Raw genomic sequence first — 65,753 nt, forward strand, 5'->3', positions numbered from 1 at the left:
TTTGAAAAAGCGAAAAAAATTGACCAGTTCCGAAAGTACCGAAAATCCCGGGAAATCCCGGTTCCGTATTGCTTCGGTACCGAAAATCCCGGTTCTTTGAAACAGTACCGGTACTGCAATCCCTACTAATAGGCCATGAATATTTAATAATACATTTATAAATATGTAAATTATACTTTGCAAGAGTTCTCGATTTTCTGTTGGTAAAACTTTTAATTATACTCCTAAGATATACTTATTTTGTTTCTTTTTCTGTCATGTAAACGTCATTATAGTTATTTGTTATACAAGGGGGCAAAGTTGTATTTTAACGCCGAGTGTGGAATTGAAAAACGAGCAAGTGAAAGGATTCTACAGTTGAACCACGAGCGAAGCGAGTGGTTCGAGAATAGAATCCTGAACTTAGCGAGTTTTTCAATGTACACGAGAAGTAAAATACATTTGCACCCGTGTGTAACACAAAACTTTTCCCCTCACTATAGCGAGGAAACTACAACGCAAAAAATGCGTTTACCACTGCTTCCAGTAGTTCCACAGGTGGTAAATCATCTTCATTGCTAGATTCATCTACTTTTATCAATTTTAAAGCAGTTAATTTGACAATATTCAAGGTCAAATTACTTTACCCACTAGTGGATAAAATGCGATTTTACCCGCTGGTATTAAAGGATAAAACACGTGTTTCCGAGCTAGTGAGGGGAAAAAATATTTAAAATATATAAGTATTATATAAATAAATAAATACATACATTGAAATCGTCATATTTTTGTCACAAGTTAATTACTTTAAGGAAAAAAACTAATATTAATTCTTTCCCCTGAATTGTTAATATTAATGTTAACCGCTGACTTTTTTAACCGCCGCACCTAAATCTCAAGGAAGGTGATTCTCAATTCGTGTGTATTTTTATTTTTTTATGTTTGTTCCACGATATTTCCGTTGTTACTGGACCGATTTTGAATTTTTTTTTGATCGAATGTATATGCATACAGATTGGTCCCACTTTTATCAAAACCCAATTCTGATGATGGGATCCTGGAGAAATTGAGGGAACTCCTCAAGTCAGAAATATGGTGATTTTTGTGTTTTTGTAAGAACAGCATGCATTTACGTACGGAACAGTGATATTTGGTGCAGTGGAACTGCTGATGATGGTCAGAACGGAACTCCTCAAATCTGAACGGCACACTTATAGTGACTTTGGTATTTTTTCTCTTTCTCTTTGTTATCTTTGTTATGCTTACATATTGAGTTTTCAAGTCAAATTCTGTCAAGCTCGATTTCTTATATGTAATCGGATATTGGATTCATGAGGAATTGAGGAAACTCCTCAAACCTTAACGGTATACGTATATTCATTAAATTTGTGTTTCCATCAAATAATCAAAGATTTATATTAAAAGCAGTTTTAAAAATTACCTACACATTTCTACATAAACCAACAACGCAAGTACCTTTCATTAAAACCCCAAAAGCGGTGGTTTTTTTCTTAAAAAATATCCTTAAAAACGTTTATACTGGAGAAACCAAGCAATCCAAGTAAAATTTTGTATTTAAATATGAAAGATGAATAAATTCTCTTCATGTAGACGTAAAAATAATAAGGATAACTTTATAATTTTATGAACAGAAGTTTGAATTTTGCTAATACTGGCCCCCCTCTACCCTACGAGTTATAGTTAGAAAACTGAAAACTACCTATTTCCATTGCGTTATTTTTTTTCCCCGAGGCCCCGACGCAAAAACGACGGGGTGTTATAAGTTTGACGTGTCTGTCTGTGGCGTCGTAGCTCCCGAACGGATGAACCGATTTACATTTAGTTTTTTTTTGTTTGAAAGCTGAGTTAGTTGGCAGTGTTCTTAGCCATGTTTCTGGAACATCGGTCCACTATGTCGGAGGTTTTTTCAAAATTTTAATTTTGTGGTATTTAATTATTTGATTTTCTGAAAATATACTAATTATTTTGTCAAAACTCTCACGGATTACTAAAAATTTGGCAGGACAGGAATGCAAAATTACTTATTTTGTTCCCACTGATGTGTATTTATGACATTTAGTTACTGAGCACGTTTCTCTGATTGCATCATAGTTCGGTGAGGTAAGGTATGCAATGCACTGGAAGGTCCTAATTAATTGTTGAAAAAATCCAGATTTAATTATTGATCTGTTATTAACTTATTATTTAATCAATCAGAAGTGTATCCAGATCAAGTACCTTCTTACTTGTTGAGAATATTTAATACATGATTAGTAGTACCTACTACAGTTGTATTAGGTAGCTGTCGTTGATACCACAGAAGTTTCATTATACTACATTAAAGTAAGAACTAAGTGATAATTAAGGAGTCTTTTCAAAAGGACTTATTTCTATAAGTGAACAGAGGTTATTTTTATCTACGTCTTCCTAGAGAAATAAACCTTGTTGACTTATAGAAATAAGTCCTTTTGAAAAGACACTCAATTGTAGTAAGTAGGTATAGTATATTAGTCCTAGCTGGTTTCTTAGATTAAATTATTAGGTACAGATGTTAAATAAGATTGTAATATTCACAGTGTTTTAACGCTTAAAGTATGATGGAATTATTATTGCTTATATGACATATTGGCGATTTCTTAATGTACCCATAACTAGGTTAAATTATAGGTGTGGTTGAGCTGCCACCGCGGGGCGTGATACCTCCGCCTAGTTCCGCCGAACGGAAGTGTGTTATCTAGTTTCTTAGCTTCATTACAATTCAATATGTAATTAATGAATTTTCATTTTGTTTCGTCGCAGCCTCAAAGTCTGTATATAGTACGTATAACCTTTATCATGACATACCTACCTCTATGAAGATACTCGTACAGTATCTTGTTTGTCATTTTTATCAGGTAGGTCGATACTTCGTGATTCATAGGGATGAAGTTGTAACTATAGACAGGTAAAAATTATAGTTGAGAAGTAAAAAATATGTTCATATTATAACAAAGTTAGACTATGTAAGCATCTTTGAAGACGTCTTCGGTTAATACGAGTATACATTAAATGTGAATGAAGAATTTCATTTGCATGTCAGTATCACCATAGAAGAAGGCTTTTACCTAGCTATATGTAAAGGCAAGAAGCAAGGACGGGTAGAAAGCGTTTATAGTTCCTCGCTTCCGGAAAAGTTCACGGTAGTTACGTAGTCTCTCAGTCTTATTAGCCTCATTCTGATCAGCTGAGATCTAAAATTATTACATGTATTTATCTAACCTTAAATTATTTGAAACTTTTAAATTTTTGCTGGTAGTAAGCCTCATAAAATGGTCACCATGTCGACGGATAATACTGTCCAATAAGTGCTATTGTATAAGTAATTTCATTTTATTTAAGTATGCATACTTAATTTTATTGTGTAAAGAGCTTTCTTATAAGCCATTTAAAAACCAACGGAACATAAAGCACTCAGTTTTAGGTACTATAATACCTATTCACCACTAATCGTAACACTTTGCTACATCACATAATAATGATGCTTCCTCATTAAGCTCCAGCTCTTGATATTTTAGGTGCCTACCATCAACTCAGCATTGTCACTGCATGTATTTTTTTTTATTTAGGTACTAATCGGTTTTGAGATATATTAGTACTATACTTTATTACAAATGGACTTGGTACGAGTGTATCCACCCGCTCGCATAGTGCGAGGACGTGTTTATTTAGTTGTAATGGAAGTACAAAATTGGTCCATGGTGGGAGCCGGATCGGCTTCAGAGGAAGCCGCGAGCGTCATCATGGCGCGCGCGCATGATGCGCCTGCAGAAGTGGAAGCGGGCGCGCGGCGCGCGGGCGCGGGCGCGCCGGGCGGGCCGGCCAGCGAGCCGCACGACGCGGACTCGGCGAGCGAGCGCGTCGAGCGCCGGCAGCGGGAAGCGCTCGTCTCGCCTGCCTCCCACTACCTATAGAAGGAGTGCGAGTGCGGGGGTGGCGGCAGCACCGGCGGCACGGGCGCGTGCGGCTCGGACGCCGACCGCTGCACCACCGGCGTCCGCTCGCGCTCGCCACGCCCGCTGCGCTCACCACGCCCGCACCGTAAGCTACCTTTCTCGCGGTCACCGTTCCAATTCCAATCCCACTGATTCTGTACACAATTTAACGCAATTTATGTAACGATCAATTTGTTGATGATGACTGGATTCAGATGCATCCCACGATTTTAATTTATTAGTGTATCACTCGCATTGCACATATACTATATATACCTATTTTAGATACTTACATCATGTGGCACGGACAATGAGGTCTTTTGAATCGGTTGCGATGGAGTGTGCACCGAGTTCTGATGTGGCGGTTGGTCGCGTGTCTGCAGCAAGTGCAAAATCCGTCGCACGTCAGCGGTGAGCCCGCTTTCTAGTGTTGCCACTCGGCGACTCAGTTCTTCCAGTCTTGTTAGAACCGTCGCCACCGACGCGGCCGAGGCCGCCGTCCCCACGTTTTGATATTGAGGGGAAATACTATCCTGTAAATTAAAAATAAAAACATTTTACATGAGCAGTAAAAAGGCAATAATATATAGCTCTCTTGAAGTACGTCACTAATCAACGAGCATAAATGGCATGTAAATTTAATGCTGACCTGTAAAGAGGCGTTTTGGCGTTCGGCTGTGAAGATGAGCGCTGTAGGGCGTCCGGCTTGATGCAAGTTAAGGGCGGAATGAGGCGCAGATCTAGACGAGGGCGTGGGCGCAGTGGGCGGTGGCGCCGCCGGCGTGAGGATGTCGTCGCAGGAGATGTGGACGGGCGCCGGCGGCGCGGGCACGGCAGGCGGGCTGGGCGACGCGTTCGTGTAGTACGAGCTCGGGTTCGTACTGAGACTGGAGACGGGCAGCGTGGCGCTGTGCGCGGGCGTGCTCACCGCCGCCTCGCCCGCGCCCGCGCCCGCTCCTGCCCCCGCCCCACCAGTCAGCGGCGAGGTATCGTTCAGTGGCCCCACTGACGACTGCCGCCTGACACCGGCTCTACTTCTATAAGTTTGAGGCGTAGATTGGGCTGAAATTGTGAACACAGTTGGTAATTGGTCAAAATGTCGAACAAGTCACACGGCAACAAGTTTCAATATAGAACAAGTGAATCTGAGTTAAAAAAATTACATTACTTATATAACTTTATGTAAGTAGGTACTTGACGTAACGCTTTGTAAAAAACATCGTTTTCAAAAGGACGTTTTGGTTGCAATCAACATAAGGCATAGATTTAAAGGTGAATTGGAACTGAAACATGCACTAACAGGTTATGCATACTTACAGTACTTGTTGTGCAGCGGCTGATGTGTTTTATGGTGGTACAGGTCTGGGAAGCTCCGTTTAAGTTGCGCTAGCATGCCTGCACACAAGGGCCGCGCTCAGAGCGGGCACGGGGCAGGGCGCGCAGCAGAGGGGGCGGGAGCGCAAACCCTTTACTTTTTTTATCGATACTTGGCCACATATATTATTAATAAGGGTTGTATTTAAATAGTGCTCATAGTCCTCTCCGCTTACCCTTTGCCCACGTTACCCATAATCAGGAGTAAACAAATAATAAGTAGTAAGAAATAAGCTTCAAACATGCTGCAGTTAAGTCATTATAACAATAAAATTAGTACTCTTTTGATCACTTGCAAAATACTACAGGGATTCAAGTTTTAGTAGGTTCCCCATAAAAGTTACGTTCTGGCGATTACAACCGTGTTTGATATGAGTACTACTACGAGCAACAGAATGAATGTATGTAGAATTGAAGACTGTACTGAAAGAAGGAGGTTATCAATCGTCGTTGTTTTTGATATACACATAATATAAGTATATAAGTATATTATGTACATCAGTGGCGGCGCGTGAATATATTTGGAAGGCAACACAGAGCAAAAAATAAAAACCGGCCAAGAGCGTGTCGGGCCACGCTCAGTGTAGGGTTCCGTAGTTTTCCGTATTTTTCTCAGAAACTACTGAACCTATCAAGTTCAAAACAATTTTCCTAGAAAGTCTTTATAAAGTTCTACTTTTGTGATGTTTTTCATATTTTTTAAACTTATGGTTCAAAAGTTAGAGGCCCCCCCCCCCCTCACTGTTTTTCCTTTAGGAGCGATTATTTCCGAAAATATTAATATTATCAAAAAACGATCTTAGTAAACCCTTATTCATTTTTAAATACCTATCCAACAATATATCACACGTTGGGGTTGGAATGAAAAAAAAAATCAGCCCCCACTTTACATGTAGGGGGGGTACCCTAATAAAGCATTTTTTTCCATTTTTTATTTTTGCACTTTGTTGGCGTGATTGATATACATATTGGTATCAAATTTCAGTTTTCTAGTGCCTACGGTTACTGAGATTATCCGCGGACGGACAGACAGACAGACATGGCGAAACTATAAGGGTTCCTAGTTGACTACGGAACCCTAAACAACGCAACCTACCTTAATATTAGGTAGTATCTAACCTTGAAACTCTGGCTTGCACTGTCACTAAAACACGACACCGAAACACTCCAAATCATTTAAATTTCACTGATATATTGCACGTAACGAGCAAGTTAATAAAAGAACTGAGAGAAAGAGAATAACACAAAACATTTGAAAGCACGCGGAGCCTCAGTAAGGCCGGCAACAGACTAGTCTTAATTTTCATAATCTTAAAAAAAAATTGTATGCAAACTGACACTGACAGATCTGTCAGTGTCAGTTTGAACTGTCAATTTGCATACAATTTTTTTTAAGATTATGAATTTTTAAGACTGTCTGTTGCCGGCCTAGCGGGACCCAAGTGTTGCAGTGATATTATTCCATTTTCACCCACGAATTTAAAAACCTTTTCATACAAACAAAGTATATCTGAAGAAACGTTTATTATCACATTACTAAACTTAAATTAAATAAGATTCTCGGTTTTTTAATAGAAACTATCAATATTTAAAGGCTTTTATTTAAAATAAACAACAAAACACAATAAAATTTACCCATTAATACATTTATAATTTTAGTATGGCAATATTTAGCATGCAATTATTACACTGTAATATCAATCTTATTTGTTTCATTCGAAGCTTTAAATTCAAATGAACAAGTGCGAGCAATCGAATGTTGTGCGCTTGGCTGTCTATGTGTTCGCAAATGGCGGTCACCCTTCTCTGTCATCTCAATCCTGCTATCAGTAGAGTAAAAGAGATAGTTGCGCCCAAATTACGTACATAGGAGTTCGCGATAGGCAAACACTCACACGCGCGGACTTTGTGAATGTGTATGTGCGTGTTTTCAAATATAAACCTTATAGCGCATTGTTTACGGTTTTTATTCAAATGAATAACTCGATAAGAAGCCGAGTTGCTTTGAAGTTTAGTTGAGCGTGCTGTCTTTATCAGCGTGTGCGTGATTTTTGTATCTGTGTGGAGTGACCATGAATGAATATGAAAGCTTAGGCATAAGTAGCTTCACTTCGCGTTCGCGCGCCCGATAATTTTAGGTACATATTTGAATTTAAGCAAATGGTGTTATTATTTGTGAGGCAATACGTAATGTTTTAATTATAACTATTATAAGTATATTTTTTTATTTCAATGGTGGTTTGTAACTTTGGTATTTGTTGCGGAACATCTAGGGCAACTCGGTGGGAATTGGATTGTATGAGCGCGCCGCCACTGATGTACATTGATTACTATTAGACACCGGTGTGGAAAATATGTATGGTCAATATTTTTTTCAAATTCTGATCTCGTACTAAGAAGATATTTCTATTGTTTACATGGGCATATTTTGCTATCGTGCGATGTACTTAAATGAATTGAAGTCCATAAGTAATTAAATTTTTATTTTTCAGTAAAGACCTTTTTTTTTATTAATGGTTATGTTATGACCATAGTCTTTCTGAGTCTGTGATGTATGTATATTGAAGTATACCACCCGGTATGTATATAAATAAACAATTATGAATCAATAGCACTGCAAGAAACAAATACTAAAATAAATAAATACATAGTGGGTAATGTTGTAATGTTAGTAAAATTTTATAAATTTACACATTTCTATTATAAGATTATGTTTGTTTACTCTATTCTATTTTATAATTCAGTATTGCCTGTTATGTACATTTTAGAAATTTGATATATAGGTAGGTAAATTAATTCGTTTTCAAATGCGAAAACAAGAAGCTCGAACTATTAACAAACGCAAATCCTTTATAAATGTCGGTAATATTCATTTGAAGCAGTGAACGAGTAAACACATTTGAATAGATCGAACTTTTTGATGAATACTTTTATGGTAACATAGTTCAAGGAAATGAAAAAGTATCAAATCTGAAAAAAAATATAAACAAAGGAGCCATAGAGGGATTTCTTTCAAAAGGGTTTGCCATCTTATATTTCAGACTATGTGTATAACTACTCTATGAGAAGGGTCGCATTATATTGAATAACACCATACATTCCTGGCGTTCGATAATATTTAAATTAAAAATATTTTAAAGGGGCTACTCAAGTTAAATTAAGTCGAAATAATGTTCGACAAGTTTCGATCCATTTTCGACGATGCTTTACAAGTTACTCTTTCCCCTGACCCCGAATTCAATCGTCCAGTGCGCGCCCACTTAAAATATAGTTAATTTATTTTCGAGTGCCACGGGAGTTTAATAGTACAAAAATATTAAAATCGATTGAAAGGAATGTTAGTGGTGTCATTTCCATATTGAAGTATTGTTTGGAAAGTAAAATTCATTCCGTGAGTGTGGGCGGGAGGTCTCACCCGTGATGGAGTTGAGCGTGGTGGAGCGCTGCTTGGAGAAGTTGAAGTTGAGCGGCGTGACGTCCTGGCCCGCCTTCTCCGCCGAGAACTCCAGGATGCCGCGGCTGGGTGGCGACTCCGTGTCGTCGTCGCTGCATTGCGAGTCCTGTCCACCACAGTACAGTATACTATACATATGTATCCAACTCTATGGATCTCGTTTTCTTTCAACCCCTTAGTTGCCAAGAGTGGCACTGAAACTTGAGCAGTATCAATTGCAGAAAGGCACCTCTTTTAGGAATACGGATGTTTTATTGCACATTTAGTGGCTGGTTTAAGCTAGATACTTGGCTGCTTCAGTATCTAGAAGTATCTTCTTAATACTGAACATTCTTATTTTTGTAAATTTTCATTTTGCCACATTTTTTCAGTGGTCTGTTTTAGGGGAGGACGTTAGCCGAGAATACATATAAGCTTGAGTTTTATTTCTAGCTCAACCGCCATTAGGTAGTTTTTTTATTATATCAAGATATTGATTAAGTTTTATAAGTTTTATAATATGATGGTGAGAGAGAACGCACCACCTTTTCGGCGAAGGTCTCGGTGTGCGGGCGGCGCGTGGTGCGCGCGTACGCCTCGCGCAGCAGCCGCGCGTCGCACGGGTTCTCGTAGCGCATGCGCCGCCGCGGCTCGATGCCGCCCAGCTCTTCCTGCGTTACCAAACGTTCCAACCATTTTATTTATTGGAAATTTCTGAGGTAACTTCTTGAGAAAGTATTTGTTTAGTTTATGCAAGCGGCATATTAGCATTAGCAAGCAAATTTTTGTGCTAAATCTAACAATATTTTACCATCCGGCCGCCCCATTAAGTGGCGTAGCTCTATTGCTTCCCATAAAGTTAAATCATAATGTATCTTTTTATTTTGGTATTTCTCAGAAACACGTACCTTTTCAGGATTGCCATAAAACAAACCTCACCTAACTTAGACTGAAAAGTTAACGATTTCAGATTTATGAATAATCTGACAATCATAACATTATGACATTTATGACTATCCATAATTGGTCAGATTTTTATTTGGTTGTCTGTTTTACCGTAGCTCAAGGGAAAGTGAAAAATTGTATGAAAATTTCGAGACATTTTTTGTCTCCAATCAGGATCGAACGATCCCATGATTATGAGTAAAAAAAAGTACAAAAATAAAAATATTGGGTCATCGACAACAATAAAAACTGTCCCAATTATGTGGAATCAAACAAAGGGTGAGTAGCATACTTTTGAAGTTTGAATGGTATAATACAAGTATAAAGGACTAACGTCACGCATGATGTAGGATATGTCGAGGTTGGTGACGAAGGAGGCGCGGAACTCGGGGTAAAAGTCGAGCACGTCGAGCAGGTCGTCGCGGTGCACGCGGTGCAGGTCGCAGTAGGTGAGCGCGCGCACGCGGCAGTTGCTGCGCCCCACGGTCGGGTACACGCACGGGTTCTCGCCGAAAATGTCGTCCTTGCCTGCGGCCGAGTAGGGCATGAGTTGCTGTTTGTTACTCCATACCAAAGACATACACAACTCCGTATATACCGATAAAGTCTAAGAAAAAAACGTACTTCAGTACCATACAGAAAAAGGTACGGTGGCCTAGATGGCATTACACCTTTGGGGTACACTCAGCTAGATGGCGCTAATATTAATATTTGACATTTTAACACATCAAGCTAAGAATATGAGCCAAATTGTCAAAACTGAGGTTCAAAAGTTGTGTTAAGAGATGGCAGTCTAGGCACTGTGATAACACATTTTACTTTGACAGTAACTCTCTATAATACTCGATCCTCTTTGCTCTATACCGACGCACTCATTTTAAAGGCTGGCATCAAGGCCTGTTAACTCTCCTATAACTCCGTACATGACCCCCCCCCCTGGATGAAGTTGGCGTTCTTCTCCTAGTGAGTATTATATTCTTTGGCTGGCATCCACTAAGGTGCTCGCCGTGTGGAATCTCTATAATTCGCTTTTACTATGAAACTGCTTTCATTGGCGACTTATGGAAGTATGGAAGGCTTGATTCGACGTAAGTGGACGCCAGGACCAACCTCTACTTAAACGGCTAGGTACTTAGATTGCTTTGAAACTTTGTAGAGTCTGTTCTGAAAGTGAAGAGTCGTGGAATGTATTGGACCCCATACATTTCACGACTCTTCACTTTCCGAACCGACTATACAGAAACAGATAAGGTAAAAATACCAATTATGGAAAGTATACTTCTAATCTCCATTAATACCAATGCTCGACAGTAACCCGGCAGATGCCACTTTCAAAATGACAATGTTAATAAATGTGACAAAAGGGTCATTATTGGGCACAAATTGGGCATATTAGTATCTTTACCTCATCATTGTTAAAAAAATCATTACGATTCTCGTGAACTCTCTGCAACCTAAAAGGCAACACTTATAAATTGAAACCGTTGAAATATTTAGTAATCGTCGAAATTATAAATGTCCAACAAATACAGATTTATTTTAGTTAGAAGTAGCTATCAACTATTTCTTACCTAAAATAGCCATAACGATGTCATCTTTTAAAATTTCTATAGATCCTCTTGAAATGAAATAGAGAGAGGTGAGGACATCACCCCGGTGAACTAATGTTTCGCCTGGAGGGGCGTGCGTAGTTTTAAACCTCAGGGACAGTGCTCTGAAAGAAAAATAATATTTCTTTAAGTGCGTTGTCACATTATCCGATCTGATATCGGATGTCGAAAGGATTTCAAAGGCAAAAATCAAAGATGGCGGCTTAAATGTATGGGATAGTAGTAGTAGTAGTAATCACTTTATTGTGTACAACAGTTTATATACAATTTGTAGGAATAGAGATACAAAGGCGAGCTTATCCCTATAAGGGATCTCTTCCAGCTAACCTTGGAGAAGATGAGAGGATCGTTCCAGTACGTAAGATAGACAAACTTACAGGAGTACAATAAAGGTCAAAAGTAATCCAAAATATTGCTAACAATTATATAAACTACATAAATACAAAAGTACACTATTAAATAAATTACATACTAGAGTACATAAATAAAATACAAAATAAGTACCTAACCAATATATAAATACATACATAATATGTACATAAAATTCCCAACCATTATCATACTTGTTCAGAAAGCCAAAGTTTCTTCAGATTCACCTTGAGTGATGTCACAGACTGAGACCGTTTGAGCGACAGAGGCACCTCATTCCACAATTTCACAGCGCGCACCGTGAATGATTTTGCGTACGTACGTGTATTATTCATAGGAATAGCAAGCGTGAGATTCGCACTTGAACGTAAACGGTGTTCACTGCCCTCAGCCAGATAAAATCTCTCGGTAAGGTAAGAGAAGAACAGGGGTTATAAAGTAAGTTGTAAAGTAAGGACAGAACACGCACATCTCTACGTCGGCGGATCGGCAACCACCCGAGCTGGGAGCGAAAATCAGAAATGTGGTCATATTTGCGGAGGCCAAATATGTACCGGATGCAAACATTCTGTAATCGCTCGAGCTTGTCCAGCAATTCCTCGTTGAGATCAACTAATGCAACGCAACGTCACCGTAGTCAAGAAGGGGTAGCAAGAGAGATCGTGCAAGAGTCAACTTGGTATGGAAAGGGAGGAAATTCTGCAATCGACGAAGAGAATGAAGGGACCCAAAAATACCTTTACTCACTTCAGCAATATGAGGAGCCCAAGACAGCGTCTGATCCATGGTGATACCTAAATTTCGAACAGTAGAGGAGAGAGGGATAGTGCACCCATCAAACAAAATTTCAGGTATCACCATGTCTGAGAGCTTGCTTACGAAGTAAGGGCTGCCAATGACTATCGCCTGTGACTTAAGAACATTAATTTTGAGCCCAAATCTGCTCGCCCAATCCCGTATGGACTCTAAGTCACAATTCACATGATGAATCAGCGAGGGAAGAACGTCTAAGCCAGCCGCTGCATAAATCTGTAGGTCGTCTGCGTAAAGATGGTATGATGACTTAAGTGCACTAGTGATACCGTTGATAAAAATAAATGGGATATTGGTCCGACATCCGATATCGGATCGGATAATGTGAAAACGTACTAAGGTAAAAAAAAAGTCTTTATCGTATGGAATTTTGTAGTTAGCTTTTTGGATCATAATACGATTGCCAAAAAATATGGAAAGCAATAACAGACGCTCTATTAAAAAAATATCAATTTGATTGAAACAAAACAACCGCTGTGTTATTAAATTAACTACAGAAGAATAAATAGCTAATTAAAGGGTTACCATTTGTGTACACTTTCTTTTTGCCATTTTTCGATCTGATATTATTCTGTTCGACAATCGAAGAACAAACAAATCCAACAGACATTGTCACAATGACATTGGCTTATATCTAATAGTTTGCATAGAAACCTTTTTAAAGACGATTACAATGACATTACACTTATTATCTTATCAAGTAATTAGTACAGTCGACGCCAAAAATATGTTTACACCTTTGAACCTTATTACCTTATTTTTTTATTTGCTTGTTTGATTGGAATATGCTCCGAACCTAATAGACCGATTTAAAAAAAACATCAGCCTGCTGTAATCAGACTGTAATAAACGTCTTAAATATAAAAAGTGTAAATATACAGCATAATCCAAAATAATCACCTGGGTGATCTTGCAGGATAAGTTTGTCCACTAGGATCACTCGTGGAATAATATTATTTCATGGGGTATCCTAATGGACATCATTTTGTCCAGTAAAATCACCCGGGGGAGCATGACAGAGTACAGACACGTGGTCCAATAGGATCACCTGGGGGATCTCAGAATACATAATCGGCCCATACAATCACCTGGGTGATCGAGCTCAGGTGATTAACGTGGATATTATTATATTATTTGACTCTATTCGTTCCCACATGTATAATTCAATAAATAAATAATAATAATAATGTTGCTGATTTTCTGTTGGACTAATTTCTTTGACGGCCAAGCATGAAGAATGGAGGTATTTACCTCTAGGAATAGAGGTATGTACCATGTATGTAGCTCTATTCTTCATGCTCGCAAGTATCTCGCATGGAGTACCTAGTTGACAACAATATACGTCGAAAGCAAATCGAAAGTCATCGAATGTCAGTGATGTAAACAAGAAGTAAATATTTTATGCCCAAAACACTGCAAAAACAAAGTAGATCGACAATAGAGCATTTGAAACAATAAAATAAATATACCTTAGGCAACCGGGACTAGCACCGTCGAAGGCGGAACAATTGGCGAGTAGGTTGCGGTTAAGGTGCAAGCAAATGTCTGCTTGAAGGCACTCCGGGAATCCTTTCAATAGGCTCGACGTGTCGATGCCGTTCGTGTAGCTCCACGCGTGTTGAAAGTACTCTTCTAACCTCTGCCGGAGTGGATTCGCGATCTTTTCGCAAAGTGAAAGAAAATATTAATGTCAACAGATTTTACAAGTTATTATTCATTAAAATATTTAAAAAATAGGCATTACCTGATGGAATCGAATGAATTCTCTCACTCTTAATATCTGTGTATGATATCTAGCAGTCCCTGAGTACAATCTCTGTATAATCGCTGATACGTTTCCAAATATGCTAGCGTACATGAGAGCTGGAATACATATCAATAATATACAGTTAAGATACGGATTTATATAAATAAAACATCAGTAAAAATACAGTGCAATCAATTCGCTTTGCAATGAGTAATTAAGAACTACCAACAATTAATATTTCACGTATACCAGAAGCAGCACGCTATAGAGTAATTACTAACATCCAACCAGCATCACGAATATTGTGAAGCCCTTTTCCATGTCAGTGTTTGGAGCGACGTTCCCAAACCCGACACTCGTCAGAGATGTACAAGTGAAGTACAGAGCGGTGATGTACCGAGATCTGAAAACAGAGACCCTCAATGTATAAACTGATCTACAAGTAAAATATATGACACCTCGAATGAATTACCTCATAGACGGTCCAGTAGAATTGTCGTATGTAGCTTGAACATCGTTAGCGAGAGCATCCAGCCAGCCAATAGGAGCGTGAAGCTGAGGACGCTCCCAGCTGCCTATAGCGTACCTGTTACGAAATATATAATTACACAATGAACGTGATATACTGAAAACAGTGTACACGATATTATCTAGATAAATGATCTCACCACAAACAGGCTAGCCAGTGCGCAATGAGCACAAAAGTGGCCATAAGCAGGAGAAGGACGGCAGTGCCATATTCGGAGTACCGGTCAATTTTGCGAGCCACCCGCACTAGCCGCAGCAGGCGCGCTGTCTTCAGCAGACCGATGAGCGTCGTCGTCTGCAACCACCACACACAGCTGAGAACCTGCGCTAGCGCCCCAGCAACGTAACTTAGCCGCAAACCGAACTCAAGCATTGTATGAATCGTTTGCGTATATTACTATAAATAGCATCAACGAGGCTTTGCAGCGAAAACCACGCTAACCAAGCAAGGTGAGAATTATTATAAAGTTGCCTATGATTATGCTATGCGAGAGTTTCTCGAGCTCAACCAAACTTAGATTTAAGGGTTTGCAGTAATACAAGCGATTAGTTCAAAACTATAAAATTAGCTGGCTTCATACAGAATGCAGTGCATGTACCCGTTTTGTACTTGACGAATATTAGGAACAAAGTTGTTTGTATTGGGTTCTGATATGATAGAGTTATATGTTATATGGATCGTATGGGCGAGGCCACTAACGTTTATCACAACCTCTTATATAATTTTATTATATATGTGTAGTAGGGGGAGTTATGAAGTGGCATTTAAACAGGTATAATCCATATATACACCTTGTATATACTTACAACGAAACATACATAATACACCTATTACTAGAGTGGTAATAATTACACACTGATTAGGCCATTAGATGGTGTAATTTGTGTATTGTTTATTAGATATAATGGTTAATAGTTATCGTCATACAGTTTTAAATTGTTTACTGTGTTTATAAAAGTTACTGACAAGCAACGATAAGACTTATGTACCTACTGTATATATGCACGATGCAATGTACAATAATTAATAATATTTATCAAGTGTATCACTATAAATTCACCTTACTTTCTTACGTCTCTGTGTATGCAAATTAAACCACTATCTGTTGTTATAAATAAAGTTATATATATTACCTACTTTAGATAAGTTTCCAGGCCCACGTTTCAGAAATATGCCAAAACAAGTCGTTTTGTCGTTGCATTGTCTAATAAGTAAAAACCTAAGCCTAACCTATAAGCAGAGATCGGAAAAATTTGCGTCATTGCTCGCAATAATGTGGACATGTCTCCAAAATTAATCAAATAATTATTCATTTAATTAATTTCTTACTTGACATATAATTTGATTCCTAATAGTCAATAAATACAAAAGTTGATGATGTTGTCGACAATTTACAGTTCATTTCACAACATTTCAAATACATTTTGGTTGTAATAGAGAATTTACAGTCTTCTTCAAATTCGGGCATGTTCGCGGATGCAGGGGTGCCTGACTTCTTTGCCATCATCAGAAGTCGGGTAGCAGGTTTCTGGGAGAGATTGAGAAGCTCAGGCAATCTCATACTTAGCACTATCTCCGAGAACCTGTGTAACCCCATTTTTCGACATTGGTCATCCGTTCACCAAAGCGAGAATAAAAAGTAAAAATAAGACTGGCCTGTCGACTGAAGCAACTCGTAGTGTAAGTTTTATATGTATTGTTTTTTGTATATTTTATATGGACCTATTGTGTCTGAAATAAAGTGATTTTATTATTATTTCTCTTTATTCATTTTAATTCTTAGGCTAGGTTTTATAATATGATTATAAAAGTAAAATACAAAACCACATACAAAACAATACAAAATATATAAACACATTATAAAAAACCTAACCTAGGGTGCCGCCAGCAGCGGGGCAGGGCCCAAGCTGCCGGTGGTTAGGGCTGCAGAGAGAGGAACCGTCGGACTATCCGCGCCGTGTCCAAGATCACCGCCTTCTGCATCTGACCCTTGAACCAACCACCTAGCGAGAGTCTCTCGAGATGTTGGTCGAAACTCTTCGCTATGATGGCGGTTATCTCGTGAGCCAAGTCTAGGTACTTACTGGACTTGTCCTTCTCGGCTTTCACGAGATTCTCATCATGGGGGATGGTGATGTCAACGAGCACGGCCCGACGTTGCGGTCGATCTATTATCACAATGTCAGGCTTATTGGCTACAATAGTCCTGTCAGTGATAATAGATCGATCCCAATAGAGCGTGGCACGACCATTTTCAAGAACTGGCGCAGGTAAGTACTTGTAGTACGGTACTTCGCGGTCCACAAGGCCGTATTGAAGAGCAAGATGCTGGTGAATGATCCGGGCTACGAGATTATGTCTGTGCAAGTACTCACCGTTAGCAAGATGAGAACAACCGAAAATGATATGCCTGAGTGATTCTTCGGGACGGCGGCATGCCCGACAAATGTCGACCGTACCGTCCTTCAGGATATATTTCCGGTTATTATTATTATTATTATTTACTGTCGAATATACTTTAAGTAAAATAAGAAATATATTAAATAATCTGGACAGTATACCCGGAGAAATAGGTAACCGTTTGCAAACTAAAATGAAAGCTGTCCTTCACAGAAATCCCGATTTCGAGGTTATCGCCCACAACTTAGAACAGAAAATAAACTCTGAATTATACTGGAATAATACAATAATATTCATATAAAACTACTTAAGTTTGCCCCATTAACATCAGTGGATTGCGAGCGGAGTTTTTCAGCACTTAAGTATGTTTTTGATGTAAAAAGAAATAGACTGACTGCTGAAAACTTGGAAAAAATAATCAATCAATCAATTATTTATTCATGATAATTACAATAAAAATACATAAGTAAAAAAAACAGAAACAGCAAATAAAAGAAATTAAAACATACAAGTTACCACGAAATGGCCCCGACTCAGCATAAATGCTAACTCGATAAATACTGATTATTTTCTTTAATAAAACTTTTGTATTTATTGACTAGGAATCAAATTATATGTCAAGTAAGAAATAAATTAAATGATTAATTATTTGATTAATTTTGGAGACATGTCCACATTATTGCGAGCAATGACGCAAATTTTTCCGATCTCTGCCTATAAGTGAGAGCCTAAGTCAAACTGCTAATCGTTTGTAACACCGTAACGAACGTGACGATAAAAATCTTTCTCTCTTGCTGCTCCATATTAATACGATAGAGATTTATCGTATCGTACACTAAGGATCGGTTGCACCAAACCGCCAGCCACCGAATCTAGAATCCGCATTTTTTTGTATGGGAATTTTCATAGAGCTCTCTGTGCGACGTTGACGTGTCTGTTAATAAAATTGTAGTTGATGCAACTGGCCCTAAGGCGCAAACGATTTCCATTTGGGCGTTCTGGGTGGCTAGCCGAATGGCACAATCGCTCACGAAACGCTCACGAAACGAAGCGCTAGTAGATATCTATCTCTATCGCGCTTGCGTATTGGCGCGACAGAGCCAGCGGTGTATCGCTTTCGTTTGGCGTCGGAGAAATGCCATTCGGCTACGGGGCCAGATCCAGGCTTTTTAATATATTTGAATTGGCGGGCAAGTACGGTAGCGTGAAAAACCATATCACGTCAGGTCGCCCTTTGCGCGAGGCAGCTATTTATGCTAGGTAATATACATATATCGTATTATTATACTTAAAATTATACATTTAGTTACAAGTATTATAATCAATGAAGTCAGTTGTAAATTACAAATCAATTTAGATTCAAATTAATGCCTAATCGTAAGCACTTCTTTTTCTTCAATTAACAGATCATAGTTAAACACAAACGATGTCATAGAGCCTGTCAAAATGAGCCAAAAAAAATTAATTAAAATAATTTTTAAGAAAAAAAAAACCGCCTTCCTTTGGGATTCTGGTGATAAATACTTTCAAATGTTGGATTATGTTATCAATTCGTCTGTATATTTTTTAATGTTTGTTATTCGATATCTCCGTCATTTCTGAACCAATTTTGAAATCTGGATGATTCTGAAGTACTTACAGATGAGAATGATTATCAGAACGGAACTCTAACCAGGGGCGGCTCACTCTTCATCAGCAGTTCCACTGCACCAAATGTCACTGTTCTGGACGTAAGTGCATGCTGTTCTTATAAAAATACCAAAGTCACTATAAGTGTGCCGTTCAGATTTGAGGAGTTCCGTTCTGACCATCATCAGCAATTCCACTGCACCAAATATCACTGTTCTGGACGTAAGTGCATGCTGTTCTTATAAAAATACCAAAGTCACTATAAGTGTACCGTTCAGATTTGAGGAGTTCCATTCTGACCATCATCAGGAGTTCCACTGCACCAAATGCCACTGTTCCGTACGTAAATGCATGCTGTTCCTTTAAAAACACAAAAATCACCATATGTATGCCTTTCAGATTTGAGGAGTTCCCTCGATTTCTCCAGGATCCCATCATCAGAACTGGGTTCTGAGAAAAATGGGACCAATCTGTATGCATATACATTCAATAAAAAAATAATAATTTCAAAATCGGTCTAGTAACGACGGAGATATCGAGGAACAAACATAAAAAAAAAAAAAAAAAAAAAAAAAACATACAGACGACTTGATAACCCCTTCCTTTGAGATTTGGAAGGCGGTTAATAAAGAGGCAACACAGTTTTAATATTGAAGAAAACAGGCCGACACTACAATGTTGCCACTTCTTAATTTCTACTCCTTTTGTCTGGTCCTAAGTTTGTATCATCATCATTTCATTTTATTTGTATATTTAAATTAACACAGTTTAACAATTTAGCATCAGTTAGGTACCAAAAAACTGTGACTGACCATCTAATAACGGTTTACCGTCGCGTAATGGTGGAGAAAATAAAAAAAAAAACATGTAAAGTTTTTTATTCGTTGATATAGGTACCCACTACGTCTTTACAAAGTTACGTTTTGATTAAACTTTAAAATAAAGTCACAGAATGAAATATAAAAATGTAACTGATTTTTTTTTTACTTTTAGGACGCATTGCATTTAAAGATTCATAAAAACTAGACAATATTTTAAAATAACAAACCTGCATGGTATAGGTAACCATTTCACGCACTGGCCGGTAATAAAAAAATATGCCAATTTCACTCGTCTTTTGTTTTTTTATCATGTGAATTTTTACGACCGACTATTATGAAAGCAGATCGCAAATAAAATTACATTTATTTTATAAATCTTGGAGCTCACACTCTAAACTACCTACTACTGAAAACGGGCTGAGTCTAATGAAGGTAAAATTTATATTTACCGAAATAAATAATTTTAGGGTTTTCCAATAATGTTACAACTTAATCCTTGTCTTATTTGAATGTCGCTTTTTTTAGGGTTCCGTAGTCAACTAGGAACCCTTATAGTTTCGCCATGTCTGTCTGTCCGTCCGTCCGTCCGCAGATAATCTCAGTAAGTTCAGTAACCGTTAGCACTAGAAAGCTGAAATTTGGTACTAATATGTATATCAATCACGCCAACAAAGTGCAAAAATAAAAAATGGAAAAAAAATGTTTTATTAGGTACCCCCCCTACATGTAAAGTGGGGGCTGATATTTTTTTTCATTCCAACCCCAACGTGTGATATATTGTTGGATAGGTATTTAAGAATGAATAAGGATTTACTAAGATCGTTTTTTGATAATATGTATTAATATTTTCGGAAATAATAGCTCCTAAAGGAAAAAAAAGTGCGTCCCCCCCCACTAACTTTTAAACCATATGTTTTGAAAAATATGAAAAAATCACAAAAGTAGAACTTTTATAAAGACTTTCTAGGAAAATTATTTTGAACTTGATAGGTTCAGTAGTTTTTGAGAAAAATACGAAAAACTACGGAACCCTACACTGAGCGTGGTCCGACACGCTCTTGGCCGGTTTTATAAACTGATAGTGAATAATGCGGCCCTTTTTTAACTTTTGAAATAAAAGCTTTGGTAATTGATGTGGCTTGTTTTATGGACGTTAGGTGCTGCAGTTTTTTCTGCTTGCACGGTGGTGGCCTGCAATGCCTGCATAGGCTGCATATCACGAAGAGGCACACGCAGTAAGATCATATCGGTCGGTCGAAGTCGACTTCAAGATCAAGAATTGGATTTCAAAATGTTGAGGTCAGTGACGATATTTTATTGGTTTAAATTCACGTTTGACAATGAATATTAGTTTTCCAATCGTTTTACCCGTGGTTATTCTACCGTAAGAACCTAGTTTTTGTTTTACTTTTCACCTAGTCAATTATTATGACATATTAAACACTTCTAATGGACCTGACTTAGTCTAATGGGATAGTACAGTAGAAATAATCATCCATTTAAAATGTCAGTGTTTTACCATATCTAGAGCCAAAGATAAACTGAATTTATTTGATTGATATTTGTGGCTATTAAAATTAATGGTGTCATACACCTCATACCTGGAGCAAAAACACGTCATTAATATTTTATTAGTTTTATGTACTTTCATAATATAGGAAAATTAGTTATAAAAATTACTACCTTAGATAGGTATATAAGTTTAAAATACCATACTATACATACTAAGTAATTTTGATTTTGAAAAAATATTGCCTATAACGTTGACATTCCAATAGGAAAACGGGAAATAGGTTCTATGGTCATATGAAAAAAATGGTCCTATTAGTCCTCTTAATGGATTAAATCTTGCCTTCGGCTCCACAGCAAGAGCTGTGTGTTGCTTTTGGTTTGTTTAAGGGGTAAACAGGCATAGGGCGCAATTTTTTGTATTGCGTGGTGGCTATTGTCTAAACACCTACTTATTTAAAATTATCCGGTCAGTCGGTAGTGACCCTGCCTGCTATGCCGCGCTCCTGGGTTCGAATCCCGGTAAGGGCACTTATTTGTGTGATGAGTACAGATATTTGTTCCTGAGTCATGGATGTTTTCTATGTATATAAGTATGTATTTATCTATTTAAGTATGTATATCGTCGCTTAGCACCTATAGTACAAGCTTTGCTTAGTTTGGGGCTAAGTTTGATCTGTGTAAGGTGTCCCCAATATGTATTATTTATTATTATTATTATCAAAGATATAATTCTTATATAAATAATTACATATTCAGTTAATTGTGTAGTTAGCCACTTGTATGTTTACATTATATCAATTCATTTTTTTTATACTACGTCGGTGGCAAACAAGCATACGGTCCGCCTGATGGAAAGCGGTCACCGTAACCTATGGACGCCTGCAACTCAAAGAGTGTCAGTGTCATAATAAATACTTTTCGATTCATATATAATTCAGATGTTTAAGAGTTGTTTGATGAGGTGATTAAAACCGTGTTTCTTATGATTACTAATAATTATGATAGCGACTAAAATCGGTTTTGTCATAAATGTCAAAATCGTTACAATCGTTGTAACTGACGACTCAGAGATATTTTTGTTTTGCGAGGGTGTCGGTTTTTCTTACGACAAGAGGTAATTGTGTCCATTTGGTCAGTATGCTGCTGGCAGTAATTGCTGGTGATGATACTGATGATCTCATAGCCTACGTATATTTTAAATATAATATATATGTAATCTGGATGTCTTTTTTTTTTTTTATACAACGTCGGTGGCAAACAAGTATACGGTCCGCCTGATGTAAAGCGGTCACCGTAACCTATGGACGCCTGCAACTCAAACAGTGTCACCTTAAGTACAGTACATCAGTAAATTATTTTAGTATACTATTGTTCTAATCAGGCATAACCTAGTTCTTATTGTCAAACATGCTTTGTACTGTTTTGATACCAGCAGCCGCCGCAACCAGTAGAAATCATGTCAATCTGGTGTAAACCAATGCATTCAAAAGCATCTAAATTAATGTAAAGTGGCCTTGAAGTTGCGACAGATGACGGTATATAATATATATTTGAGTTTTTCGGCACGAGTACGTACACTTTTGTATAAGCGACTAAGCTACCAGAACATGCATAGTCGAGCAAACGTCTTTTTGTCGGTCTGTAAATTAACACTTTGATTCTGATGTTGCATTTAATTTATTTTGATTTAATATATTTATTATAATAACCGTTCATAATCAAGTAATAAAATGATATTTAACGATAGAGGAAAGGAAAGGTGTAAATTAAATAAAGAAACATCAACAAAGGTTTATTTCATTAAAAAAATCCAATGTAAATAATACCTACCTACTATGTAGCTGGAATAGGATACACTCTTAAAATAAAATGCAACTAAAATTAATTAATTAATTGGGATAACAACAGACTCCTTGCATCACATTATATAACATTATGTAGGTATAGGTACCTATACTTAGTAAAATACTATAAATCTTTAAAACTGGTCGAGAAGGTAAACTTTTAAGAATATTATCACCTTTTTATTAGCTAGTGATTAGCTATTAACAATTTTTACAAGTCGTTACATATTTTTTGCATTATTAACAGTGAATTGAATTAATTATTAACCTCACATGCTTCCGGTAGCTAGAGCTACTCGTACGAGCTTACACAACTCTGAATCGCTTCCAGTAGCTATGACTACATAGCGGAGTATTGGAATGTTTGATGAATTTTAGCAATTTAAAGCACTTTGAGGGCGATTTTTGAATCTCGCATACGGGATTTTGTCACTAAAATATCGGTTGAAAACGGTGACTTGCTTATTATTTTCAGTGACAATTTTCTGAATTCGAACGCGTGAGACTCAAAAATCGGCCCGCTTTTATGAAAATCTAAATCACGTGAGTAGTTAAAATTATATTAGCATCTCAAAAACTCATATTACCGCCTTAAATAACAATTCTCCTCAATAAGCCACTTTTTTAGTTTAGTTTTCATGTCTACGGTGAACGTTTAGCAACTTAAAAAAAATATATATATAAAAAACAGACCGCTCAAAACAATGAATTTATCTCCATTTATTAGTATATAAAGCGAGTGAGTATCTGTACATACAATGCCTCAAGGGCCTATTTTAGATATAAGTTAGCTATTAAGACGCTACGAGAGCGAAAATGCTAAAATGGAAAGGAGTCCCCCTTTCAATTTGGGAATTATAGTTAAATATACTAGTGTTATTAACTAGATTTATCGAAAAAAAAACGCCCATTAAGAACAACTCAGTTAAAAGATATTGCGAAAAAATCATAGAACTTAATTTAGATAGAAGAAACAAATTCATATACATATTTGTATAGGGGCCGAGCGTGTCAAATTTTGTACTGAAGTTGATTCTTGCCTGTAATTTTAAATATGTCTCAGGCTCTTGATTGTTCATATTTTTTGTGTTGTTGCAATTGAATATCACGTAATTAGGCATTTTTTATGTTTTGGTTGACTTCAACTTACAAAAATTGACGCCCGAAAGCTGCAAGCTGCGAGTAAAGACGGACAACTCAGTGGATTTCACTGAGTTCATTTGACACGCTAAGTAGATACGTTTGCTTGATCTATGGTATATATGACATCTGTGGAAAAAATCTTTAAAATTGAGGTTCTGCTCTCGACTGTTTCCTCCTTCAAAACTTATTTAAACGGAACGAAATTTGAGAATCTGAATAACAATGAAATAATCTGTGTCGTTTAGATTTTTTGGCTAATTTTTACCGATCTTGAGTATTTTTTTGAGCCATATTGAAAAAGGCCGTTTTTAGAAAATTTTGATTGGCTCTAGCGTCTTTTAAAATAATAATAGCAAAAAAATCAAAGCGGTCCGACACAGATAAAAATAATAATAATCTGTGTTGAAATAATCATTGCTCTACCTTCAAAAACCAGGGAGGAAATAGTCGAGAGCGCTTGAATGGAGAATTGACCTGTATCGTATCGTCTTAAGTTTTACGCTTAGTCTTAGCTTCCATATTATGTAAATAAATGCTTTTTATTCGTAAGGTACTACCTACTTTAAAGACAATATGAAACATACTGAAGGCTCCAAGCTCCAACAAGGCTTAAATTTGTCTGATGTTATCTCAATAGTCGAAAATAGAATGCCAATTGAAAACAAAATTAAATGTAACTTAAAATAGTAAAAATGTTACGGAGGGTATTCTTATAAATCCTTAATATATATATACCGATACGAAGGTGGGTGGGTACGAGAAATGTTGACGAAATGCAGGAGCCAGTTGGAGTTATCGGGATACCCAGTCTTAGTTACTAGAAGCTCGCTGGCCTGAACGGCCGGTCCAACTTGAGCTCGAGGACAAGTTTAGTGTTATCCTTTAGTTTGAGGATCATGTACATAGACAGACAGGCTACAGTGTAGATATTGGCCTGAATATACGGCGACAGTTTTAGTACACATAATTATAAACGCACCAGAGTAAGCATTGATAGTGTCAGCGTACATCTAACATGGAATAGTGATAGGTACTTAGGTATTAAATTAAAACGTGTGGTTGAAATCGTTCTGCAAAACACTGTTCGCATAACTTGTGCTTTTTCATGTCGTGACTGCAGGCGACTGTATCGATTTGTACAAACAAAGGATCGTCTGGGAAGTGTGAGCGTATTTGCTATGAAGCTCAGTGCGGTTTGTGAACTTGGCACTTTAAAAAAGAGAAGCCCATGATGATGTTCCAAACGGTAGATATATACGTACATGGTTAATGTGAAATCACTGCATAATTTTTTTAAATGAACAAATTACGTATACGTAGATGCAGAGTTGATAAGGAGGTGATCCATTAAATTTGTTATGTAGGTTTTTGCATTATTACATAGCTCTGAGTATCATTATTCCAGAACAATGTAAGATTCCTGCTGGTGTAGAGTAGACACGAAATTATATAGTTATTCTCGTATGCGTGAATTTAAATGAAAAGGTGAAGGCCCTCCCCGAGGTGACCTTGCTGCGACAGTTGCGACCGCGACGATCGTTACCACCACGGTCAAACTTTAGCTGTCCAACTTAGGTATTTAAGTGTTACTCCAGTTACGCGTCTACATACTTATGATGTATTAAATTAGGCACTTTAGTGCTACCTGCATTAACCAGGCGCATATTTGTATTATGTAATAATTTCAGCTTAGAGTGATCTTACAAATTCATGAGATTTAGGTTGGTTGGATACGTGGATCACACCGATCGATTTGAACTTTATACTCATATCTACGCTACGTTTTCATATCTAATTAATTAGGTATGTGCTACTCTAGTGAGTTGGAGTACAAGGCATTCTAACTATATAATAATTGAGTTGAGCAGTACTGCAGTCTTAGAGATAAGATTAATTGGGGAGTGAGCGCCGCCGAGCGCACTAGCGGGCGCAGGAGCGGCGGCGGTGGCGGCCGGTCGCCGTGCGGCGAGCGGGATACGTACAAACATGTTGCTCAAGGGAAGCGTCCATATCTTCCATTAACGAAATGCTTAGTGGATTTAAACGGCTAGTGGAGATTATGAATAAAATGTCAACTAAAATTTATGTAAGAAAATCGAGTGGCAGCAACAAAAAAATAATTCTCAAAGATGGTATACCTCATCACTTTCCAGCCCCTGCTGTAACAAGAAATGGTATTACAAATTCAATACGCACCCACCTTTGGGTTTCACCACCGAGCTTAAGACGTAACATGAAACATCACTCAAATATCTGCGTCCAAATCAAATAAAATTGCATATTTATAAAATGGACGACTACTTATAATAAAAAGTACACCACTACACACAAATTATACAATATTGCGTACAAATAAATTGACATTGCTGTTAAATAAAAATCTAGTGACAAATGTTACATATTTAGAATCCATATTAAATTGCAATAAATAATCAGTGGTATGAAGTGAAAACTGACGACGATTGAAATAAGTATATTCACTTTTTAGTTTTAGATTGTGGTTGATTTTGCAGATTACAGTTGCAGAATATGCATTCACTACGGATACCTACGTGATATAACATCCAGAGTTCCGTTTGTCCGAAAACGTTTATCGATTTAGATAAATGTGGTTGCAATAATTTAAGATTACGATTGAAATGTTCAGAAATGCAGCGGCAGTCGCCACCTTCTTGACCTAGTTCAGCGAGCCTTGCGACCCCTTTCTCCGCCCGGCGCGTGAACCGCGAGCGTCGCGCTGCGTCGCCCTTCCTTAATCTTGTTGCTACTCATATGGCTGCAGTTTTTAAGCAGGAGTATTCAATTTAATTTAGAACTTGTTTACGTAACTATGACCTCCATCGTGTACCTAGGCGTCAATATTTCGGACAAAAGACAGTCTGGTGAGTTGTTGTCATCTAATTCTAATGTGTGTTTTTGGTGTGTGATATGAACTTAACATCATAATGGGTAGAAGGATGTAAATGCAGCTCACTTCGTCGGTGTCGGTGCCGAAGAGCAACAGATCGAAGGGGATGGCAGCCACAAGGTCGATGAGGAACCAGCCGCGAAGGTAGTGCATGGCGATCTTGGCCGGATCGGATTCCACTTCGTCGGCCGCGTTCACATACGTCGTGCGAAAATTTATCAAAATGTCGATTATGAAGGTCACGTCCACTGTAAGAATATTAGTATTTCTTTAATCAGTGATTAATCATCTTTAAAATGTACTAATTTAATGATAGCAATTCATACCGATCATATCAATAATGACAATGGGATCCTCGCCAAAGCTCCGCGAGCGCTTATCGAAATCAGGCTCATTGAGTTGAAACGCGGCGACGTATGGAGTAAATATTGCAGTGTAGATGACCAATATTAGGATCAACCAATCCCAAGCGGCCTGAAATTATTGATTATTGGAAATTAATAAATAAAATATTAAATAACATTAAATTACCAGTATAGGTACAGTTTAGGATAAGATAAAGAATGAGTATATCAGAGGAAGCCTGAAAGTAGCACCGATAGTAGAAAAAGTAAGAGCGAATCGACTAGCATGGTATGGACACGTAATGCGGAGGGATGAAAGGCATGTGACGAGAAAGATATTACGAATGAATGTGGAAGGTGGTGGAAGTAACGGGAGATAAAAACCGAAGAAGAGGTGGATGGACTGTGTGAGACATGATATGGAACTAAAACAAGTTAATGATGAGATGACGAGTGATAGAGATGTATGGAAGAGAAAGACATGCTGCGACCCTAAGTGACTGGGATAAGGGCAAGAGAATGATGATATAGGTACAGTTTCAACGAGATTGACTCGTAAAAACAAGAACGTTAATGTAAAAAATTATTACAGTGAATGTATTTGCATGTGCATCGGTTTAGTTATCAAAAAACAAAGAAATAAATACCTATCTACATAATAGTAAATTCTTACCTTATAAGGAGAATGGTGAAGGATAGTACAGGGAGGAGAAGGCTGAGTAGTTCCCTTGTGGCCTGCTGCGGTACCCAGTGACAGTACCTGCGAACAACGTCGTCGTTACTTCATCAAATATTGTTCATCACTGAGTTCTTTAAATACTCTCTTTGCTTTACGAGTAGGATATATTTATGATGCCTCAAACTAAAACGAGACGGGACGAGACCTATATGCCATTATGTAAAGAAGGAATCACGGGATAGCTCGGACACTTTACAGAACATAGCATATTGGCCCGCCCCGTCCCGTCTCTTCCCGTTCAAGCGTGAGTAATCTTATGCTCTTGCAACAAGAAATATAAATCTGTATTACATTCCTCTAATCAAAACACTACGGGTATGCTAAGTTTTACAGCATGCTCGTTTATAATGTTTACTGAAACGGTAGCGGGGAGAGAAAATAGCAAACTGAAAAAAAAGTTTAATCCTGTTACTTTTAATTCCTTATTAAATCTCCTTAGGGGAAGAGTTTTTTCACCACACCAACTGGTAAAGATCAATTTTGCTATTCGAAAACGGTTAGCAAAATTGCATGTTATCCACAAGAGGTACAGTAATTTCATACAAATTTTAACTTGATGCCCTGAGCGGGTTGGTAAAATTTTCCCACAAATAATTATTTTGAATCATAAATATTGAATAGATTGCTGGATTTGATTTAGTTTGATGTTTTATAGTCAGTATTTTATTCGTGTTGGTGTGGTGAAAAATGTTGTGTTTCCCTCGGTGGCAAAGTTTGTTTAACCTAAGTGCCTTGAAACCCTCACATCGCTCAAAATTCCACTTTTTGAATTGGAATATTGGAATCTTTCGCTTGCTCGGGTATCAATATTGACACGTGCGGTTAAACAACAACTTTGCCCCCTTGTAAAACAAATAACTATTAAAAACGCTGGACATTTTTGTGTAGTATTAGCGTTTTTCTGAGTTTTTCAAGATTGAAATTAGAAAAATATATTTTAACTCTCCGTACCTGGTACACATTTTCATCATTTTTCACATACATCAGAATGACTGTTTTACAAACTTTAAGCAAACAAATGGCTTAAGATAAACCTTGATCATCATACATATTTTCGTGCCATTTTAACTCCTCACAGAATTACTAAAAACTCAGTTTATTTTTTCTGGGTTTTGTAGCATTGAGGAGGTAGGTATGCGTATATTGACAAATTACGTGACGGAGTGTCGCTGATTGTCACAAATTCATGAAAACTTATGGAATGTCAAACAAGGAACGGGATCGAATTTCACTCCATAAGATTTAACATGTAACACCCACAAAATAAGGGCATCACCAATAGTGCAAGTAGTGAATGGCTTTAATATTAACTACAGTTTTAACCTATGAATGTTTCTGTTCTTTGCTATACGACTAAAATAAATTAACTACAGTACAGCTATTGTCCGTTGTATGCCTTTTCCATATCAGTTAAACCTACGTATCGTGGTTGGTTTGTTAACGGTGTGAATGGGAATGAGATAAGAGTAACTTTAGTTAAGTCAGTTACTTTAAATTGTTAAAATACATGAAATAACTTTATTAGAACTGTATTCAGAACACTGTCAATACTGTCATGTCCAGTACCGTTTAACCCTTAAATGCATGACCTTGACAAAGATTTATTCAAATTTGAATTTTGACATGCTGTCTATACACCGTGTTTCACTTAACACTAAAAACCTGAAAACAGTTTGTTCAGAATCGAGAGTAGAATCGATTGAGCTATATCTTGATGGGGGTAATATTTTTATTTAAATTAGTATTATTAATTATTTTTTACGTGTCCATTCTATTGTACTCGTAATACAACATTGTGTATATCGCATTGCTAGAGGTTGTTTACCTTTTTTCAGTATTTAGGGGTATTAATACTGGCGGGTTACTTGGACCATTATTTTTTCCGCTACTAGTTTGACGTTGTTTGTCAGTTTAATCTTAATGTTTATCATAAGTCATAACAAATTGAACTCGTACCTAATTACAACCTTGTCATATTGAATATTGAGTTTATTTGCTTACTGCGATTACCTGTCCAATTTGAAGTTTACTGTGACAAAGCTTTAAAGTGTTTTACAGTGACATCTTAACTGTCTATTGGTAAACCTTATGTCGTTGCAGTAACGTACACAAATAAATAGTGTTATGGTTTATGATGGTAGTTAGCAATTATTTTATTTAGTGAAGAGCTAAAAGTCAAGTAGAGCTGTACAGAAAATTAAAAATTCAATTAAAAAAAAAGTAACGATCAGATTAAAAGATGAATACTCTAGATGAGTTTAAAAAAATAAAAATCAGTTGGGGTGTCTGTGGTTTTGAGTGATACCGGAAACACCGTGTAGAGTCAAAAATGCATGATGAATACATACATCACTATGCATTTAAGGGTTAAAACTGAATAGATTCTTACTTTTAGCAACACCATATAAATTAACTGCCACAAAATGAGCAGATTTAGTAAGTAATAAAAATATGGGTAGCATTTTCGTCCGTCACGTCAGATACCTATATATAAGGTCCTAATTTATTAGTTGCAGATATTTTAACACATGATACTTTACATTAAAATAATTAACTTTAAATATAAATTAAGAAATCTTTTCATGTAACTTTTTTGATTTCATTTTCCTAACAAAAAATTAATTATAATTTCGTCTAAAAAAAATTATCATGTGCATTATCACATGTCACAATAGTCAATAACACTGTCTGTCATGTCAACAATTGTTTGTTGTAAATGTCGTAAAGGTTCGGCGGGAAAACTGCACATGTCATTGAAGTGGCCAGTTACAGTTCAGTGGTACGTAAAAGAGGTACTAGAATCTGTTCAATGAGTTTTCATTTAATAATCACATAAACAGGGTGTTTTTACGTAGCAAATTTGTTTTTCCGTTTTCTCCAAAAAAACATCGTAAAAGCTATAATGTTTCACGGTTTAATATACTCCAGAGACCGAGTACTATCAGCTGTAAAAATATCTGCATCTAATAAATTAGGACCTTATATACACGTGAATACCTACCCATTAATTAAAAAAGTCATTGCAACGTTAAACAATACATTATATGTGTGTAACATACCTACTAATATGAACTAAAATATAGTAAAGTGTATTAGATTGATCACCAACTAATTGTAATTTACTTTTTATAAACGTTATAGCTGAATAATTTACCTATGTGAACAGTGTGCGTAGCCGGATGCACAAACGCTCACGAAACGCTTACTATAATATCTCTTTCGTAGCTATCTATCTCTATCGCTCTTGCGTATTGGCGTGACAGAGCCAGACTACCTTTCTGAGGCGTTTCGATTTCGTTTCGCGTCGCAGAAATGCCATTCGGCTACGGGGCCAGAAATCCACAAACGATAGATTTGTAGGTTATTAGTATGTAGTAAATCCAGCAGCTAAATAATGGAAAGTACGCATTGGTACCACCAGGATGAAACTGACACATACACGAGTGTATAGTCAAGTAATTTGTTTTCTATGCATCTAATTTTTTGCCATGTTCCATGTAGGTCCCTATAGAAAGCAAGTTACGAAGACCTCAGCCAATATATGAGTTTGAGGCTGTTAAGGCGGTCATGGTAGTGGCTAATGTGAGGTTACGAGAAATTCTCAAATATGTAATGATATTAAATATATATGGGGATGTATGGGTTAAATTGTGGCGTAGGCGAGAGGCTGGCAACCTGTCACTGCAATGTCACAGTTTCGCTTTCTGTCTCTACTCTATTTGCCAAAAGTGGCACTGAAACTTGAGTAGTTTCATGTGCTCTGCCTACCCCTCCATGGGATACAGGCGTAATTGTGTGTGTGTGTGTGTGTGTGTAATGATATTTTCAACACTCAAGCAACACGTTTTAACATATACTATAATTAGTAATTACTTAACTATTTATTATACGTTTCACTACCTTATCAATTGACACGCTGCATTAGGCTTGTGTCGTTCACGAACTATGAACTGTTAGGAATAAAATCCCATCAATGACCGAAATGAACTTAATCTTTCCGTGGTCTGAGAATCGGTCTTTGCTCATTTAGTTCAGTATAGGATCGGCGAGCGCGAGCGGTTTGCATCGAGAACGAATGTGTGACTGCGCCGACCGAGAGCGAGAGCTACTTAGCAGAGCAACAAAAAACGTCAAGTTTTCATATTAAACTTCGGTTACTTACCTTTCGGCCCGGAATGTTACTATCTGTGGACTATTCGTATAATTTTGACACTATTCGGTCCCATTCGTTCTGATCTTTCCGACCGCAGTGGTCGCTGGTCTGGCTGAACTAAATGAGCAAAATACCTAAAAGAGCGAACTAGTTCATGGGAGCGATTGAACGAGATCGGAGCGCTCCGATCAACGAACGAAACGGCACAAGCCTACGCTGCATAGTTATCCCATTACTAAATGTCACCTTTCATCTTAAGGGGCTCCATACGGTTTTCATCGATTTTCGATATGTTTCGAGTTGAAACTCCTAAATTTGCACTACAGATAGAATTATAAGACAAGTGGTCTTTAATTTATATTTATTTAGAATAATCGAAAGAAGAAGTAGAAAATTCGCGCAGGGAATCACCTTAACTATTTTAATTTAACGCAACAGTGTTAAGATTTAACTCGTCGTACCTCGAAAATTTTTGCTTCTTAAATAGTGTTATTAGACTATGTAATGTACATACTAGGTATTGTTCTGTACCTTCATCTCACGCTATATTAAATGCTTCGTTTGTCAACTGTTAAGTAACGTACGTAGAGTAGACCGTTTAACATCTATAACGGGGTAATCAGTAGGTAAGCAAAGAGATCTCTATTACCTCCTTGCCGATAGTTGGTAGTCCGTTGAGACCATTACAGGGTGGTTCGAGACGTACGACGCTCTTGCGTGAGCCGCGGAAACCGGTGTCGCGCACGCGGACTGAGGAGCGCCAAGCGGAGGGCAGCTGGTCGTCGCGGGAGCCGCGCGCGGAGGCGGTGCGCCGCGAGGTGGTGAGCGCGGCGCCCGCGCCGGCGCCCGCGCCCGGCGGCGTCACGATCAGCGGCACGTCGGGGGGCCCGCGCTCTTCCATGCCGCTGCCGCGCCAACGCTCTCACCGGAACCCCCCGTGCTCGGATGCCTCCAGGTGCTCACATTCCAGCACCGCCCTCTCGAAAGCCGTGGCCGACTCCAGTAAAGCGATTGCCGAGTTTTGCATAGATGCGTGACTCGTCTCTCCGAATACTCACAAATTAAGCTTTCTTTGGTATTTCCAGGATATGAATCCCTGAATGCTTATTATTCAGATCAGTGAAACTGAACTGCTTTTGTACACGAGAAGAGTTTTCAGTTCTGACGATAGTGATTTATGTATGTTTACAATGGTATGGTTTTGTGATTAGATATTTAACATTTTCTAGAAAGTAATTGATAAAAAACAATAAAACAAATTGGAAGAAAGTAATGTTAGTTATGCATCAAATCGTTAGATGAGATTCGGAGAAATTATTACTAGTGGTAATATTTCTTCGAAGGCCACAGAAGAAGCGAGTATGTCCTGTCATTTGAAAGAAGCTAGATATGCATAAAGGAGCTATTTAACCAGTCCCCCTCCCCTTAGGCAGTCCGCCGGAAAACCGACAAACAACATAAAGCTCCTTTGTTCGCGGACGTTTCTCCGATTTTACTATCTACGGGAACATACAATATCGCCAAATATAAACACAAACAATGAAGACATATCAGTTTGTATAATAAATATTAGATCTTTATAACTATTCAAAATGATGTTGACGTTTAATGATGAGGGAGTAGGGTAAAAAAATCAATATGCGTCAGCAAAATATTTTAAAATTTGATCTTTAATTTGAGGGTATTTTCAAGAATATATAATTGTTAGTGTTGTCTGAATAACATAGCAACTTAAAACATGAATTTGCTCTAGTGTATTAATGTACACTATACAACAAATAGTACTCATATTTTGACTGTATTTCTAAGCTACATAACGCAAAATCTGTTTTTGAGAACATTTATTAATGGAGAGGACTTCAAATTGTCTTCAAGGGGCCCTGCTATTTTGTTACATACACGATACTAACATGAGGAACCCGAAGGATTTTTTTAATTACGCTTTTCTGAGATCAAAATAAGGAAAACATTTTATGTGATTAACACTTTCGCTACCAAGAACCCGACTGTCGGGTTCTCGTAGAAGCGTAATGGGTTTTATGTAGCGAAAATGTCGTAGCGCCGCGTAGAGCCCGGTTTCGAAAGTGTTAAATTTCACCAAACATTTTCTTAAATTTTTTTTTGTGTTTTCGAATGTATTTTCACCTTAAAAGTACATCTTATTCGTAAACCTGGCACCTAAAATCGAAATTGACTTTTATATTTAAACCTACTTTTGGCAATGAGTTTCAGATATCTATCAATAAGGATAAGTAGTTAGATTATGCCCCATAATGCCATTATCGCTATCAGTATTAAAATATAGCATTTTGTACTAAAATATGAAATAATCACGAGTACTTAGTTTAATTTTTTTTTAAATTGTAATAACTCTAAGACTTCAGAAAATCCAGAAAATGTATTTGACTTCTTAGTCTTGAAATGTGATCAGGAAAAGGTCCTCAGTTAAAATTAATCGTTTTCCTCATGTTACACCGTGTATATCAAATTTACATAGTTATGAGGTCTGAATAGAGTCCAACTGTATCTGACATTTATCTAAATTGTGAAATCAGATATCTCATAAAGTTTTGGAGACGTTTCATGTTCATTTCGTATTAGAAGAAATGCAATGTTTTTTTAGAATTGTCACAATATGATATCTGACTATAATAGATAGTCGTATGTTCCGTCATAACCTGGTTGGCAACCTGCCAGCACCCAGACGTGGTTTCTACACGAAGATACAAATCGATTAATACTAGTCTGAGAGGCTGCAGATCTTTGCTGCTCACTTCGCGGTTTGACTTACTGTCGTCATTACTCACAATAGGCTAATTTTAAAGTCTATCTTATATTATTACTTACTATCCAATTAACCGATTAAACAATAACCGATATTTTATTATCAATGGAATACCGCAAAAACATTTTTAAAGTTAAGTTCACTTAATCAGGCCAAAAAACATTAGCCACGTTAATCTATAGATTGTCTGTGCTTGACGTCAATTGAATTGAACACAAAATTTTCTGACATTTAAGTATAAGGCATAAAGTTCATTATCTCAGTGATTGACTCGATATGAAGTTAAGTTAGGTTCTATGATGGTTAAGTTTTCGGTGGCCAAAGATAAAAAAGTATTACTTACATTTTTAATCAAAATACGTATTGTCCCAGAGCTGTAAGAACCTCTTTTTGACACATGACAGCGTCCACAATACGTAAACTCGCGCAACCTCATGAAATTTTAAATAAAATCCTGTAATAACATTAAAAAAAACCAAGTACTTAAAAACAATATTTCGCTTACTTTAAACATAATCTAACACATGTTACATTTTTGCGGATCTTCGTTAGTGAGTATTTTACGATATTAATTTATCTTGCAGGATTTACTTATTATGTCATTTATCATTCATTTTTATTTTTAAACTAGTGCTGTGGCAGAGTCTATCATTTCGATTCAAATGACATTTCAGTAAGTTGATAGAACATAGGGCCTAATCGATTCAACCAACTCGAAATTAATCGTTAGATTTGGCAAACGATTCGTCTTAGCCACATCGCAACATACTTCAAAACAAATGTGTCAAAAATGTGAACTTACAGATCCGGGACAATAGTCATCATACACTTTTAATACCCGAAATCTATAAACATTGGTTTCTTATGTCAAATACTACAGAAAACAATCATTTCTTGTGCCAAATAAGAGTCTAGTAGTCTATACTAACCGAACCACATAAATGACCCGATTCGAACGTCTTAAATTATAAGTACGTCAAATGCTGGACTGCCACGTCTGACATTAACATCGACATCTTAGCAGTATTGTTTGATTACTGTAGAAAGTACATGTACTGAAAATTTTATTTTGAAAGTGACGACGCATATCACAGCTACGAACTATACGATACGACAAACCGATAACCGCTACGAAGTGCTACGCCGTAGCAAATATTTGTGTAATAAAACAGCGCAGAGCGTTTTTTTTTAATATAATACTTGTATATTTTATAAAAAATGTGGGATTGAATTACATATTATAATACTTTACAAAACAAACTACAATATCTTACATACTTATTTGAGGGTGATATCAGCTGATATGTAATGGTAACACAAAGTACTATTTATTTGATAATGTGAATATGTATATTCCTATTTTGAATTAGCCAGAATTATTGTAAACAATGGTGTAGCCGGTGCTATAAAATTTTTGCACCATTCGAGGTATTAAAATTGCCGATATTTTACAAGTTTATTAAAATTTTTTACATATTTCATTACACAAATAATGACTCTGTTTAAACGAAAATAAATTTTAACGCAAAACGTTTTGGTATATTTATTGAAATTAAGAAGCCGTTTTTGTCGGATAGTTTGTTTATTTGGTTTGTGGTATCACTGTGGAAATGTACCTGCCGGCGTATCATGCTTCCAATTTTATCACTTGTCCACGTGGATAAGACAACTGTCACTCTCACACTGACATACTTTCCAAAGCGTGACGGATGCTTTATCCACGTGGGTAAGTGATAAAATTGGAATCATAATACGCCGGATGGGCGACTAATTAGCGGGCCGCTAAACATTATTTTTCAGCAACTTTCGAGACTAGGTTGGCAGTGAATTTTAATGGCTGATATGACAGAATTTCGTCTATTTTGGACCAATTTTTATTTTGACTTGCATGGGATCATAACATAATATTAAATATAACAGTCACCGTGTTCGATCGAGTCATGATTTTAAGTGTGTAATAGAGTGATCGTTAATTATGTATTCGTAGTTAAGTTCTCATTGCTGCGACTTTTTTAAATATATGGAGGAGGGCGATTTTTGAATCTCGCATACGGGATTTTGTCACTAAAATACCGGTTGAAAACGGTGACTCGCTTATTATTTTCGGTGACAATTTTCTGAATTCGAACGCGTGAGACTCAACGCGTGGGATTTCTTACCAGGAAGGAAGGAAGGAAGAAAAACAACATTATAAGTTCTTCCATTTTTAGGGGTCCGTACCAAAAAGGTACAAAAGGAACCCTTATGGTGCCGCTCTGTCTGTCTGTCACATTACTAAATATCTCGAGAACTACTTATGCGATCGCTTTGAAATTTGGAATATTTATGAACATCGTGAGCCTCTACAAATTGAAAGTATTATTTTTGCTTATGAACTTGCTAAGTAAAGTCTGATTCATAAATAAATATAAATAAATAAATAAATAATATTATTAGTATTTTGCTGTTTTTGTATTTGCAAATTAGATTTCTACCTGTTATATAATTAATATATATTTGATATTATACGTGGAAACTAATTTAGTATTTGCTGTTAAATACTTATGAGTATCTTGTTCAATATTTATTATAGTTTTTCAATTACTTATTTAAGAATTGAATTTATTACTGGTAACTAAAAGTGAATTTTAATATTAAATTGCTTTTATTTAATTGTTAAACTCCCATAGCTTATTTATGTTTTGTTTATTTACTTCCAATATAATGTTTCAGTCTGATACGGAAAATATACTTCATAATCTATTTAGGTTATAGCTAGAGCTTTATGTAATATTTATAATATGTCTCTACGCAGTACACGAATAAAAGCTGTAAGTAAAATAGAGGAAGTTAATAACAAGACATAAAGGGAGAAACTTTTTGCTGGTTTCACTAAGATTAAATGCTGTGTTTGAAGTAGGAGGTAGCCAAGCGTACACGCTCCTCAGAAACTAAAGCAGGGCAGGTTTTGGCCTACATTGGTAAGATTTACTGCCCGATTCAAATCAAATATATACGTCAAATATAGCTCCAGATACGATATGGATTGGATATTTCAAGAGCTTATATTGTACGTATATGCTAGTCGAATCGGGCTGATATACTCGTATTATTCCTAATTATGGTGTTCTGAATGTGTATAAAGTTATTAAAGTTATCAAGTTTTTTTAATAGTTGAGCTGATTGGCTCTTGTCAAAATTTAAACTTAACATTAGAAATTATGTCTTAAAATGACACAAGGTGCGTTTATGTTGTCGCTTGATATTATATTATTTCCTCTATTAAGTTTATTTTTATAATTTGCTAATTTGACATTTAAAGGCTTATTTCATTTATTAATTTTATATAATTTTGACTCTCGGAAACTCTACACGTATACAACTCTAAGGATAATTTGATTAAGTATATTTACTTGTTACATTTAGAGACATTTACACCTCTAAGTTATTATAGATATAGATTATTTTTTCTTTGTATCTGTTTGTGTTTCATAATAATGTTTAATCATGTCGTTAATTTGACGTTAAGACGTTAAGAGACTTTCTCTAATTATTTATGTCAATTTGTGCTGTGCTTAGAATTAATATTTTCAGTTGTTAATATTTATGTACCTAATGTTAACTTGTAAATGTGCCCCTGAGGCCTATTTGCTGGATAATTGTTTTTTTTTTGTATTTGTATTTTGTACTCGTACAGCCGATTTTGCCACTCTGAAATACTTTGCATGTAATGTCTATATTTCTATAGTTCATATTCAAAAGCATGTGTCACAATTTAATAGTTATATATACCTTACTATTTAACCCTGCTACTCCCCGCTATCTTAAAAATCGCTTTAGTTATCTCTGTTCTACTAGGTGTGCCCAGAATTTAATTCTTTCTGTCCCCTACTCTACTTCAAAATTCTATAATCATTCTTTTACTTTTCAAGCTGTGCGACTTTGGAATTCCCTACCTCATGACATAAGACGTGCTCAGTCTCCTAACTCTTTCAAGAGACTACTTAAACTCCATTTTTTATCTCTTCCGTAATATTTTTGTCTGACTACTCCTTCTAAATAACCTGGTACTGTTATATGTGTATTTATTTATATATTTATGCATTTAGTTATTTATCTTTATATATGTATGTTTATGTATGTTAATTTTTTTTGCCTATATTGTGCGATAAGTTTATTTCTTCCAATTTGCTGACACCTACTGAGATTATGTAAATTTATCAATTTCCGCTACCTTAAGGTTGTCTGGAAGAAATCGCTCTTTAGCGATAAGACCGCCTGTTGTTTACCTTTGTTCGTGTTTCTTCCTTGTTTTTTATTGTTGTATTTTATCAAGGTGTGCAATAAAGAGTATTGTATTGTGTATTGTATTGTACTTCAAAATGTTTTAATTCATTTGTGTCCTCAACATTTATTTATTATTTATTTATTTAAAACAAATGTTTGCATATAGGTATCATTTCGTCAAAGTAGGCCGTGGATGTTCTAAGAAGTGTGCTGAAAATGATATCTATCTGTACTAGTTAGTGTATTTTACTTCAAAGGTATTTACGACTTAATGTCAGTTTTTAATAGATATAGTAATTCTGATTTTCTTTTCTAAGAAATGTAGTTAATTTTTAACTAAATAGTGAATTCCATAGTAAGTTCTTCAAAAAATAACCAAGTATTTTACTCGTACATATTCGAAAAAAATTCGTTTCACTATGGCGAAAGGCTCCGTTTCATCCCTTGATTTACAACCTACTATTTCTCGGGTTATTTATTAGAAAATAAATTTCATGCGTAGTCTGAGAACATGTGTAGATAGCTAGATAATTTTGAACTTGTTCAATCTACTGATTCAGATAAGTTTATCTCGCTTCTTTAAGTTCAATTTGATAAAGCTATAAGTTTGAAATAGCAACTAGATATAATGTAAGAATGTTGGCAACATGAATATATGGTGGCATAAGGGTGTGATGTATGATTGCGTAATGGCAGGCCGGGCCGTCCGCGCGCCGCCAGTCGGTCTGCCAGCGCGGCGCGCCGCGGCGGCGGCGGCGTCGGGAGGTCAGGACATACACCCCTTGAACACTTGCCAGCTCTGCTTAAACTGAACGTAACATTTCATGCATTCACTTTAATATAAATCCCTGAATGCCCAAACTACTTATTATACTCCGAAGTAACACTTCTGACACGTTGCTATACGCGCAAAATTTTTTGATTGATGCAAATTTTAAAACGTCTTGGCAGAGCTTTGATGTGTTCTGTGGGCTGCGTGTAGGTAACTCCTATGTATAGAAAAAACCTACACGAGCATCCAAATATGTTCTTAAAACCACCCCCTAAGCAACAAGCTGCATGAGTATACGTGTCTAAGTATATATAGTATAATATCTATACCTAATAAAAATACTTATATACAATTAGAATAAAAATGAGTAGGCAATGTAAATGTATGGATATAAATATGTGCGGAGAGTTGTGGCAAATGAATGTTTGGCTTCTATAATGCACACTATATATTATGAATATATTAGAATAAACATACTTATACAAAATACTTTATAAATCACGAGAAATGCAGTCCACAACTACTAAATTACAAAGACCTAAGAAATGTAAATATATTTTATTTTCTATGACATAAGGACAAAATATGACTAGATAGTGCAATAATTTCTCATGGTTTAAAAATCCTACATAACATAGACAAAGAAAACCATACCATGGTAGTCATAACTCCAAGCATGGATCGCGTTTTTCACAATTAAAGCAAATCAAAATAAAAATTCAAAACAAAGGGAAAAATAATCGCTTAAGCGCGCAAGTAAAGAAACGACAACGAAACGCTCTCGAGCTTTGACGCACTGAACACAGCCTGAGCTTCCACTGAGTCAACTAAGCACGGGACTTTACACTGATTATTTCTTAGAGTCGGGCACACATCGCAATGTGTGTTAAAGCATTAAATGCCTATCGCTGTGCAACAAAAACCGCAAAGCTCGTCTGCAAAAGGATAATAACAGTTTTACTTTTCAATGCGGTCGATCGATTAAGCTCTTGACTATTTTAAGGTATGTTTTCACTTTAGAATTTGTATTGTATAATAAATTGTATAAATGCGTGGTATAGTTAGCGGTAAAGATCGCGTCCGAGTTCTCTGGAGGCGCCCGGCCCAGGAACGAATTATGATAACAATCGGATGGCAGTGTAAGAAACGGCGGAGTCCGGCAGCGTGATCACCGGACGTAAACTGGAGGGAGGACTGTGGAGCTGGCGTAAGAGGTCGCTGCCGCGGCGCGGTCGGGGCGCGACGGGCGCCGACGGCCGCCGGACCCGCCCGAGCGGCCGCGCCATTGCGCAGACTCGCGCTTCACGCACTCGCACTTCAACCGATATTTTAACCACATTTTAACAGTGGGTACATGTAATTACCTAATGTTGCCATGTCAAACTAGCTACTCCTAGTATTTTAATAAATTGATACGTATGCTGGTTAAATTATAGGGGTTATCACTTTATATTCTTATCAGATATGTAGTACCTACAAGGACATCCCATGGACATCCCTAATAAAATTGAACAACGATTTGACTTTAATAAAACGTGTCTTTCCATACAAAGGGACCTTATGCTTCAAGTACAATAAATACATTTTGATATTTTTCACCACACCAACTGATAAAAGCTCTTAGATTTTCAAAAACGTAAGAGAATGTTGCGGTTTATTCACAAGAATGTATAGTTTTATTTTTTATGTATTGGGTTGGCACAAAAGTAATGAGACACTTTGTTTACGTTTTATATTTTTTATTATTATTACAATACAAAAAGCTTAGTCGATGATGTAATCACCGCACCTATGACTTCTTGCCAACGATCCGGCAAAGTTTGGATGCCTTTCGCCCAGAACTCTGATGGCTGTGCCTCGAAAAAGTTGTTCAACTCCACCTGTACATCATGGAAATCATTGAATTGTTTACCCCGCAAATGTCGTTTCAGGGCTCTAAATAAATGAAAGTCTGATGGTGCGAGGTCTGGAGAATAAGGTGGGTGGGGTATCGTCTCCCAGCCCAAGTTCTGCAGCTGTTGGCGAACGGTAGATGCGACATGAGGTCGAGCGTTATCATGTAGTAAAATTACAGTGGCTCGTCTTCGTCGTTTTTTAGGGTTCCGTAGTCAACTAGGAACCCTTATAGTTTCGCCATGTCTGTCTGTCCGTCCGTCCGTCCGTCCGTCCGTCCGTCCGCGGATAATCTCAGTAACCGTAAGCACTAGAAAGCTGAAATTTGGTACCAATATGTATATCAATCACGCCAACAAAGTGCAAAAATAAAAAATGGAAAAAAATGTTTTATTAGGGTACCCCGCCTACATGTAAAGTGGGGTCTGATATTTTTTTTCATTCCAACCCCAACGTGTGATATATTGTTGGATAGGTATTTAAAAATGAATAAAGGTTTACTAAGATCGTTTTTTGATAATATTAATATTTTCGGAAATAATCGCTCCTAAAGGAAAAAAAGTGCGTCCCCCCCCCCTCTAACTTTTGAACCATATGTTTAAAAAATATGAAAAAAATCACAAAAGTAGAACTTTATAAAGACTTTCTAGGAAAATTATTTTGAACTTGATAGGTTCAGTAGTTTTTGAGAAAAATACGAAAAACTACGGAACCCTACACTGAGCGTGGCCCGACACGCTCTTGGCCGGTTTTTCTTGATAGCAGAAGATAGTTCGGTGAGCTGTGTTGAATATTTGTTAGCGTTTACAGTTTCATTGTGTAATAGTTCATGAAACAGCATGCCTTGCGAGTCCCAGAAACAACAAAGCAAAACTTTTAAGCGGTTCTTTTGACTCAGCTTCGGTTGAGTTGGTGGCGTTTCTTCTCGAGGCAGCCAAAAAGCACGACGTGTATCGTTCTCATAATAAATCCATGATTCATCTCCCGTAACCAGGCCCCGTAGCCGAATGGCATTTCTCCGACGCCAAACGAAAGCGATACGCCGCTGGCTCTGTCGCGCCAATACGCAAGCGCGATAGAGATAGATATCTACTAGCGCTTCGTTTCGTGAGCGTTTCGTGAGCGATTGTGCCATTCGGCTAGCCACCCTGATCAGTCAAAAACTCTTTACGTCGGGGTCGCAGCAAAAGTGATTGACAGATGGCGACACGGACTGCACGACTGGCGTCGGTAAGGATGTGCGGTACCCATCGAGCCAAAACTTTTCGATACCCAAGCTCATGCAGATGGTATTCCACAGCGTGGTGACTGCAGTTAAGTGCTTCCGCTAATTCACGAGTAGTAGCATCAGGATTCGACTGTAGTTCGCGGCGTAAATCGTCATCATTGAATGCAGGTGGTCGCCCTGAGCGTGACTGACTTTCAAGGCTCCTGTCTCCTGATTTAAAACGGTCAAACCATCTGGACACCGTGGCATGGCTTGTACTTCCAGCGCCCAATGCAGTGTTGATATTGTCAGCCGCAGCCCGCGCACTGTGGCCTAACAAGTACTCGTATAAGTAAAGTGTTCGAACTTGTCGCTCGTCCATTTTATTTCAATCACTAAACCAATTAATTACGAGGGTGGCTTTATATACCCTCACATTAGAAGTACCTAGAATGTTCTACAACATACTAGAATATTATCAAAAACAATTAACTTAAGAAAGGATGTATAGAGTTTTGTAGAGTGTGTCATTACTTTTGTGCCAACCCAATAAATAAAAGAGCTTTGCCAGATAATATATATACAATACATGTACTACGTACATAGTGATAGGTACATCAGGTACAGGTAGGTACTGGATGTTCAATTTTGATATTTACTACCTAGATATGTAGATATGTATTTTTCATGAAAGTAATATATTTTTTCTACTGCCGTATTTTTATTAGTCATTTATAAGGATAATTAGGGTTCTGTACCAAAAGGTATAAAAGGAACTTTTATGGCGTGACTCTCCCGTCCGTCTGTCTCTCTTATACCTATTACTAAATACCTATCTCACAATAATGTTTAAGAAAAAATAAACCGCCGCTTTTGGGGTTCTGGTGAAACTTGTGATTGTTGGATTATGTAGAAATGTGTAGGTATTTTTTTAAAACTGCTTTTAATGTAAGGGTTCCGTTTTTCCATTTTGAGGTACGGAACCCTAAAAAACGTGAAAACTCATTTTAAGTATCAGTTTAAGGGTGCCTTTCCACCAGATATGTCCTACGTGGATGTGTCTGATATCCACCAATCATGTTCATTGTTCCACAAAGCAACTATCGCTAGTGGGAACGGGTTCGGTTCGTCTAAGCTGATTGGTAGCGTAGCATATCTCTAGTGGGAAGAGAAAATTCGTCCAAAATAATTAGAAACAAATATACACAAAGAAAATGCTGTTTACATACTTTCCATGGGGAAATCTTATAAAAGTCGGTACGAGTCGCAGTTACAGGAATCGTCTGTTTATCTTGAGGGGGTTTTGAGCTAAAATAAACGAATTGAGGTTGTGCGTTACAAAATTGTTAAATAAGGGACACCCTAATAAACATATGCTCAAGTTATCGTTTTAATTCGTATCAAAATTGCAGCTGTTTATAATCCATACTAATATTATAAATGGGATGGTGTCTGTTTGTTTGTCCGTCTTTCACGGCAAAACGGAGCGACGAATTGACGTAATTAGGGTTCCGTACCAAAAAGGTACAAAAGGAACCCTTATGGCGCCGCTCTGTCCGTCTGTCTGTCTGTCTGTCTGTCACATTATTAAATATCTCGAAAACTACTTATGCTATCGCTTTGAAATTTTGAATACTTATGAACATTGTTAATTTCGACAAATTGAAAGTATTATTTTTTAAATTTATTAATATTAATTGCCGAAAATGGCCAAAATGAAAGGGGGGCAAACTGAAACTTTAAAATCGGTTCACGCAATAAACAATTATTCCATAAAAATCATCTTCCATACTAGCTCGCGCGCATTAGTTTACTCAATTTGCCGATAGATGTCGCTGTACGTTGAACGCTCATTTCCTACATCGCGTTTTTCCTGATATAATGAGGTCGGTTCAGGAGCGTCCTTGCGACATGTCGTAAGTCGTAAAGTATTGAAGTTGAATAGTCTTGATTTTATTTGGACGTTGTCTAACAATAAAATTGTATATTAAAATATTACTAATTGAGTCTTGACTCTTGAGGGATTTAGTCAAATTCATTGTCAAATTGGTATGATTCAACTATTGAAAGTTTGTACGGAACCCTCGGTGAGCGAGTCCGACTCGCACTTGACCGTTTTTTTTAAGTGGAAATAGTTGAAGGGATGGACAGTGACATAGGCAACGAGCGAAGCCGCGGGCAAAAGCTAGTACATTATATGTATACGAGTAAGATTTATCATCAGAAATGATTATTTACCGTGCTGTTTGCAGGTATTTTTATAAATATGTACTCAGAATGAGTTGTTTTTATGAGTAAATGCTACATATTTCTTTATTAATACATTCGCGTCATCATATAGACTTTGGACTTTTCTGTCGCCTGAACACTGCACGAGTATTGGATATTTTCACAGCGTACCTATTTACCTAATCTTACTTTACAATATTGTTTCAATAACGGTGCTTTTGAATTGATATTTTTTATCTTGAAAGAATTTAATAGGATTTACGTGTCTATAGATTAGGTTTTATCAATACTACGCTAATAATTAAATAAAATAATTTATCACAACACAATAACGTCTCGTCATGATGATGCTTCAAATAAATTGTTTGTCTTAAAAATTAACAACTTCTTTAATGAGGAATGAACTAAAATTTGTTTTGGACTAAGAGCCCAGAGCCGCCAGACCTTCCTCATTTTCTCAATGATGAAACTTTAGGATAATGGTAGAGTTCGTGTCGACGTTTTACGTCTGAATATTGCCTAGTTCGGCCCGTCGGCCATTTATTTGCTATAAGGTTTTTTTTTTAAAACATTGACTTTCCTTAAATTCTCAAGGCGTGATTTTTGTATATGTGATAGAAGAGACTGTAAGGATTAGATAATTATCATTTCCTGACCATTTTCGCCGGCCGTAACTTTACAAGACGCTTGAAATTCTCTCTAACTTACCCTAAAGACTGTATAGTATTGTTAAGTATGAAGACAACTTTGAGTAGCCCTATTTATTTGCTATTATGTATATTTTTCTTATAACAAGACATGGGCCATAAGTGCCATAATAAGGTATGAATTTTGAATTTTGTACGCCACTAGAAAATTCACAAATTGCGTACAAGGAAGGGGTATCTCTGAAAATTGTACGATGCGAACCTCAACTACACATGATCGACAAAGCAGAATATCTGGACATAGTCTAGCCACTGTTATTTGTTAAGAATAAAGTTTAGGATCTCTGTATGGCGGCCATTTAGAGAATGTGGCATGGCGCTTACGCTAACTCCGACTTGGATGTCGAATTTTTTTATCATACAGTGTTTACATCGATTTGGCTGAGGGATTGTTCAAACACCATGAATGTCTATTACACTCTGGCCTATGGCTAATTCTTTCATCTGTTTCTCTCATCCAGTTGGCATCAAAAATTAACGGCAATCCGAAACGTTGCACAAAAATGCGTTTTTTAAATTATATAAATTCACCGCATTTATTCTGCAAGTGCTCCATTGTACAACCATGAAGAAGGACTCTTAAAGAATATGTTTTGGCAGCATATTAACCTTTGTTTGTTTAAATTGTACAAAGAGTCATTGGAATATTCTCAAATTAAGCCAGGTAGGGGTTGTCCGAATTTTATTGAAAGCCTTGACCTTAATGAAAGCACCATAAACATCTAAAATACCAGTACCTTCAGATCATAGACTCAGAACATAATAATATAAAATGATGCATTTATCGTACACATGGTGTTTTTACCTACTTGTCATGGCGAAACTTCAAACTTTCAAAGGGCCTATAAAACGTGTCAACTGTGAAAAGTCGTCTGATACAATACTTGTGCGAAGAGGGACATCGTAACTTGTATAGATTTGAAACGCTCCCTTTGGTCGTGTTTTAATTTGTCGCCACATGTTTTGAACCTCTTCTTTTCCCCACTTGTATCGTAATGTAACTAATGTACTATCAATTCTATTATATTATGTATAAATAATGCTATAATTAGTTTATCATATAAAGGTAATAGAGCAAAAATAGTTTCATATGAAATTCTTGCTAGTATTTTTAGGGTTCCGTACCAAAAAGGTACAAAAGGAACCCTTATGGTGCCGCTCTGTCCGTCTGTCTGTCTGTCTGCGAAACTGTACATATCAAAACTATTTTTGATTTTGTTGTGGAGAAAAATCCTTTTTTGAAGGAAAATGTAAAAAAAATAATTTCTGATATAATGGGATCGGGTCAGGATTAGGAGCATCCTGACGACAATATTGTAACGTAAACTATTGAAGTCGAATTGTCTTGATTTTCTTTCGACGTTGTTTAATAATAAAATTGTATAATAAATATTAAGACTTGTTATGTGGGAAATTGAGTCTTAAGGGATTTAGTTAAGTCTGTAGAGTTATATGAATAAACAATTTGTACGGAACCCTTGGTGGGCGAGCCTACTTATAAAATAAACTGCCTAATTACAGCCCTAATGCACAATGTTTTTCATCACATTTGAGAGGAAAAAATCATAAGGCAAAACCTTTAATGGCGGACCTATATCGGATTCTTCATATAAATTCATTGTTTTTGATTACTAACACTTTTTGAGCACAAACTGCACTTAACCCTGAAATGCATAGTCATGTATATATGCATCATGCATTTTTGACTCTATTGACATGACAGCATGACAAAATTCAAATTTAAATAAATCTTTGTCAAGGTAATGCATTTAAGGGTTAAAAACATTGAGGTATATGTACTACGTACTAGAGGCGACGTTGCTAAGAGAATTTTTACACAACGCACTGCGGTCCACTGGACCGCAACGTTGTCAGTCCTTACCGGGTCCTTGCGGTGCAGTGACGTGCCGTGATGCATTTACTTTCCACGTGAATAATGCCTTCTTGTGTGCTTAAAAATTGTACTAATCACTCGAGGAAATCAAATAGAAGCCAAGGTGTGACATTTCATCGGTAAATTAAACAAAAAACTCGTCTATAATATTTTAAGATTGAATATTCTACAAAATCGCGAGCGGGAGCGACACTGCCGCCATTTTGGTGACGCAATCATAGACTATAAAAAGTTAACCGCGCAGATGTGCCATTTACACTGTTCCTACTAGGTAATGTGTTTCACCTCTAATAGAGTTGCGAAATATAAATATTTATATTTGGAAAATTATTAAGTAACTACTTACTATTTCATTAATTATGTTACTAAAATATAAAAAAAAGTTTATTTGTTTAATATATATAGTTAATAGTTTTTGAGTAAAATTGTATTTTTAGCACGCTCACTTTTTGCAGTTTTCTTCGGCCTGGTCATGAAAAAAGGGAACAATTGATACGCTTTGTCCAAAAAAATCGTGCTGAGGAAACTTGGTTACCAACTGACCACACATTTCATTGTGTATTTTAAAGAAGAAGATAAATACGGCACAATTATTTTGTATTAATTTGTATTGTTTAAGTTGTAAATAAATAAATAGGTTTGACTAGAATATCCGTATTTTATTTAACTATAATGTAAAATTCCTGTTAGGCAGAATATAATAATGTGTCACATCTGGTGGTAGACTTACTCTACGCGTAAATGACCGCTCCCCGCACCCCGCGCATTTGTCAGCATGTGCAGAGTTTTCGCTTGGCAACGTCGCCTCTAGTACGTAGTACATATACCTCAATGGTTAAAAATAAACTAAACCTAACTTAACCTAGATATGAAATAACACATTACACAATTAAAACTCCAAAAATAACACTTAAAATACTGCATATAAATTTAATGTAAGTTATGTTCAAAAAAGCATACAATTAAAATTATTTTACGTGTCCGTAAAAAAAATATATTAACATTTTTTCATTTTCTTATTGAAGTTTCTGTTGTACTGCCCGTTGCTATGGCAACGCGGTCAAGCGCGAATCGAGATGGCCGACACAATTTCCTGTCAGATTGCAAATTATAACGATTTATCTGAATGAAATTTACGAAATAAATACAAAACACACTGAAATCATTGTAAAACATAAACAAAATGCATTTTTCATACCCCGTAATATTTTTTTATAGCTTGATAGTAAAATTTTAGTTGTGCAACAAAAATGACTTATTGAAACATCCTTTGCCTGAAGTATTAATTATTAAAACTAAATCTATTACTCCTTGGAAACAAAATGGTACATTATTCTTCTGTAGACGTAGACGCAATGAGACGTTTAAACAGAAAATGTGATGAAAATAAATATAAGTATACCTAAATCCTACATGTAAATATGAGCGAGGTTGATACTATTCTAAAGACGCTTAATTTAAATAATCTTACCTTTATTGGTAGTACAACTTTCGCTTGGCAGGCAGAGATAAATTAATTAAACACACACTAAATTTAGCAAGGCTACACTGTACTTTTTTCTTGTAAATATTATAACATTTATAACGCTTGAATTAAAAATAACGATTACATTATTTATTGAATGAATATATAGGTACTTAAAAAATACTTGTAGTTCGAGAAAATATAAGCTCCAATCATCGATCTAAAATATATGACAAATAGGCACAAAATTATCGTTGTGTTCTTATTTATGAACAACTTCGGCGACACGAGCACGGCTTGGTGTAAAATTCAAAGCGGTTAAAAGGTTAAAAACGTTATTTGGGCAAATCACCTGCATTTTGTGTTTCAAAAAGTAGCTAACTAATTTTTCAATAGTTGTAAGATACGGTGAGGATGTAAAACTACACATACTTTTTAAACGTATGGACATGGAGTCTCAGTAAATCGGATCAATGTTATGTTGTTTTCAATTCAACACGTCAACCTATATACATAAAATGCAACTTTTCTTATCCACATGCGTGCAAAATTATATCATACACATTTTAACTCGTTATTTTGACTGGTAGAATTGGCTTTTAACTTTTAATCACATTTCTTAAATTTAATTTGGTTTGTTTTTAATGTTTTAACTACAATTAGTATCTTAAATTCTTAAATTTTTTCCTTAAAAATTATCTAGTGTCGACATAAGTATCGAAATTATACCATAACATAAAAAAAGAGAGATCTATGTATGTCGAGTCAATCATGTTCTAGCCAATGAAGCGAGAGTATTTCTTCCATATACATTTTCCCAAATCAATTGCTATCCCATCCATCTCCAACTACTTACCTAACCTAACCTTACCGGTTTGCAGCCACTTTACGTTTATTGTCGAACTTGTGAAAATGATTTTGTAGTTCATACCTAATTATAGGCTTAAAAATTGTACAGCAGGAATATTTTTGTTGTATTGACATTCACGTGCCGTGGCTTGCGTGGGCGACGGTCGCGCGATGGTCGCGCGACGGCGATGCGACACATACGAAATCAAACCTTATCGATATGGAAGTAGACGATGCGATGAAACGCGACGGCGACGGTCGCGCGACCGTCGCCCACGCAAGACACGGCGTTAGCAACATTACTAAGAATTCGTCCTGATATTTTTTTCAGTAAACTGATGACTTTTATCTTGCCGCCAAATCATTCAAAAATAACCGAATTAAATGAAACTTCAAAATGAATCAGCTCTATGACTCTTGTTTATGGTACAATACCGTACTGAAACTAATTTTAGATACTTATTTTTAAGGATTTGTGTTTTTTTGTGCATAATGGCATCACCGTCCTCATCATCGTCCTCCTTGCGTTATCCCGGCATTTGCCACGGCTCATAGGAGCCTGGGGTCCGCTTTGACAACTTATCACAAGATTTGGCGTAGGCACTAGTTTTTATTTATTTTTGGCATCACCTCCATTATAGGGTATTTTACATTATGTTATGTATTAATTGATGAAAAATACTTCGAAAACCTTAGGATCCGTGTGGTGACGGACTTTGAGTTTCAACATTTCCATCTCCCGTGAGTGTCGTAAAAGTCGACTCTGTTACTGCACTATTTTGATTTCTTTCAACACGTCAGTATAGTATGGAGCAAAGCTCGATCAGTGCTCTACGGGTCCAGTTCAACAACGCCTTTAGGGTGCTGTTGCGGCTTCCACGCTTCTGTAACGCGTCGGGTATGTTTGCGGACGCTCAAGTAGACGGTTTCTATACCACTGTGCGACGTACAGTGTTTGGCAGTAGCAGCACTAGCAACAGTATCCTGAGGGTGATAGCGGGCAGGCAAACTTATTATTTATTTATGTTTAATTTAATTAACCTTGTATGGATTTTGTGGTCCGAAATAAATAATTTTTTCTTATAGGGAATACGGGCGTAAATTTTTGTGTGTGTACTTAGATACGAGTATTACCTAGTGGTTTTAGTGATATTTAAGTACTCTAAATAAGTAGTTCGAGACCAGAAAAGTGACATGATTCTTCAAGTTCGTTCATTTCATGAATGAAATGAAGAGTGTTAAACTACAATTAAACGTTTTTACATTTTTTTTGTATGGGCGTCCATATTTACGATTACGCCCAATTTTACTCGAAACCCAAAGGCCCTTTTGAAACCTCACTCACGCACTGTACGTTTGTGTGATACAACTGATAAATCAGTTTCGATGCGATCGTGTCCTTTTCTATTTAATTAGTGATACGCAAAATCGCATAAAAATACTGCTTAATTTACGGTACCATAAACCGGCATGTCCAAATATTACAGGTAATGTAGTTGTTTAGTATGTGGACATACGTAATTATGTTAAGTTATATATGCCGTTCAAGGATACTTACCAAGATTGACTGCAATGCAACACAACACATTTACATTATGCATACAATTTTATGTTCGCCAAGCAAGCACGAGTAGGTATCTAAAATACAGTCACGATCTTTAATTGTTAGTAAAGTCGCCATCAATAGAACTTGTGAACAATGTAAACAAACCCTGTAGTCAAAATGTCTTTAATTTTCATTCTAACTCATCAGATACTGGCTAAATCCATGTGTTATTTAATCAATTCATATCACATTATGTTCCTCAACCTTTAAAGTAATAAAATTGTGCTAGAATATTGATATTTTATAGAATGGTTTGTTTACATTGTTGACAATTTCTATTGACGGCGATTTTATATGTTTTACGCCATTTCACGAAAAAGTTTCTCCAGAACAAGCAAAATAGCGTAAACCCTAAATTAATCAACAATTAAAGACTGAAGTTCATGTTTCAGTCTTTAATTTGTGTTCTAGTACAAAATTCGCTTCGTAACATCGGCATACGTTTATTAAGGTTAAGTAGGTATGTACTTTATTATAGATATGTATACCTATTAATTATGATGATCGGGCTTTTATCGTTTGACATCGTAGCTGTCAGTCGATAGTAAACATTTCGATACAAATCTATGTCTACATTTTTATGCTATCGCACTGTTAAGTATTTTCCCACTGATTATGTCAGTATACCTATTTTCAACGTGTGTGACGTAGTGGCACTGATTATCACAAATACAAGTCATCTTATGGGTGTAGGCAATTGGGCATGTCCAACATTATTGTCAGCGACGGCCGCTGGAACTAATTCAACAATTTAACATACAATTTTATATGGAAAATCCCACAAAATGAGGGCAGCACTAGTAGTGCTCGTAGGGAATATTTTTTATGTAGCATGATAGAAATTTAAACTTTGGAATATAAAAAAAAGAAAAAATGTGAATGTGATATAACCAGTTTTACGGGATACCCCCATTTGCCAGAATTTCATTTGCCATAATTTTATTTGCCACCCTATTCAACAATCATAACATTGTTTCTCATAACATCTTATGCCATAATCATTGTTTACTATATTAATCAAGTGCCAGAAACTTTGTTTCCCATGAAGTCAGTTTCCATAATGTCATTTGTCAGAATCATCGAAATCAGTAATTACCACATTCCATACCATCATTTGTCATCCAAATTAGCGACCAGAAAAGTCAATTTCCATAATGTGATTTGGCAGAATCATCGAAATGCGTAATTATCACAGAGACGACACTACTTTCTAGAACTTCTGTACTAGAGAATGAATCTGCTATCAGAAAGTAGGTTAGGGTAGGTTACAACTGTGACCCCCTGGAAAATAAAACTGCTATCAGAAAGTAGGTTAGGTTAGGTTAGAACTGTGACCCCCTGGAAAATGAAACTGCTTGAAAAGTAGGTTAGGTTAGGTTAGAACTGTAACCCCCTGGAAAATGAAAATGCTATCAGATAGTAGGTTAGGTTAGAACTGCGACCCCCTGGATAATGAAACTGCTATCAGAAAGTACGTTAGGTTAGGTTAGAACTGTGACCCCCCTGGAAAATGAAACTGCTTGAAAAGTAGGTTAGGTTAGAACTGTGACCCCCTGGAAAATGAAACTGCTATCAGAAAGTAGGTTAGGTAATAATATGGGCAACAATTAATATGGCAATAATTGCTTATGGCGTTTGAATATTATATTAAACCATATTATTGCACTTAATAATATGGCTAACAAATAGTATGGCATTGTATGATTATGGAAGGTAATTTTTGGATAAACAACTAGTATGTCATACAATTTTTATGGTAAACAAATCATTCGGGAAAATGAAATTCAGGCAAGTTAGATTCGGGCATATGAATGTTATGTTAAATGACTGTCGGGCAAACAATAGACAACCATTTACCCCCATTTGCCAGAATTTCATTTGCCATAATTTTATTTGCCACCCTATTCAACAATCATAACATTGTTTCTCATAACATCTTATGCCATAATCATTGTTTACTATATTAATCAAGTGCCAGAAACTTTGTTTCCCATGAAGTCAGTTTCCATAATGTCATTTGTCAGAATCATCGAAATCAGTAATTACCACATTCCATACCATCATTTGTCATCCAAATTAGCGACCAGAAAAGTCAATTTCCATAATGTGATTTGGCAGAATCATCGAAATGCGTAATTATCACAGAGACGACACTACTAGAAGTACTAGAGAATGAATCTGCTATCAGAAAGTAGGTTAGGGTAGGTTACAACTGTGACCCCCTGGAAAATAAAACTGCTATCAGAAAGTAGGTTAGGTTAGGTTAGAACTGTGACCCCCTGGAAAATGAAACTGCTTGAAAAGTAGGTTAGGTTAGGTTAGAACTGTAACCCCCTGGAAAATGAAAATGCTATCAGATAGTAGGTTAGGTTAGAACTGCGACCCCCTGGATAATGAAACTGCTATCAGAAAGTACGTTAGGTTAGGTTAGAACTGTGACCCCCCTGGAAAATGAAACTGCTTGAAAAGTAGGTTAGGTTAGAACTGTGACCCCCTGGAAAATGAAACTGCTATCAGAAAGTAGGTTAGGTAATAATATGGGCAACAATTAATATGGCAATAATTGCTTATGGCGTTTGAATATTATATTAAACCATATTATTGCACTTAATAATATGGCTAACAAATAGTATGGCATTGTATGATTATGGAAGGTAATTTTTGGATAAACAACTAGTATGTCATACAATTTTTATGGTAAACAAATCATTCGGGCAAATGAAATTCAGGCAAGTTAGATTCGGGCATATGAATGTTATGTTAAATGACTGTCGGGCAAACAATAGACAACCAAGAGTGTAAAGGGTTACGGTTCGTAACTGTTAAGAAATCAATGCAAAGTGGTGTTATGCAATGTTGTAGTGTGGTTAATCTGTTCGAGGCCAGCGAGGTGTGCGCGTCCTTGAACTGTGGCGTGCTAATCGCCTCGTTCAGTGCTCATCCCTCTTCGATACCGCCGAGCGTCGGCTGCGTGACGTAGCCTATCTTACGAGTAGCCGACCATAAGTAGAACACTTTCGTTTATAACTTTCCCTTAGCAACCTGACGTTTCTAAGACAGAACTTTTTTTTTCTCCCGTATTTTTATTTGATATTTATAAGGCCGCGCACAGGTCTTTAAGCCTTACAGATGTAAAGATAAGTCTGATACTTAGTCTATTTCCTAAAAACGCATTGATTTGTTTGTTTTTGGCACCTAAAAAACGTCCTGCGTGTATAAACTTTACCACTTTACATTGCTACCAACTTAACTAATTAGTCACACATTCACCTAAAAAAACATATTGAGCTATAGACACCACTAGACACGTAAACCGTAAAATTTTGTATCAAAATTCAGTAAACAGTGTGTATTCCAGAAATTTATTCGATATTCTAGAAAACTATTGAAAAAATAAGTGCATGGCCGTAGAAAAAGGATCATATGCAACATGCAACGTTGTTTAATTGAGTCAAAAAATATACTCTTAGCGTTTTTATTAGCCATTCGCCTTTTTTGACCTTGCTTAAACACCGGTTGCATAATAGTATTTTATGCAACAGGCGTTTAAAGGAGGTCAAAAAAGACGAGTGGCGTGGGTAACAATTTGAGGCGAAGCCGAAAATTGTTATTGAGACGACACGAGTATTTTTTGACCCAGTTAAACACCGTTGCATACAATACTTTTTCTACGACCATGCACTTAGTTTTTAATAGTTTTCTTGAATAACTTTCGTGAAATTCACACTGCTTCCTGTATTTTGACGCAAAGGTTTGCACTGTCAGCTCAGCTGCCCAAAGCCTTTCCGCGCACTCGCGCAGTGTCGTTATAAGGCGTTGCCATGGTTACAGAGCCAAACAATGCGTTTTCAGTTTTTTCGATACTGCGCGCATGCGCGGAAAGCCGGCGGACACTGGCTTTTTTTATTTATTTATTTAATAAAACATCTTACATAGAAACTTAAATGTAAATACAATGTCCCCCAAAACTGTTTACACAGTTTGACTGTGGGATCTGGGTGAGTCTAAAGGTACATAATTATAATTAGTTGTCATGGTAATGAATACATAAGTATATTGCCAAAGATGGTTAGGTAGTTCACAAATAAATGAGGCATCTAAATTTTGTCTAGGTAGTGTTTGAACAAAGCCCTTGGGGAATAGACCTTTATGTAGGGTTTTAAAGATCTATGCACGACCGTGTAAATGACGTATAACAGTTCGGGAGTAGAAAAAAGTATTATTTAATATAACATCCTAACGACGGTCAAGCAAATCTTGTCAGTAAAAAATGGCGGCAATATGAAAAATGCAGGGCTCACCGGCCAGTGGTCTTCATAAAGGGCGTGCCTTGATGCCTTCCTCGATGTAGCCATAACATTCAAAAATTGATTGAAAGTCTAAATAGGGGCGAAGGTTAATCGCAAAAATTAGAATTTCGCTCCTGTTTTTGTGACAATATTTGCTTGACCGTCTAGGTGTCTATAGATAATTGTACTTACCACCTTCTCCTCCGCGATCTCGTTATTGTTGTTGTTGCTCCCATATTTTAAGGCACCGTTTTCCATGACCACAACTGATCGTCGGGTTCCTTACTTATGTTTTCTAGGCTAATACAGTATTGTATTCATGTGATATTTTTATTTAGGCAGTCTTTCATGTTTTTCTTGTGAACTATATGAATTGCGTTCGTTGTAACGACGTTGCAGTATTATTACATTTTTAAACTAATAAAAAACCACTAAGCCTTCGTGTAGGTGCATCAGCCACCCGCGATGCCACTTCAGACTTTCTGGACGTGATCGTAACTTGTCTCACACTCGTTAAGTTTTTATATGTAATTACTTACTTATTTTTACGTAATATCACAGTTTACCCTAAAAATCTTAAGTCACCGAATTGAGGTCAACGGAGTTCGGTTCTCGTGGAACTAATATTAAGTAAAATAGAAGATGGAGTGGGCGATAAGGCAAAGTTCCGCCACATGTACGGTTAAGCCCGTAATAAATATTATTATGTATAATATGTTATAGGTACAGTGCGTTATGGAATTTTTCATTTAGTTTCTGATGTGGAATTATCTACCTTACGTTTGTCGAGAATTTTGCTTCATGGGTACACCATTTTGGAACCTTGTAACTATCCCACTTATCCCGACGTAGTAATAAATATTGAGTATTAGTGTAGATATTTTAATTTTGAGGCTATGGCAATCATGGAACGAAACTCCAACTTTAACGTTTAGCCAATATTATTTTATCGATTTGATAATTTTAAATAATTAATTGTGTGTTGCTACGTTACTTTCTTGTAAACAATGTTCTTTGTTCTTCTGTAATTATATTAAATTAACACACTTATTTGTTTATTTTTATTGATGATGATGAATGTGAAATGTTAAGTTAAAGCAGCATCAAAACAAGGTTGATATATCATCATTTTCATTAATAAAAGCTCGTTGAAATGATCAATAATTATTTCGTAGTTAAGTATACCTAACTTAGTTAAGAACAATACCGGTAGTTATTAAACTGTTAAGATATTTACTAAATTATGAGCATTGTTTACAGAGAGTTTGCCACCAAGCTGAACTTTCTTAAGTCTGCAGCATGTTTTACAAAAGATTACGTACCAGACGCAGTTCACAAGATAACTTAACTACGAGCTTTTACTTGTCTCGAGAAGCTAATGTTTCGTTGTATGTAACGTAAAGGCACTATTACTAAAATTGTAGGCAACATGATGATTATAATATAAGGTCGTATCGTTTAAAGTCCGGTCGGTAAATGTTTATGTGTAATCGCACGAGTAAGGGCGGGCGGGCGACTCGCGAGCCGCGTCATACTGCGGTGGCCGCGCCGCGCGCCGCCGCCGCCGCCGCGCGCCGCCGCCGCGCGCCCCCCGAGCCCGACACGACCGCCCGTGCCTGTGCTGCTCGCTCCCTATCCACAGCACAGCGACATTTCCACTTGCTATGTACACCGAATAACATTTCACACATCTCAACTAATGTTCCCAATAATATTGGGTTGGTAAGAAAGTAATGAGCGATCGATTGAATTCCACATAAAATTTTTGAGAGAGTTCTAGAATTTTCTATGGTCGAAAGTATATAAAGGGCGAGTCGCACAGTTTCTCGTCAGTCATTCACTAGCTGTCGCCGAGCTAATATAAGGAAGAAAATGGACGAATTAAAAGTGCATGTAAGGCATTGCTTACTATATGAATTTCAGTCTGGCCATTCAGCCGCCGAAGCAGTGCGTTATATATGTCAGCGTGTTGCTCCTGAAGTTGTGTCTGAGGCCACGGCGAAACGATGGTTCCAGCGGTTTCGTAGTGGCGACTTTTCATTATCAGATCAACCTAAGTCTGGTCGACCGGTGAAGATTGATGTAGCCAAATTAAAAACCTTAATTGAAGGAGATCCGAGGCTAACGAGTCGTACTCTTGCTACCGAGTTAGGCTGCTCTCATGTCACCATAGAAACACATTTACACGAGTTGGGAAAAAACTATAAATACAGTGTTTGGATACCGCACGAACTTGATAGAGATCAACTAAACCACCGTGCCGATATCTGCATACAACTTCTGTCTTTTCGCCGCACATTCAACTGGTTGGACCATCATCACTGGAGATGAAAAATGGGTCTTATATATAAATCACACACGCAAACGTCAGTGGCTAGCTCCAAACGAAAAAGGAATAGAGGCACCAAAAACAGAGCCTCACCCGAAAAAAGTTATGCTGTCCGTTTGGTGGGATATTCATGGTATTATTCACTGGGAACTCCTACCAAGTGGAATGACTGTTACCGCATCAGTATACTGTAATCAGCTTGAAAATTTAAACCAAAAAATCTGTCAGAATCGTCCACAGCATGCTAAAGTTTTTTTCTTACACGACAATGCTCGCCCACACATTGCAAAAGTGACTCGGCTAAAGCTATTGGAGCTAGGTTGGAAAGTGATACCTCATCCACCGTACTCAGACTTGGCACCTACGGATTACGCATTGTTCAGATCGCTAAGCAATGCCTTGAATGAAAAAAAGTTCGATGATCAAGCCCATCTACGACAGTACATAGCTGAGTTTTTTGAATCTAAACCTAAGAACTTCTTCGCCGATGCTATTCATTCTTTACCAGAACGAGACAAGTAGTAGATAACGAAGGCCGTTATATTTTTGATAAATGATTAAAATAATAAATTAAATAAAAATTACAATATTGGTTATGATTCGCTCATTACTTTCTTACCAACCCAATATATTTATCTACTCATAACAGACCACTAGCGCTATATGAATCGTAATCAAAATGTTAATTCATGTCGCTCTTATTAATTAAAAATAATAGTTTTGGCAGTACTTATACATGAGTTGCAATATTGTAAGAAGATAACGGCTTAAGTTTAACTGTGGTAGAATGAGGGTTGTAGACGGGAGGGGCAGAGCGGGCCGCGGGGCACAGCCGCATGCCCTTACTCGCTGCCACCGCACCGCTGAAACCATCGCCGCGATAAACACCATCACTTTTTTGTATCGACACAAGGCCTTGGACTATTTTTTTAATATTCATTACTAATTAGTTTACATTTACGGAAAGGTGGCACGGGGTAAGAGAGCGTATAACATTTGGAAACAAAAATCCTTTTAGAAAATATGACTAGGTATGTTGTAAAACTTGTAAATATTACAGTCAGAGTTTTGAATGAATCACGGTTATTTTCATTAGACTTATACTGACCGGGATATAGACCGTGATTACCTTTTTGATTTTTGTCGAGCTCCCGATATTTCGACGCAGTTGCATGCATCATGATCACGGAAAACTAACGAAGGCGGGTGGATGTTAAAAGGTAATCACGGTCTAGGTATATCCCGGTCAGTATAAGTCTAATATTACAGTCCTTCTGTAATTTTATTAAATTGCATTAAATATCTACAGATTGTGTAGGATAATAAGATATATTACTAACCTACTTTTTCTCAAACATGCAATGAAATATTGTCTTTACGTTCCTTAAAATGGGCTGGGAAGTATCGCTTTTTGGGCGCAACAACTCGAGAGGACTGTAAAGGGATTTCATATTATTTTTTAGGCCTAGGCCTGCAAAGTAACTTTTTTTTTTATAAAATATTGTCCTTTAGAGCATTTTTTTTATTTCATTGTATGTTTGAGAAAAGCACTATACATGCCTCGGCGTGAAAACGGATTCCCGGCCTCGTATCCCTATCCGGTATATACCCACTTGGCCGGAAATCCTCATTTTCCCGGCCTCTGATGTAATGTACAATATCTGTATTTAGATCAACCAGTGTATATGACGGTTATCGATATATGTACATATAAATAGAAGATTAAATACCTAGGCCATCACTTTACTTCGTTTAGAACAACATCGGTCTGAAATTTGACGATTTTTCACCAGAAGGACAGAATTGTTACTAGCAGTTCGGTTTCTCTGAGAACTGCAGATTTCTGTTATACGTCAAACCACGGAACGGTAATTTATCTACAATTGTCATTAAAAATAGTTTAGTATCGTGTCAACTGGTTTAAAGTTCCGCAAAGAAAATCGGAAACATTCTATCGGTAAGTTATAAAAGTAGTCATGTATTGTTATTTACCATATTTCATTCATAATTATATACGTTCACTCCATTTACAACCTGAGCTGATACTATTAACTAAATAAAACAAAAAAAAACTCAGTATTATTACATAATGCAAAATATTATTAATGGCTAAGATGACAGTATGGGGCATAATATAATTATTCTAAATTAATGTGAATAAGTTAAGTAGGAATAAAAAAATAAAAATCGTTAATTACGCACTAGTGTGTTTAATATCTTGGAGTATGAGCCTAAAATCGGTTCAACAATATCCACATCCACATTATGAGCAAGGGTGTTGAGAAAGTTATACTGCATTGTTGTTCTGGCAAAACTGCGAGCCGCAATCGCGCCAATTGTACGTAGCCTTGACAACGTACTGGGGGGTTACCATGACGTGCTAAAGCCGTTCAGTTTAGGTTGAGAGAGAGGGACGGATCTATGTAACTGCTATAGCTGAGTCCCTTTTTCTCAACCTAAACTGAACGTCTTTAGTACGTCATGGTAACCCCCCTGCTTATTAAACATTTACTTACTAGTGCAGGTGTAATGTAATCGATATGGACTAAGATTTTAACTAGTTGTATTTCTTTTTTGCGATACTTTCAGTGGAATATTGAAGATATCGCAAAGACTAATAAAAAAACTAATAAACTAATAGACTGATTCCAATAAGGCCTAGTTACCCATCGGGTTGGAAGGTCAGATGGCAGTCGCTTTCGTAAAACTAGTGCCTACGCCAAATCATGGGATTAGTTGTCAAAGCGGACCCCAGGCTCCCATGATCCGTGGCAAATGCCGGGGTAAAGCAAGGAGGATGGTGATGATGATGATGATTGAAGATATCGCAAGAATTTTTGCCACCGCATTTGCAAGAATTTCAAGGATATAATAGCAGGACATGGATGCAGCAAGATGGAGCATCGTACCATACGTCTGTGCGTTTTCACATTATCCGATCCGATATCGGATGTAGGAAGGATTTCAGTAGCAAAAATCAGATGGCGGCTTAAATGTATGGGATATCCGATCACATTCGATATCGGATTGGATAATGTGAAAACGTTCTGGTGCCGTAGCCGAATGGCATTTCTCCGACGCGAAGCGAAAACGAAACGCCGCGAAAGGTAGTCTGGCTCGTCGCGCCAATACGCAAGAGCGATAGAGATAGATATCTACGAGCGTTTCGTTTCGTGAGCGTTTGTGCCATTCGGCTACGGCACCTGACATGTTTCCGAACAAAACGTTACTACTCCCGTACTGTTATTCGTCATTTACAGGGTCGTGCACAGATCTATTAAATCAAACAAGTGCTCACGATACAGATGCCTTTTAATAAATATTCTTATTACTAGCAAATACAATGTTTAACCAAGATATGTTACCAGCACGAAGGTTCAGAACAAAGTGGCGCTCCGTACAAAACCATCAAACTCGTTACCTTCGCTGGGGCAAACTCGGAACTGTTCGGCTTGCTTGCGAACTTTGTTACGAACTTCCGTACGGGATTTAAACAAATCGGCTCAAAACATAATAAACCTTAAATATATCACTGCCTAAAATATATATATTGTTTGGTTTTATTTATTTGTGCGACAACAGATCTTTAAAACTCTACATAAAAGAAGTCAAGATAAGTATATAATAGTCTATTCCCGAAAAACCCATTTGTAGCAGTGTGTTTTTGGGTTTTAACGAATTCACTGCCACTCTCTTTTCCTGGCCGTTCACCAGGTGTCACACTTTGCTGTGTGCTCCAATCGCACATGTGAGTTCAACCGAATATACCTAGTACCGCCAACGCTTAAATGAATTCATACTAATTAATACTGGAACACTTCAAATTGCAGAACTCATACATGCGTCGAAGGCACTGGATGAAAGTCACCACATATACTATGAACGCGTCTGTGCGTTGAACGCACTGGATGTAAGGAACGAACGCGTATAATTTTTTATGCTTTTGTTACCAGTGAATGCGTTAACGTACTACTGCGTTACATTGGTAACAACTAACAACCCAGAAAAAAATAACATGTGAACCATAGACATGTTTTTTTAATATCTTTTTCTGCTCCCGAACTGTTATTCGTCATTTACAGGGTCGTACATAGATCTTTAAAACCCTACATAAAAGTCTCTTCCCCAAAGCCAACGTCCGCCGCCTTCCGCGCATGCGCGCAGTATCGAAAAAACTGAAAACGCATTGTTTGGCTCTGTAACCATGGCAACGCATTGTTATAACGATACTGCGCGCGTGCTCGGGAAGGCTTTGGGCAGCTGAGCTGACAGTGCAAACCTTTGCGTCAAAATACAGGAAACAGTGTGAATTTCACGAAAGTTATTCAAGAAAACTATTAAAAACTAAGTGCATGGTCGTAGAAAAAGTATTGTATGCAACGGTGTTTAACTGAGTCAAAAAATACTCGTGGCGTGTCAATAACAATTTTGGCTTCGCCTCAAGTTGTTACCCACGCCACTCGTCTTTTTTGACCTCCTTTAAACGCCTGTTGCATAAAATCATTGAGGTATATGTACTACGTACTAGAGGCGACGTTGCCAAGCGAAAACACTGCACATGCTGACAAATGCGTGGGGTGGGGGGAGCGGCCATTTACGCATAGAGTAGGTCTACCATCAGATGTGACACATTATTATATTCTGCCTAATGGGAATTTTACATTTAGTTAAAATACGGCTATTCTAGTCAAAATGATTTATTTATTTATAGTTAGGTTTATCCTATTACTGTATGTGTATTTATTTATTTATTGATTATTTATATCAAGAATATTATATACCATGGATTTTGCGTGCCGACCAATGAGTTGAAGCCAGGTTCATTCACCTTTACTCCTATGTTCTATCTCTTTCCGACACTGTGATGTATTGCCAGATTAGTTACTAAAAAAAACGTATAAAACATTCTTCAATCAAATTGACTTACTTTTCTTTGTATTATACGAAAAAAAACTCAATCAAAAACCTTATTTCTCCGGTATTTACCTCCTGCGTACTATGGGAACACTAATAATAAAAAAATATGCCCGATATGTCAGAATTGTCAAAAGTCATTCACCGATTCAGATATTTATTTTGCGAAATAAACGTTTTTCGACGATTTACTTAAGTTCTGCGCTATGTATTGCATAGTGAACCATTGTGGAAGTAAATGGAAACCGAAATCCGACGTAAAATTTCACAAGTAAGTACTTATTTTACCAAAATGTTCATAAACCTCGCTGGCAATAAATTTTCTGCTATTTTGCTTGTAATCTTGGTTAGTTCTTATCATTATATTGTTTTCATTGTCTCAAATTATATCAAAATTCCCACGAATAGGTTTAGAACGATAAATATGACCTTTAAAGAAAAATAATGCTATGTGTGGTTTTACGACTAGGGTGACCAATCTTTTTTCTTGCATGGTATTTACTCTTATTGAATGGAGCTAAATCTATCAACTTGGTACGGTTTCTATGTTCATAGTTCATATCACAGTATAATAATACCAACTTTATTGTTTATGTCTTTACAATTAACATGAATAATATTAAACTTTTCAGTGTTCCAAAAGATGAAGGAAGGAGGCAGCGTTGGCTGTCGATTGTACCGATAAAAGGAAATGTTTCAGAGCGTTCGACAATTTGCAGATTTGCACTTTAAGCCTGAAGATTATGACACAGAAAGAAATTTTAAAAATCGGTCCAGTAACGACGGAGATATCGTGGCATAAACATTAAGTTGAGATACATATATATATATATATATACATGCGAAGAGAATTGAAATACGTACGAATTGAGAACCACCTTCTTTGAGATTTGGGGCGGCGCTTAAAAATAAAGATACTGTTTTAAAACGTCCTAGTATTTCATTATTTCCCCATTGACAAATACTTCCCTTATATTTTTGTGGCTATTCCCACTAGTTACCACCAAGTTTTTACCTGTCCTAACTACTGGGATTTTCCCCACATTGTTAATTACCACACCGGGGTTGATAGCTACTGGGATTAGTTTTCCCAGTAGTTACTACCAAAATATTATTGTGATAGTTTAAAGTGACTGAAACATTTTTTAATAAATACAGGTGTCAGTAAAAGAAAAGTTATATTTTAAGCCTCGTGTTGCAACACTCACCACGCTCTTATTCTGGAACGGTTCTGAAAAAAAAATCCCAGTAGTTTACCACTGGTAAAAACTGTACCGTATTTTGTGGCGTAAGGCAAAGTAACTGCAGAGTGGTATAGAAATGGACCTTATTGGCGGTTGACAAATTAGTAAGGTGCATTAGAGTAATTCCGAATGACAGAAATGTTCAGATAATTCCGAAAGGGGAATCTTGATATGACGGAAATAATGGTGATTTCTATGCGACTTTCCTAATTAGACGACTTTCGGAATTGCCCTAATGTACCTTACTTTTTGAGTTTGTGAGGATGGATGTTCACTTTCGTGATAAAACGATTGATCGGATTTGAATTTAATAAGTTACAAAATTAATCAGTCGTATAAACGTAATACGTCAAATTCCGCGGGATATCCCTAATGTATGCTTAATCATGGACACCCTAAAGAAAGAGATGCAAGACCGGCGTGACGTAATTCAAGGTCAAATTTTCTGGCTTCAACGTAATGTTCGGCACGCAATATCCATGGTATATAATATTCTTGATTTATATATTATTTGCCCATTGTCTTTATGGTACCATGTTGTACAAATTGCGGAATTTGTTACCCTCTTCAAGTTTTCTCTCTCATTTACTCAAAGGTTAACTGGAAGAGATCCCTCAAAGGGATAAGTTAGCCTTTGTACTTCGCATCTCAATGTATGCTTTTTTTTATGTGTTTTTGTACAATAAAGAGTTACTACTACTACTACTACTTATTTACAACTTAAACAATACAAAATAATATAATTGTGCTGTACTTATTTTCTTCTTTAAAATACAATGAATGAACAATATGTGTGTGGTCAGTTGATCACCAAGTTTCCTCAGCACAATTTTTGGATAAAGCGTATCCATTGTTCCCTTTTTTCATGACCAGGCCAAAGAAAACTGCAAAAAGTGAGCGTGCTACAAATACAATTTCACTCAAAAAATATTAACAATTTATAAACAAATAAACTTTTTTAATATTATAGTAACATAATTCATGAAGTAGTAAGTAGTTACCTAATAATTTTCCAAATAGAAATATATATATTTCGCAAAT

The 65,753-nt window shown here is 36.8% G+C and overlaps 1 protein-coding gene across 1 annotated transcript; it reads right to left on the reverse strand.

Moving 5' to 3' along the window:
* Window positions 1-3,913: 3,913 nt before the first annotated feature.
* Window positions 3,914-56,558, reverse strand: LOC125241758 (potassium voltage-gated channel unc-103-like). The gene is made up of 17 exons (XM_048150374.1): window positions 56,418-56,558; window positions 28,045-28,131; window positions 27,354-27,501; window positions 27,094-27,275; window positions 14,910-15,064; window positions 14,714-14,827; window positions 14,523-14,644; window positions 14,239-14,357; window positions 13,964-14,154; window positions 11,274-11,416; window positions 10,037-10,230; window positions 9,300-9,428; window positions 8,740-8,884; window positions 5,268-5,345; window positions 4,600-5,012; window positions 4,244-4,483; window positions 3,914-4,105 (listed from the first exon to the last, which is right to left on the reverse strand). Exons 1-17 carry the CDS (start codon window positions 56,481-56,483, stop codon window positions 3,920-3,922), a joined length of 2,712 nt encoding a protein of 903 aa, XP_048006331.1. The 5' UTR covers window positions 56,484-56,558; the 3' UTR covers window positions 3,914-3,919.
* Between the last annotated feature and the right edge of the window lie 9,195 nt (window positions 56,559-65,753).

Source organism: Leguminivora glycinivorella, chromosome Z (assembly GCF_023078275.1).
Source record: "Leguminivora glycinivorella isolate SPB_JAAS2020 chromosome Z, LegGlyc_1.1, whole genome shotgun sequence".
Lineage (NCBI taxonomy): Eukaryota > Metazoa > Arthropoda > Insecta > Lepidoptera > Tortricidae > Leguminivora > Leguminivora glycinivorella.

Coding starts and splice junctions, on each gene's coding strand:
- LOC125241758 (XM_048150374.1), bottom strand. CDS start 56,483: ATGGAAAACGGTGCCTTAAAATATGGGAGCAACAACAACAATAACGAG. Junction 14,645..14,713: donor TCTACTGGACCGTCTATGAG/GTAATTCATTCG, acceptor CTCTGTTTTCAG/ATCTCGGTACATCACCGCTC. Junction 5,346..8,739: donor CACGCTCAACTCCATCACGG/GTGAGACCTCCC, acceptor CCTTGTGTGCAG/GCATGCTAGCGCAACTTAAA.